Source organism: Geotrypetes seraphini, chromosome 19, assembly GCF_902459505.1.
Source record: "Geotrypetes seraphini chromosome 19, aGeoSer1.1, whole genome shotgun sequence".
Taxonomy (NCBI): Eukaryota; Metazoa; Chordata; class Amphibia; order Gymnophiona; family Dermophiidae; genus Geotrypetes; species Geotrypetes seraphini.
In genome coordinates, this window is record NC_047102.1 from 1,041,808 (window position 1) to 1,113,896 (window position 72,089).

At 41.9% G+C, this 72,089-nt stretch overlaps 1 protein-coding gene across 1 annotated transcript; it reads right to left on the reverse strand.

The window, feature by feature from the left end:
* Positions 1 to 4,241: 4,241 nt before the first annotated feature.
* Positions 4,242 to 22,132, reverse strand: RCN1 (reticulocalbin 1). The gene is made up of 6 exons (XM_033928643.1): positions 21,747 to 22,132; positions 20,489 to 20,682; positions 18,670 to 18,848; positions 16,821 to 16,881; positions 6,005 to 6,204; positions 4,242 to 5,367 (listed from the first exon to the last, which is right to left on the reverse strand). The coding sequence occupies exons 1-6, from the start codon at positions 22,106 to 22,108 to the stop codon at positions 5,260 to 5,262; spliced, it is 1,104 nt and encodes a 367-aa protein (XP_033784534.1). The 5' UTR covers positions 22,109 to 22,132; the 3' UTR covers positions 4,242 to 5,259.
* Positions 22,133 to 72,089: the final 49,957 nt, after the last annotated feature.

Consider the following 72,089-nt stretch of genomic DNA (forward strand, 5'->3'; position numbering starts at 1 on the left):
GCAACAGCTCTACCACTAGGCCACTCCTTACAATGGCCTTGTGCTCTCATACTGCAGAACAGAAAAGGTTCCATTTTCTGAACTTGAGGCTTTGGGTACCTTTTAACGGAGTAATTTATTCTGATATGAAATGATAGAGCTCTATAAAATACTGACTGGAGTGGACCTGGGTAGATGTGAATTGCTTGTTTACTCTTTCCAAAAATACTAGGACTAGGGAGCAATGTGTAATTAAACTCTAGAATTCATTGTCAGAGAATGTGGTGAAAGCAGTTAGCTTAGCAGGGTTTAAAAAAAGGTTTGGATAATTTCCTAGAAGTCTAAAAGCCATTATTAAGATGAACTTGGGAAAATCCACCATTTATTCCTAGCATTTAGGCGCCATCAACTCATGTTTGAGTCCTAGCGACTTGATGAATATCATCAAGTTTTCCTGGCAGAATACAGAAGTAGATTGCCAGGCCTTTCTTCTACATAGTTTAAATTCGATGTTGTCGCCATTGTCACATCAAACACAATCCTCTGCCTCCAACACTGCCCATCTGCTGCTGCCCAGACGGGTGGTATATCATTTGTCTGACATATCCGCTGAAACCTGTCCACTTTGGGAGGCCCTACTGCATAAGCAGCATAAAAATCTGTTTTACTCTTTGGCATCTTGCCAGGTACTTGTGTCCTGGGTTGGCTGCTGTTGGAAACAGGATACTGGGCTTGATGGTTCTTTGCTCTGTCCCAGTATGGCAACTGATTTAAGCAGGCAGAGTAACTGCATATATGAGACCATGGAAAAGTCAGTCCTATCTTTGGGATCCTTTGACAAAGCCAGTGCAGGGATTCCCCTGTGGGAAATGCACCAAAGCCCTTTCAATTCCTGTGGGCTTGGGAGAATCGTTACCATGACTTTAAGTATTAAGCCATGTCCATTTAAGTGTTGAATACTGTTACCGGCTCCACAAAATCTCCAGTTTTGAATATCTAGGAATACACGGCCGGTAGTCAGTCAAACACTCAGTGCCATTGACTGAACAGTAGAAATAACAAAACATTCTTCCTTTTAGGATCATGATTTTGCAATTTATTTGCTATGATTTTCTGGTTTATTTTAAAGACACTCTGCCATTTTAGTGTTATGGGTGCAGTTTGGGTATTTTAAATTTGCTTGATTTTTGACATCCTGTTTTTAAAATAAAAATTCCGACTAAATCTAGGGACCCTTTACTGTGGTCATCGTGTGCAAAGAGACTGCCGCTGAAATGCATGAAAATGATTTGCAGTATTTCCCTGTCGATGTCCACTAAGCCCGGCATTACTGAATTTTGGGGGAGGGGGAGCTTCATGGGTGGAGAGTGGGTGTTCTTGTGCTGTCCAGGCTTGCGCTTTATGATTAGCGCACCCTGATTGGATAATACGGTCACAGGCTTAAGTCAACGTGGACTCCAGCGTTTCAATGACTCCATATGAATGCAGTTGTCCAATATACAGATAAGGGCAGGAACTCTCTGTTGAATAAACTAAATGTGTAATTATGGGTCAATATTCACAGCGATTAAACCAGTCACGAGAGGCTTCTGGCTAGTTAAATCTGCTGGCATTCAGAGCCCTTAGCCAAGGTAGTGTTTCTGTCAGCTCTGACCGCTAGAGCCGTAGCTGGCTATTCTGTGGGACGGGTACACATATCCATTTAAGTACAATTTGCAGCACTTTACCGCCTAGACCAGTGGTTCTTAAATCTGTCCTGGGAGACCCCCCAGCCGTTGGGTTTTCAAGATATTCCTAATGAATATGCATGAGAGAAATTTGCATGCCTTCTACCTACTATATAGGCAAATCTGACTCATGCATATTCATTAGGGATATCTTGAAAACCCAACTGGCTGGAGATCCCCCAGGAGAGGTTTAAGAACCACTGGTCTAGAGCAGGGGTAGACAATTCCGGTCCTCAAGAGCACAGGCAAGTCAGGTTTTCAGGATAGCCACAATGAATATGTATGAGATGGATTTGCATGCACTACCTTCCTTGAGATGCAAATCTATTGTGGATATGCTGAAAACCTGACCTACCTGCGACTCTTGAGGACTGGAATTGCCTACCCCTGGCCTAGCTTAACCAGCCAAACTGGACCTCATAAAACTCAGTCTATCTTTGTCTGGTTTACTTAAGCGGCTGAATGCCAAGTATTGGACGTGGCCTGGCTTTGATATTGAGGCTTCGCGCCGGCAATGGCCAAAATACACAGACTATTGCCAGCCGAATAAATGGGAAGTTCTCCGACTGGGAGAAAGTGACTAGTGGTGTACCCCAGGGCTCGGTACTTGGGCCGATCCTTTTTAATATTTATATCAATGACCTGGAAAACGGAACATCCAGTGAGATCATCAAGTTTGCAGACGACACAAAACTCTGCCGGGCAATCAGATCGCAGGAGGACAGTGAGGAACTCCAGAGCGATTTGTGTCGGTTAGAAACATGGGCGGAGAAATGGCAGATGAAGTTCAACGTGGAGAAATGCAAGGTAATGCATTTAGGCAGTAAAAATAAGGAATACGAGTACAGAATGTCAGGTGCAACTCTGGGAAAAAGTGAACAGGAAAGGGATCTGGGTGTACTGATAGATAGGACCCTGAAGCTGTCGGCACAATGCGCGGCAGCGGCAAATAAGGCAAATAGAATGTTGGGCATGATAAAGAAAGGAATCTCGAGTAGATCGGAGAAAGTTATAATGCCGCTTTATAGGGCAATGGTCAGACCACACTTGGAATACTGCGTCCAACATTGGTCTCCCTACCTAAAGAAGGATATAAAACTGCTGGAGAGGGTGCAGAGACGAGCAACCAAACTAGTGAAGGGTATGGAGAAACTGGTATATGAGGATCGACTTAAAACACTGGGATTGTTCTCCCTTGAGAAAAGGAGACTGCGTGGGGATATGATCGAAACCTTCAAAATACTGAAAGGAATCGACAAAATAGAGCAGAAAAAACTATTTACATTGTCCAATTTGACACGGACAAGAGGACATGAAATGAAGCTAAGGGGGGGCAAGTTCAGGACTAATATCAGGAAGTTCTGCTTCACACAGAGAGTGGTTGACATCTGGAATACTCTCCCAGGGGAGATTATTGCGGAATCGACAGTCCTAGGCTTCAAAAGCAAACTAGATGCATATCTCCTTGAGAGAGGCATATAAAGATATGGTTGGCTATAAAATAAGCCAGGTGTATACCTGGCAGGGCCTCCGCATGTGCGGATCGCCGGACTTGATGGACCGAAGGTCTGATCCGGAGATGGCGCTTCTTATGTTCTTATGTACTCTCCCCTTTAGCAACTTAATTTCACCACGTTTAGGCCAGATCTGCAACGGGAGCCCACATTTAAGTGTGAATGTCCAGAGCGTCCGTACTTCTGCAGGGAAGTGGCAGAAGAGTGACTAAGCGCTATTCCGTGAAGGGTGAATGGTTAGGGGCAGCCACTTTAAGTTACACAAACTCTTGTTACATTCAGGTGTCTACTGTTATGTCAGATCTATGGCTGGTGTAATTTTAGGCAGCCCCATATTTGTTTGGGGTCCAGATGCCCATCTCTGTGCTGCATCAATGGCCCCCAGTTATAGAATTATCCCCTGACTTCATTCCTCCCCTAACCCAGCCCACAAACACATGGGCAATATCAAGAATAATAATGTAAGACATTTGCCCATTTAGGAGGGTCATATAATAAGAATTCCCAATATTTCTAAACAATAAAAGTTGAATATAATGAAAGCCACACATTGCATACAGACAGTTTTCGAGTGCCGCTCAATGACTTTCCCAGGCCTGGGCCGTCTGTCATCCCGATTAAAATGGAAGGCTCACTTCTATCACTAACACTTACCTTATCTGGCTCTTCAGATGGAAATTCACATTTTATGTTTGCAATTACATATGACTTACTAGAATGTTCAATCTATGGTCTGTCCACAGTCATTAAATTCGTCTGGGTTGAATAAACCGATATCGATCTGGAATTAACCAAATCAACTGATTTATTGGGGGTCTGTTTAGCTTCTCTTTTCTCTGAACAGAGAACTGTAGAAACGTATTCATTCAGTGACAGGATCCATGTGTAAAAGATTGTCCTAGTTTGAGCCTTTGTGGCTAAAGGTGGATTTCCGTTCTGTGTCCATGGGGAAAAAAGCAGGTCAACATGTCAATAACACGTGCATGCCATGATTCTAAACATGTGTTATAGGCCATATTAGCACCTTTGTTACAGAATTTATCCCTTTTATTTTTATACTTCTTCATATTACATAGAAACATAGTTATCAATTTGGGCTATTATAAGGATGTTATTTTAGCACAGATCCAGTTTTATGCAATGAGATCAGTTCGATAACTTCCCCCTTAGTTCAAGAAAAGTCTCTAGAAATTGACATCATTCCTATAGATAATCAAAGTGAGCCAAGTCAGATGATGTTGGCTCTTATTGGTGGAATGAGGCATTATGACATCATAGTATCAGTTCTGGTTACCAGAGACGGAATCTTTTCACATTAAGGGGGGAAGTTATCACAGGTCCTATTTTATACAAGACCTAGTTACTACTAGGGGAATCTCTTTATTCTCATTCCAAGTTTCGTTATAATTTGGTATACTGACCATCACAAGTATCTGCCAGGTTTACAATACTAAAATTTATAAAACAAAAAAAAATTAAATCAAATAAGTCAACATTAAAAGGATGCATTTCAAAAAGATTTCTGGGCAGAACTTTATCTTATCAGGCTGGTTTATTTCTGAATTCAATCTCCTATCAAATGTTTAGAAGATCTGTGAAGACTTATTTATATGATAAATTTGTTTAACAAACTCTAGTTATTTGATGGATATATTTCTGTCTGGCAGATCTTCTTGATGTATAGCGGGTTATAAATAAAATGTTATTATTATTGCTAACTGGGATCAGGAGTAAAAAACTATGCCTTAATGGTACCCACGAATATAAACTGTGTGAAATCCTTTTAGAAATGTAATATAACAGGTGAAATCCAACCTGCATTCTTTCATAACAATGTCAGTAAGAGACAGCGTCCTCTCCTTTTGTTAACTTACACTGCTGGCAGTGCCCTGCAATAAAAAAGGTGACAGGTCTTAGGATTTGACAGAGCTAAACACATCCAATGTGCATCCTTAATAAGAGGTATTTGGAGGCAGCACAGTGTCTATGTATCGATATGGCGTGGCTTTGCTCACAGTTTCTGGGGCCCTGCGCTACTGTCACAGTTCAGTATGCTTTCTTGTCAGATCTTCTCCATAATTGGTGGCCTGACTCCCAACAAACATCCTCCAGTTCTCCAGAATCTCAGCTTTAGTTAATATTTCATCCTGCAAAAGAAGAGACCTTTTAAAATTCTGGCCCACTGTGAAAAGTGAAGGTGACCTGGAAAAGGAATGTTACTTCCACTGATTCCACAGGGGCTCCTGTGGTATGGATTATTTCTCTGACCCCACTCAGTGCCCTTAAACACAGTCTTGGGTTGAACAATCAATGCTAGAGTGAGGGTAGGGACAAGACTCTCCAACCAAGTCTCTCGGACTGGCTCATTTTAGATAAAATCAGAAGCCAGTTGGGTTACTAGAAATCAGAATTTTCCATTTTTAGACCTTGCATTTTGATACTCATGTCTCTGCTAAAGCCTCTAGTCTATCTTGTGATTTGGTTATTTCTTTCATACTTCATCTCTCTTCTCTCAGAAAAAAAGTCTTTCTTTTTTTTTTTTACTGAGAAAAATGTGTTCCCTTCACTCACCACTTCATTTGAAACCATTGGTTCATACTCTGATCATTAACAGAATAGATTACAGTAATTCTTTTATTAGCTGAACATTCATTTGAAACAGACATCTGCAACTGCAAAGCAGAGTTCTAAAATTATTGTAGAAGTCAAAGCACTGGCTACCCATCTCGAGCAGGATCAAATGAAAGATATTCATTTTGGCCCAGTACTGAAAGTGGTAGGTACCTTATTTATGTCGGACTCAAATATGAGATGCTTGGCTTCAGTTTGTGCATGATCATAGCCCTGCGGGAGAATCCAGTGTTGGATTTCATCTTTATCCATTTTTCCATCCTTGTTTAGATCCCGGAAATCTGAAAACTGCTCCCGTTCATTTGAGACCCACTCGGGTTCTGGTCCCCCATCTTCATGTGCAAACATATCCGCTGCAGAAGTAAAAGGGTTGTCAGTCATGGATCCTTATTTAGCCAACGTCTATTGCAGTGGGCTTGTAATTGCCTCAAGGTAAGCTTCTTTCAGGTACAGGTGGGATTTTCCTGTCTCCAGAAGGCTTACGATTTTCATTTGTACCTGAGCAAATGGAGGGTTAAGTGACCTGTCCAAGGTCATAAGGGTTAAAAAAACCCTAGTTCCCAACCAACTAGGATAAACCTGCTGTCGGAAAACATGCTTTACTAATACTGTTAATCATTTCTGGAATGCTACTAGACTTGTGCAGTGCTGTACACATGATATGCGGGTACTTTCTCTGTCCCTAATGGACTCACAATCTGGGGCGATGGTGGTGGGAATTGAACCTACTTCCCCAGGATCATAATCTGCTGTACTAACTCTTCCACTCCTCCATCCCTCAGTTTGGCTAAAGTTACATCAGGGATTCCATAACATGGGTATTTTTAGCCAGATTTGGGGAAGGCAGTCCAGGGGTCATGTTTTAGGTGGGCTCCTAAAATAACCAACATTGAGTGAACCTTCAAATCTATGCGCATGAATTTCCAGCAGATTTTAATTCACACAAAGCAGGTACAAAAGGCCAGTGACATTAACACTAATGCAATCAGTATGAACACATAAAACCTATTCTCCGTGCAGCCTCTGAACTGTAGGACGCTCAGGTGTCAGACAAACAACAAGGCACCATTCTGCTGAGTGAATTTTAGTTAGCAAGCACCAGAAGTAGTGCACTAGGGTTCAGCCATGTTTTCTTTTTAGGAAGAAAGAAGCAGAGATATCGAGGATGACTTTCAAAATGCATGCTTCAACAAATGATGACAGAACCCATGAGGGAAGAAGCAATGCTGGATCTGGTACTCAAAAATGGGGAACGTGTCTCTAGCATCCGAGTTGGTGCCCACTTGGGCAGTAGTGATCATCAAACGATTTGGTTTTAAATAAAAGCGAAAGTGGAGGGTAACCACACAAAACTCAAAGTCCTGGATTTTAAAGGTTCGGAATTGAGTAAAATGAGGGAGTACCTGAAGAAAGAGCTGATAGGATGGGAGGGAAAGGGAGTACACTCAAAGCGGTTTAAATAAAGGGTACTTCAATCATTAGGATGGGAGGATGTAAGAGAAGTGGAAAAATAGTGGTACAAGCTGAAAGGATATTGAGGGAGCTCAGAGAGGTTCTGGCGGGTCTTCTTAAAGATTTGTTCAATAGCTCCTTAGAGGCGGGAGAGGTTCCGCAGGATTGGAAAAGAATGGATGAGGTCCCACTTCACAAAAGTGGATGCAAAGATGAAGCGGGAAACTTCCACCAGTAAAGACAGAGTATGATGGCAGAAGAGGGCCGGCGGCCCAACAAGTCTGCCCACTTCGGTTGTTGGAAAAATAATGGAAGTGTTGCTGAAAGAAAGGATAGTGAATTTCCTATAATCCAGTGGGTTACAAAATCCGAGGCAACATGGCTTTACTAAAGGGAAATCGTTCCAAATGAATCTGACTGAATTCTTTGACTGGGCGACCAAAGAATTGGATCGAAGTTGTGCGCTAGATGTAATTTACTTAGATTTCAGCAAAGCTTTTGACACGGTTCCGCATAGGAGGCCCTTGAATAAACTCGATGGGCAGAATTTAGGGCCCAAAGTGGTGAAATGGAATAATCACTGGTTGATATACAGATATTTGCTCAGAAGGGAAGGTGAGTAGTGGACAGTGTTGGGGCCAATATATTTGTGAGCAACATTGCTGAAGGATTTGTCTTTTTGCAGATGATACCAAGATTTGTAACAGAGTGAACACCCTGGAGGGAGTGGAAAACACGAAAAAGAATCTGAAAAAGTTAGAAGAATGGTCTAATGTTTGGCAACTAAAACTCAATGCAGAGGGATGCATCTGGGGAGTAGAAATCCGAGGGAGATGTATGTACTGGGAGGTGAGAAGCTGATATGCACGAGTGAGGAGAGAGACCTTGGGGTGATAGTGTCTGAGGATTTGAAGGTGACGAAACAGTGTGACAAGGTGGTGGATGTAGCCAGAAGGATGGCATAACCAGCAGAAGGAAGGGGGTGTTGATGTTCCTGTACAGGTCATTGGTGAGGCCTCACCTGGAGTACTGTGTTCAATTTTGGAGGCCGTTTCTGGCTAAGGATGTAAAGGGACTTGAAAAAGTCCAGAGAAAAGTGATTAGAATGATATGGGGCTTGCGCCCAAATACATACAAGAAGTGATTGGAAGTCCTGAATATGTGTACTCTTGAGAAAAGAAGGATCAAGGCAAAATATGATACAAATGTTTAAATACTTGAAAAGTATTAATATAAAACAAATCTTCTCCAGAGAAAGGAAAATGGGAAAAGTAGAGGGCATGAACTGAGGTTGCGGGGTGGCAATCTTAGGAGTAATGTTAGCAAATTCTTTTCATTGAGAGGGTGGTGGATGCCTGGAATGCCTTCCCGAGGGAGGTGGTGGAGATGAAAACATTGGCGGAATTCAAAAAAGCGTGGGATGAACACAGAGGATCTCTAAGTAGAAAACAAACCAAGGCCAGTACTGAGCAATCTTCCACGGTCTGTGGTTTGTTTTAGGATAGGCTGGAGTGGGCTTCATTGGCAACTCCAGCAGTGGGAACCGAAAGACTTCTATGGTCCATTGCCCAGAAATATTAAAGAAAAGACAATTTAATCAAGCATGACTATTGGGCAGACTGGATGAACCGTTCAGGTCTTTATCTGCCGTCATTTACTAAGTTACTATGCAATCTGCCCTACAACATTAAGAGCAGGATTCTCAGAAAATTTTGCCGAACGTTAGGCACCCAAATTGCGCCTATTAGCACCTAACTTAAGTGTTCTAATTGGTTTTAAGTGGCATAATAATTGGTTGTGCCGTTAAAAACTCATTTTCAAAGAATTAGGTGCAGCTAGGCAGCCTCCAGGACCAGTGCCTGGGAGCCTAGTGAAAATGAAGAGCAGAAGTGGGCATGTTTAGAGGGTGGCACCGCTGGCCACGATTGGTGCTGGAAATGTAGGCTGTAAAACCCTGGTCTATATTTCTGGAAGCAGTGCCTGTCCGTGATTGACACGCGGCACGTTCTGCTTTCAGAATCAGCCCCTAAATGTACATTGCTCTGTAAATTGCGCAAAACAACTATATATTCTAATTGAAGTACTTTTACCACCTGTTAGGGCAAAAGCTCAGTAAGCAAATCCATTTTTCAAGCATGAATTTAATTTAATCCAAACCATTGCATTGTTTATTTTAATAAGATGGCATGTTCTGTCAATTTGATTTTATCATACTTGTCAATGTAATGTATTCAACAGTTCAACCCTCTATTCTGCTCTGGATAGAAGAAGCAGAAGCGCCCGTCCCACAGTAACAAATGCTGACAACCACCTTGTAATTATACGTCTCGATTATTTTAGTCATACATTGAAAGCATTCAGCTCCTGAGACTAATGACCAGAAAAGCTCTGTCAATGCACTGGTATTGCTCCTAGCTGTGATCTAAAGGCAGCCGAAGGATTCGCGTGAATCTGCTATCTGGGCTCCTTTTCGACTCCCCCCCCCCTAAAAAAAACAACTCAAGCACTACATATCTTCCAAAGCCGCAATATCTTTTTTTTTTTCTTACTGCTGTGCAAAGAACATTCAAGATCAACCCCTAAATCAAATTACTTTTCATCTCAACGTTACTAAAGCCACAAGAACCTGTCATTATAAGGGAAATACAGCGTGGGTAGCATGCCGTCTGCAGCAGAGCATTTCTCACATACACGCGCACACACTTCCACTTCACCTCTGTGGCGCTGACAGCAGGAACACTGATAAACACCTCCTGTGACACAAGTTGGACCAAAGACACATATTGTGTTTGCCAAAAGGCGATTAAAGATCCTGCATCGCTTATAAAACCATTTCTTAATGCTTCACGTCATCACATACAATAGAACTCAATTATGAATCTATTCTAGGTATGCTCGTATGCTTTCAAATGAGCCGATATGAAGTACAGGGAGCAGCAGTTCTGGCACAGATGTAGATATGATATTTACGCAGCGGTACACAGCACAACACAGCGAGCTGAGGTGGGAAGTACGAGGCCAAAGGTGTAATGACCACAATCAGAAAACAGACCATTATTCTTTCTGTGCAATTTTAATAGCAACTGGTAATATAAATTTCAAGTAAATATATGTGTCCTAGAAAAATGCTTTGGGGTTTTTTTTGGCCAGGTACTAGTGACCTGGATTGGCCACTGTGAGAACGGGCTACTGGGCTGGATGGACCATTGGTCTGACCCAGTAGGGCTATTCTTAGGTTCTTATGAGACTGCCATGAAGCAGTAAAACTTGCGCATTTAGGGCCCCTTTTATAAAGTCACAGTAGCGATGTTGGCGCAGTAAATGCACCGAAGCCCACTCAATTCCTATGGGCCCCTTAGTGAGAAATTGGGTATTGGGTCCAGGCTTGAACATGAGCTATCCAAAATGTTATTATATTCACAGAAAGGCTGAGCTGTAGAACATTGCTAGGGAAATGGTTCTCCAGCCGCTGGTCACGATTCAGAGCTAAAACCGCAACATAAAGAAATTTTTTTTGTAGAAAACAGATGATTATAAGTGCACAGCAAACACCACTGTAATATTGGGTCAAATATGACTAACAATTCACACATCACATCAACAATGAAAAATACCCCATTGAAAACAAAGGAAAAAAGGAGAAGAGTGTCCCATGTGAAAAAGTGCTGATTCACGAGCACAAGCACCAAACGTAGCTCCAGACTAAGTGAATGCATCCGACGAGGGCTTCTTCAGGGATCTGTCGTGACAATCGAGTCCACTGAGACTCATATTTGTCTCAATATTAATGCCTGCTGGCACTTAACAATCACCGACATCTCCACTTCTACCCAAAACATTTTTTTATTTAAATTGTAGTTTGAGCTCTGAATCATGAATTGTGGTTGGAGAATTGTCCCCTACATCTAGGGGAGCTATTGTTTTTGTGATTATCAAGTTTCAAGTTTAATTAAAATTTGATAAAAACACTTATAAGAAATTTCTAAGTGATTTGCAATGTAAAAATAGGCATCTTGAAACATATAAACGCCAGAAAGGATAAAAGGGAGGATAAAAGGAAGAACTACAATTTTCTTAGAAAAGCACATAAATGGGGAAGAGCATTAGGGAAGGGATTAAGAGCAGTCTTAAATGTGACAAAGATTGTGGGGAAGTGGACCGATCAATCAAATTATTCTTGTTATTTTTCAAAAGCGTCTATATAGAGAAAGCTTTTGAGGGAGCCTTTAAATCTCTCCAGTATGGTTTCTTCTCTAAGGTAAAGTGGCAAATAATTCCATGTTTGGGGAGTGGTAATCAAATAATTTCAACATGCCTTGTATTTACAATTTTCAATGAAGGAATAGATAGAAGGTGCTGGTTTGTGGATCTGAGTCTCCTCGGAATCGCATGAGGTATTAGAAGCTTATCCAAAAATGCTGGAGGACTATTTTTATAAGTGATTCTGTTCAAAATTGGTAACCAGTGAGCTTTTTTGAGGAGTGGAGTGACATGGAGTTTGCAATTATTTTTATTGAGGTGTTTTGGATTATTTGTAAGAGCCTCATTTCTTTCTGTGATATGCCTTGGTAAAGAGAGTTACAGTAATCTAGTTTCAAGATAAGGGAGTGAAGAGGACATTTCGAGCCAATGGTTTTAAGACCTATGAAAATGACCCAGTCATCCGTAGCTTAAAGAAACTATTTCTAACAACTAAACTAATTTGATCATGATAACAGAGTTATCTTAGATTCTTCCCTATTTCTGTTTCTTTTGTGTCTGGACTTGGTTGCATATCTGGTAGACCTGACGCTTGTCTGCATGGATGATAGCCTTGTTTGGCAAATCTGGTTTTCAAGAACCACAAGTAGTTCAAGTTTTCCGGATATGCACAATGAACAGATATAGTCATGTGAAAAAATTAGGATACCCCATGAACTATTCAGTTCTTTCTTAAGAAATGTTCAAATCTTTTTTTTTTTTTTTTTTTATATCTAGAAAAGAAAGAGATGTAATTGCAGGTAAACAACAATAATTTTCCTCGATTTACTCATGAAACAAAAGACTAGATCTGCATAAAATGGACATAGTGTAGGCAGATTTCTCTCATGCAAACTCATTTGTACATCCTGAAAACTGACCTGCCTGTGGCACTCGAGGACCGGAGTTGCTGCTCCCTGCCGTCTGCTGCTTTTGCTACCATTCCTTCAGTTCTCGTTACAAAATTGTTTCAAAGTGTGAAAGATTCTGCTTCAGATAACGATAAAAGATATGACCTATCTATAGTTTAAAACCTTCCAAGCCTTCACTAGAGCATCTTGAATGTGCTGCATTCTCTGTCCTGAAAGTGGAATAATGCAGCTCTTAAAAGTGAAAAGAACACTTCAGAGTAATTCAACTGAAGTGTTTGTCAAGACTTGAGCACAATAAAACCTGGTCCTCTGAAGTTTAAGAAAGGAAAACACATTACAGTGAGAGAAAGCCTAGTTTTGATGCTTACTGATTAGGATTTGCAGGTAGTTAGGACAAATTCATGGAGGGTCATTTTCGATAGAACAACTAAGTCTAATTTGGACATTTTGAGGAAAAAACATCCAGAAATCTAATAGAGAAAATGTCCATTTTTAAAACAAAAGATGTATAACCCTGCAGACTCAGCAGTTGCCAATAAGTCCAATATATAAAAAATGATCTATAATTAGATCATTTATAAAACAGCCAGAGGTCTATCTTTTATTTTTGAAAATGACCTATGAAGATGTTTTGATCCTTAGTACATCTATCTTTTATGCCCATTTTCAAAAATAAAAATGTCCACATGAAAACCTCACAAAAGCAAGTTTTGCAGACATACCCAAATACCTTGTCTGATCGTGGCAGGGGAATCCCCATCAGCTGAGCTAGTTTTGGGGATTCCCCCTGCCAGGATCAGCTGAACTGGCAAAGAGATTCCTCTCTCCCTCCCTCACAGGCACCGATCCCCAAATAAAATAGGAGCCGCTAAGCCCTACACATTTTCCCCTGACATCCCTGGACCCCCCTCCCCTTCGCGATTTTGAGCCAATCAGGGCCTTAGGCCCCTCCCACTGCAAAGCGATTTTCATGTGAAACTGCCAAGTCTACCGAGGGAGGTGGGAGTCTAGTTTCTGCTTAGTGGAGCAGATTCAGGAAAACACCTCTTTCTGAAGAATGTATCCCTGTCTCAAGAAACATAGGGGGCTCAAGTCAGAAATTCCAAATCTCAGGGAAATCCAGAAGACCTGAAAACTTCACAGTAGTGTTTCTTCCATTATGAAATGTTTCCATAAAGATGTTCATGAATAAGAAATTACGAGAGCTGAATTTTATATGGATTTGCTTCCATGGCTTGTAAATTATCTAATTCTATACCAGGATATATTTAGGGCTTCTGACTTCAGGTATAACCAGGGGAAAAAACATCATGGAACGCTGGCAATGGCCTCGAAGAACTGAGCAGGGCTTCAGGGCATCTCTTCCCTTCTCCACCAGCTGCTGAGCTCAGAGCCTGGGGTTGCTTCCTCTAGCCCACAGGTGTCGAAGTCGGTCCTCGAGGGCCGCAATCCAGTCGGGTTTTCAGAATTTCCCCAATGAATATGCATTGAAAGCAGTGCATGCACATAGATCTCATGCATATTCCCAGTGCGGAATCCACCGTTCTAGGATTTACGAGAGGCAGAGGGATATGGGTAACTAAAATTATGCCAGATGTACACCTGGCTGGGCCTCTGCATGTGCGGATCGCCGGACTTGATGGAATGAAGGTCTGATTCGGAGATGGCAGTTCTTATGTTCTATATATCAACAAATTTAGAGATCACTCCAAAGGATTTAGTGACCTATTTTCGGGATAAGATTTCTAGAATTATAAGTGATTTAGAGAATGAAAGACATCGATTCGTCAACACTTCTACTACAGCATCAATGGAGACTGTAATTGTTGCCTCTAATGGGATTTCAGTAGACTGGGTTTAGTCTTCTTTTTCTCCAGTAGATGCAGAGCTAGTGGAAGATTACTAAAGAAGTTTGCAAAAGGTTCCTCTCAACTGGATCCATGTCCTGACAAATTATTGGGTTTTGGCCAGGTACTAGTCACCTGAATGGGCTACTGAGCTTGATGGACCATTGGTCTGACCCAGTAAGGCTATTCTTACAATGCCTTCATAATTTCTGCTTTTTTTTTACAAATTTGATTAATAATTACTACTGGAAGCGAATATGCCCAAGTAATTAGGGCATATCATATTATACCTTCATTAAAAATGATAAAATATTTGACAGTTTAAATATTTCCCAATTCTTAGAGTTATCTAAAGACTATATAGCCAAAAGGACAACATTGTTGGTTAAGTTTAGTACTGAAATAGAAAAACAAGCTATTCTTAAACTATATTTTGCTAATAAAAATGCACTGTTTTGTGGGCAACAGCTACATATATTTCCAGATGTCTCTAAACAGACACAGTACACAACTTAAGATTCGTGTCTTGGCTGTGGGAGCTTTATTTTTTCTGAAGTTTCCATGTAAATGTTTGGTGATTTATCAGAATAACAAGTATGTTTTTGTTGATCCAGCTCAATTAGAAATATTTCTTCAAGATAAACCTAAACTAGATATGTGACCTGTAACTAATGCAGAGGTTGAGAATGAGTGAGTCATTTAAAATATATTTTTGCCTGACATGAGAAGTTTATGATATTTTCTTTTTAATTGTGGGACTCCTTCAGGAGATAATCAGCCCTAATAATGTGGACTTGATATATACTTTTAAGGTTATTTTTATTTTGTACCTTTTTTTGTAATTACCTGAAGTTGTTATTTGTTGTAATAACTGAATAAATTGATTTTTATTTATTTATTTATTTTTTTTTAAAGATAAAATATTTTGACACTCACCAGACAGGGCTCAAGAAAAATCCTGGTTTCCTATCGCACTACAAACCATGAAATTTTACTGCTTTGCCACCTTCTTATCACCTATCCATATCTCTCTGTCTCTCACCTACCCAGCCCTCTTTATCTTTCACTTTGCCCATCCCTCCCTCCTGTTCTGAGACTATCATTGGAATTTTTTCTATTTCACTTATACTGAATATACTGGTATTTGTCAACATTTGCTTATTTCTGATTGAAGAAAAATGGTTGCTTTCAAAAGCTAATCAGACAATGCACTAAGTTAGTCCAATTATCTTTTCTTCCTTTTGTTTTATTTCTATATATTTATTACCTTTATTGAAGGGTTCCAATTTGGGCCCTAGCCTATGCTCTAATAGTCCATGTCTTGCCAAGATGGTAAAGACTGTGGTAGGGTTACAATTACAAGGGTTATTTAGATCAGAGTCGGATATTAGATGGCAGCCAATAAGGATTTCATATGGAAACAAGTTTTGTTGACTTCATTCAGGATGAATCTGGACAGGGGTATTCCAGCTACGGTTAGGTAAATAAACCCGGCGGCAACATTTGACCTAGATGAGAGAGTGGTGCTAAACGGAATTTGATCGAAGGAAAGAAAAGTGAGAGTGGCATGTCCTGGAACCCGTCCTGTTCAATATATTTATGAGCAATATTTCTGAAGGATTAGAAGGAAAAATGTGTCATGGGAGTAAAAATCCAAATGAGCTGTATACACTAGGTGGTGAGAAGCTGATATGCCCAGACTAGGAGAGGGATCTTGGTGTGAGAGTGTCAGAGGATCTCAAGGCTGTGACGTGTGACAAAGTGGTGGCCATTGCCAGAAGGATGCTGGGCTGCATAGAGAGAAACGTTGCCAGCCAAAAAGGTGAGGTATTAATGCCCCTGTACAAGTGGTCGGTGGAGTCCCACTTGGAATACTGTGTTCAGTTCTGGACTAAAGGATGTAAGACAAAGACAAAGAGAATGATATCGGGATACCTGAATATGTTTACCCTAGAAGAAAGAAGGGATAGAGGAGATTTGACATTTAAATATTTGAATGGTATTCATCTACAAACAAATCTTTTCCAGAGACGTAGAAGCAGTAAAACTAGAGGACATAATATGAGGTGGTAGATTTAGGAGTAATGTCAGGAAATACTTTTTCACATAGACAAACAGTGACAGAGTTAAAAAATGTTTCAGGTAGATACAAAGGATCCTTAAATGGAAAGAGACGGTATTTGCACAAAACTCAACAGGGTTTTGGGTTGAATTTCAATTTTCACTTAATGTAGTTTTGATACGAGCTTTTCACTTTTCCTTTCAAATGGTTTTTCTGAGTTCTTGGTATTATACTATGACAAGCAGTATAGCAAATTCTCCCAATAGACAAACTAAGGATACCAAAAACCTCAGATAGATTTCATTAACTGATGTTTGTTGCATTAGTTCATATGTATTTTATATTTATTATTCAGCATTTTACTGTATTCCTCCTTGTATGCCTTTGGTAGAATCATATATAAAAAATATTGAGTATGGAAATGTTTGTAATCCACTGTCTGGCCTTACAATAAACCTCCCACTGACTTTTTAAAGATGAAATAAATTACCACTGACCAATATATTCATCTTGATCCACAAACCCATCTCCATTCTTATCAACATCCTCCAAGGTTTCCTAGAAAATAAATGATTTGCAGTATTTCACTTCATTGATATGAACATGGCCAAACAGAACCCCCAAATCCGAAAAATGGCCCGTGTTCAGTCTATGCCACATTTGTTATACATTTTTTGCTACTGTAAATTTTAGTTTGTATACCTCTACACCATTTATGAATAAATTATATTACAAGATCATCAGTTCCACTTTTTTTGCCTTTTGACCAGAATTGCACACAATATTCAAGGCACGGTCTCACCATAGAGCGATACAAAGGCATTAAGATATTCCCCCTTCTATTCCTTACATTCTGGGTTTTTCTTAGCCAACGCTGCACACCCAAATCCTTTCCTGAGTGATGAGACATAGAATTTCTATGAGCCTCAGAACTACAAACACTAGTGTGGCTTTGTGAAGGAGGGGGATAATGTGGAACCCAGCATCATGTAGCTATAATTTAGGTCATTCCTGTCTATCTGCTTTACTTTGCACTTGTCCATATCAAATTTAATTTGCCATTTGGAAATGGATATGGAGGTCTGTATCAGCACCAAGGGCTCCTTTTACGAAGGTGCGCTAGTGTTTTAAGCTGCTCAAGAGGAGGCGGTAGTGGCTAGCGCACGCTATTCCACGTGTTAAGGCCTAACGCGCCTTCGTAAAAGGAGCCCCAAATGTGGAAGACTTCAAGCACATGTGACATCTAATTCAAAGAACTTCAAACACTATGATGACTCGTATTTGATTATTATGAAATGCTTGTGAACAGTTTTGGAGGTTCTTAAAAGCTTCCATCATAAAGTGTATGTTCCAGGTGAACATGCACTGTTATTGAGAAAGACATGGGGGAAGCCACTGCTTGCCCTGGATCGGTAGCATGGAATGTTGCTACTCTTTGGGGTTCCGGAATCTTGCTCTTCTTTGAGATTCTGCATGGAATCTTGATACTCTTTGGGGTTCTAGAACCTTTGGTTACTCTTTGGGATTCTGCAATGTTGCTACCCTTTGGGGTTCCAGAATCTTGCTCTTCTTTGAGATTCTGCATGGAACCTTGATACTCTTTGGGGTTCCGGAATGTTGCTACTCTTTGGGGTTCCGTAATCTTTCTCTTCTTTTGAGATTCTGCCTGGAATGTTGATACTCTTTGGGGTTCCGGAATCTTGCTCTTCTTTGAGATTCTGCATGGAATGTTGCTACTCTTTGAGGTTCTAGAATCTTTGGTTACTCTTTGGGATTCTGGAATGTTGCTACTCTTTGGGGTTCTGGAATCTTGCTCTTCTTTGAGATTCTGCATGGAATGTTGTTACTCTTTGGGGTTCCGGAATCTTGCTCTTCTTTGAGATTCTGCATGGAATGTTGCTACTCTTTGGGGTTCCAGAATCTTGCTCTTCTTTTGAGATTCTGCCTGCAATGTTGCTACTCTTTGGGGTTCTGGAATCTTGCTCTTCTTTGAGATTCTGCCTGGAATGTTGCTACTTTTTGGGGTTCCGGAATCTTGCTCTTCTTTGAGATTCTGCATGGAACCTTGATACTCTTTGGGGTTCCGGAATCTCGCTACTCTTTGGGTTTTGGCCACCGTGAGAATGGGCTACTGGGCTTGATGGACATTTGGTGTGACCCGGTAAGGCTAATCCTTTCGTCACCTGTAAAGACTAATACAGGCAGCAACAAGAAGTAGCATCTGGTATGTCCTGCAAAAGATATCCATGAAAACCTTCAGTATTGTTCATCCTACAATTAAACAACGACATGACACGTCTTTAGAGATCAGGAGGTTGAACAAAAAGGAAGCTTATGATGTCATACCAATACAACGATCTCCTTCATGTGTTCAAATTCCTCTGGGTGAAGGAAAGATGTGAACTCGTCTCTGTTTGCAGCATGGTCCCCATCCAGGTCAGCTTTTTTAAATCTTCTTTCATCACGGGGCAGCATTTTCTTAAGACTGAACTGATCAGTGGCATCTTGGAATTCTGTCGGGTTAGCTGGAAAGAGAGGACAAAGCTGGGGGAGGATCTGAAATCGAAACCTTGCAGGTGACACATGACATTAAGGAAAAGAAAACCTGCTCCTTCTTCACAAAACAGAATTTTTAGAAACAAATGATTCTTATCTTTAAGGATTTTTGGTCTCTCTGCTGCATCTAATTAATTGTCCTCAGTGCAGCATGAAAATTAATACAACCATGAGAGCTACTTATGGCACCACTAAATGCACAGCCTGGTATCTAATACTCGGTGACAGACAATTCTGAAACAGTTCTGCAAGCGGCAAATTACCCTCTAGGAGGAGATTTTAAAATTTTACTTAAAACATTCTTATTTAAGGATGCATTTAATTGTCAAGAATGTGTGGGAGGGGCACGTGGGATCTCTTAGGGAGAGGAGGAGGAGGTAATGGATACTGCGAATGGGCCATTTGGCTTCCATCTGCCATCATGTTTCTATAAACTTGTACAATTACAGGTAGTTCACTTTAGAAATAAATCTCTGCGTTTTATAACACTCCTTATATTACACAGGATATCTTCCTTAATTGTTATATTAATCAGCCCCTATAAACATAATAGAATATTTCAAGTGAATTGCTCAGAGCACCACCTTCGTGCTCAATTAAAAGGGACCATCAAAGCACCTCACCATTCCATCAAGAGAGTTCTACATAGCTAAAATTTTAAGCATTACTCAACTACTTTTAATTACTTATCAGCATCAGTTTCTTGTTGGTGTACTGCTCTCAATGACGGCGTGCCTCTGCTTATAAAACTGGGATTGTTAAATCCCCAGCACCAGATATCGAGCTGACCCCTCGACTCGAGTTTCGCTAACATCAAGCTTCCTCAGGAGGGAACGCTGTATCTCCAACATATAAATGCTCACCGGGAGTAAGGCCAGATGCCAGCATTCCTCCTCCCAAAGGTCACCCAGATCCCAAAGGACAATGTTTCTATAATCCTAAAGCTCTATGACCTCACAATGCAGGTGTAAAGAGCCTTAGCCTATAGGAAGAGGAGATGCAAATGTTAAGAGCCTTAGCCAATAGGGAGAGGAGATAGTGGATGCTGCGGATGGGCAGACTGGATGGGCCATTTGGCCTTTATCTGCCGTTATGTTTCTATAACCATAAAGTTCTATGACCTTACAATACAAGGGTTAAGAGCCTTAGCCTATAGGGAGAGGCAGAAATAGTGGATGGTAAGATTGGAAAGACTGGATGGGCCATTTGACCTTTATCTGCCGTCATGTTTCTGTATGGGACATGAACAAGATGGAAGCGTTTATAAATGCCAGCATCATGTAGATGGGTGAAGATGTTATTTTAATTTTATGATGCAAATGAGAATGTACAGTATTGTCTTTTGATGTGTACATTAAGTTTGTAATCTGCCTAGAAACAAATTGATAGAACCAAAACCAAATGTGATAAATAAATAAGACTTCTGGAGCAGCAAAAGGATAACAGGAATGGCTCTACTATTTTTTGGGGGGTGGGGGGAGAACAGCTGTCTGCACCTCCCCTCCTCTGAAAACATTTTTGGGATGCTGCTGGCTGGTTCTGTGCAAAGATCAGTTGCCACCATCAGTCCTTGATTCTAACACTGCCAAGGTGCAAAATGTCAACTCACCCAAATAATGCCCATATGTGGATTCCTTGTATTCTGTCCAGGAAATTTGATCATCTTCATTTAGGTCATAGTCTTTCCAGACTTTAGCCACATTTTCATAGATGTATCGTGTCTGAACTCGTTTGACCCAGGTTTTTAATTCTTCCATGGTGACAACTCCATCTTTGTCCTCATCTATTCTGTCCACAATTTTCCTGCAACACCGAAGACATGGATTATAATCTAAATACACATAAGAGATTCTGTTATCGAGCAGAAATGAACTGTCTTCTCATCTGCCAGGATGAGGAAGGAGCAAGAACTGATGCACCCCTGAAGCCAAGCCAACAATTGATGCCATTTTCTGTTCTATTCCCAGGGTTTTTGTTAGCAATTTGGAGGTCAGGAAAAAGCATTGCATAGAGGAAAAGAGAATGAATAACAGAACTTCAGAGGAGGAAAGTACAGAATCATTGCATATAGGTGCTGCCTGATGACTGTCATAGTGCAATTTAAACAGCTTTCTGGCAGCCTAAACTCAATGTATAACTTATCGATAGCGATACACTTGCGTTTCTGATTTAGGTTTGATATTCCTGGCAGATCCTTGCGGTTTTTCTCTCCTTGGTGGCAAGATGCATTTTCAGCCTGATACTATAGGGTAATTCTATAATGGCTTCAGGGCTAGCCTACGCCATTATAGATTATTCGTGTTTGTGCACCAAAATATATGCAAAGCCAATATCTGGCATGTGGCAGTGATGCAAGGAACTGGCAGGATTCTGTGAGCTGCTGTGTCCACTCGCAGGCCGGGCAGGATTAACCAATAGGCCAAGTAGGCATGTGCCTAGGGCCCGATGAAGGAGGGCATCAATATTATTTTTTCTAAACAGCGATGGGCCCCCCCCCCTCATCGACGGAAAGTAGGACAAGCAAGCAACGTGGGTAATTGTGCAAGCGGTGCTCGGGCGCATGGTGGGGCAGGGGGCCCAGTGTACTTGTGTGCCTAGGGGCCCTCGACGAATTAATCCTGCCCTGCTTGCAGGGCACCCTCTCAGTTACATGTTAAGCAACTCTGGTGCAGACATTAGGGAAACAGCATTTCCTGGGGTCACCAGCAGCCAGCTGGCATCTCCACCTTCCACAATGGACTCCAGGCTCATTCCTGGATTCCGGACAAACCTGCAGGAATGATTTCAGAGGGTAGAATCTGGCACCTTAAAAGCAAAGTCTGCCAAGCGTCAGCTCTCGGGGCCAGGGACAGAACCCCCGCTCTTACCCCAGCCTGTCTCGACTCTCCTCGGGCGTCAGCTGATCGAAGCTCTTGGCCTCTTCCTGTCCCAGAAAGGCTTCGTGGTCGTACTGGAAGCTGCCCTGGTCGTCGTGAAGTTTGGGCTCGGCTCGGACTCGCTCTTTGCGGCCAGTGGGTTTGGCCAAGGCGGTTCCGGCCCCGAGCAGCAGCGAACACAGCACGACCCGCAAGAGCATTCTCCTCTGCAGGACTCGGTGGTCCAGATCGAGGGGTCGGGGGTGGCTGCTTCCCCTATTGGTCGCAAAGAGGGCGGGGCTCCGCGGCCACGTTGCAGTGATCTGGCTCTGGGACCACCCCCTCCCTTCCCAAATCCACTCATTCCCCTCCATCTGTCCTGCTCCCAATGCCTCGGGCCATGCTAACCTATCCATCCAGTAACTAGTATCCGCCCCCTAACCATCCCTCCCTCCCTCCCTCCCTTTCATTCCTTTTACATCCACCTTCTCTCTCTCTCTCTCTCCTTTCCTCTCTAGCCAATCATTTCCCATTCATTCGATTCCTGTCTCCTCCTCCCTCAGCCCTTCCTAAATTCCCACCCCTCTGTGACAATGCCTTCCATCTCACCCTCCACCCCTCCTATCTATCCTCAGCCCATTCCTCCTTCCATTCTGCAGCCCTCCTTCCTCATTCCATTCTCTTCCCTCCTCCAACCCCCTTTCATCCCTGTTGTCTCCCAAGCTCGTCCCCTCTCCCTGTCTCATAGCCAGTCCCTCCATCTTTTCCATCCTAAATGTGCTCCTGCACTCTGTTCTTGAGTGACAAAGTGTGCAAAGCAGCTTTCTGCATTTTGCCTGGCATGTTAGTAGCAGAGTATCAAAATAAACACCTGTGATATGCCCCAAGGAGCTGTTTGTTTAAATAAAGCACAGGGAGCAGATGATTAGACTTCTGTTTCTTTGCATAAGTATCTGCTTCAAAGGAATAATATTTATTTCATTTTATTTAGTTGATCAAACTTACTCTTTCATCAGTAGCTCAAGGTGAGTTACATTGAGATACAAGAGGTATTTTGTTATTAGGGACTTAGCTCAGGGTGAGTTAATGACTTCTATAGTGCTACCAGACGCTCGTAGCGCTGTACAGAGTCCCTGCTCCAAAGAGCTTATACTCTAAACACATAAGACAGACATGGATAAGGGGAATGGTTAATTTGCTGGCTGGGTTGGAGGGCAGAACAGAGTACAGGACAATCAGGCCATCAGCAACACAGCAGAGGAACACCCGGGCGTGAGAAAGCAGTGATGTGGTTTAAAGGTATTGTATTTCAGTCTCGCAGTCCGGGTTCAGATGGGTCGCGAGGGGAGCGCTGCTGCCACCAGCGACTAGGGCTTATTTTCGGGGAATTATTTCTATAGCGCTACCAGTTGCACACAGCACTATACAGAGTCACAAAGAAGACAGTCCCTGCTCGATAGAGCTTACAATCTAAACAGACAAACAGGATGTCAATGTATTCACTAGGGTTGGGTACCCTAATGTTTTCAGGTTTCTTTGGTATTTTGGGTGGAAGCAAATGTAGAGTGGGCGCACTTTTCTTAAGAAGACTTTCTATTTGCATATAGGCACACTTTTGCCCAATGATCCACACGTTTGAGAACCGGTATGCGTATATGTACCATCAGGAAGAATTGCATAGCACATGTAAATATGCCCCTTAACATCAAACGACAGTCATTTGAAATGGTTCCACACCCCTACTATTTATTTGTTTTATTAATTTAAAATTTTTATACTGCACCTTCACAGTTTTCTAGGCAGGTTGATTAATTAACATTTTTTAATGTATTTATTTACAATATTTATATTCCAGATTATCAAAAGTCTAAGCAGGATACAAAACAGCATATACAATAAAAGAAGAAAGTTCAAGAGCCTCACAATACTTCTTAAGCATATTTAGTAGATCTGTTGCCAAACTGGATTCACAAAATGTTTCTTTAAACAAATATGCTTAATTCTTGAGGAAGAGAATTCCAGAATGTGCCAAAAAAGGGCAGCTTCCTTTGACGTAAGACTCCCCAAAAGCCTGAAAGTCAGCCTATTTCTTCCGGGTTTTAGCCTGTGTTCCCAAAGGAGCTCAGAGCATTTTCCCTATCTGTCCCGGTGGACTTACAACCTAACTAATGTACCTGGGGCAGTGGAGGATTCCGATCTTTGTGACTGAGTCTTGGCGGGCAACTGATTAACCACACCATCCTCATGCAAATGAAGTGATCAGACGCACGTCCCCTTACCGACTTCATGGATCGCTGCAGAGCGCTTCAGACGCATGCCTCCAGCCCATCCTCTTTGCCTGGAGATGTGATCCGCACATGCGCCTGCTCTCCACACAAGCTTGAGGTCAAAATGAAAGGGGGAGAGGTGGCTGCACTCGCTGGCCGCACGAGAATCATTGGAACACAACATGCCATAATAGTGCAGCCCCACTTTAACCCCGCGGGTTAAAACCACGGGCTCGCAGAGAGGCAGGGCGCTTTTTGCATAAGGGAGAAGTTTTATTTTGTTGTTTTTACTTTTTGATACTGGGATTTCAGGGCGGCAAAGAGCCAGACAGTCAGCAAGGACATGAACAACTGGTCCTCAGCAGTCACTAAAATTTGGATCGGCAAGCCCAATTGGTGTTGCATCTTCTGTTTTAGTGAATCGCTGCCTTCCTACTTATGCATGCCGTTTCCCCTCATTTGCATGTGCGGATGGGATCAAGCAGAAGGTTAGTGAATTGGGTCGGGGTCGGAAAAGGCTCGTAAACTGGTTGGGACACGATTGGTGAGCTTAGTGAATCTAGCCCTAAGTGACTTGCTCAGGATCACAGGGAGCAGTAGTTCAGACTTTAAGAGTACCTTTGGATGTGACTTTCTAAACATTTTTAGGGTCCATGGGAACTCGATTTGTCCTTTGCCATGAATTATAGGCTGAGAGAGGCCTGCTCACATGAACTTTGGAGATGGATGACTGGAATGTGAAATATCTAACAACAAGGGTCAAGATAAGGAAATTGGGTCATTAGGGCATAGACAGGGGGTGGGTAAGCAGAGTGGGCAGACTTGATGGGCTGTAGCCCTTTTCTGCCGTCATCTTCTATGTTTCTATGTTTCTAATATTAATTTAATCTAAATCTTAGACTTGTATACCAATCATTCCTGAAAAACAGAGCTCGACTCAGTTGAGAAAAGTTATACATTGACATCATTAAAACATCTGCAAAGAATCGTTGAAACAAAACAGTTTTCAGAATTTTTTGAAGTGATAAGCAGGATCTTATTTGAGTAGGTTGGTCATTCCAAATTGCAATTAATAGGTAAAGGAAGGAATGAGCAACTTTACTGATAGGAAAAGAGAGTTTAAATATATGAATAGTTCTACAACTTGAAGATCATGAGGAATTTTTTATGAAAGACTCCAAGAGATAGATTCGGTGAATGACTCCCAAATGTAGATAGGCTTCAAGTTGTGCAGTATTTATAAAACAGCGTTCAGAGCCGATTTCTGCAGCAAACTTTGGGCAAGAGGATTCACACCAAGTGAAACCTCAGATTTAATAATCCACATGAGGAACCCCCTTTGGAATATCTAGGGACAGATCTTTTCTCCACGTCTTCAATTGTCTAGGAAATAGATTTCATATGTATGAGTTGGTGCCATCCATTGTGGTTAAGAGTAGAGAAACATTTTGTCCCCAGACTCTCCTCCCAAGAGTTGGCTTTTGCAAAGGTGCGCTGCCAAGCAATGCACAGTAAATGCTGAATCGCCCGTGGGAATAGAATGGGTGTCTCAGCATTTACCGCGTGCTGCTTGGCAGCACACCTTTGTAATAGGATCTGAAGATTTCTTCATCACAGTGTAACACCGTTGCCCCCTACCAGCTGAACTGAGAAAATGTCTTTTATCAGTCCCTTTGTAACAGAAATACAATGTTTATACCCACATTCCTCCTAAGCAGTATAAATAAACATTAACAATAGAAAATGTATCAGTACTGATGAAACAATGCCCACTAAAGCAGTGACCACAGATCCAAGGTCATAAGCAAGCTATGTGCAGGCAGTGTGGCCACACGGGGGCGCAAGGGAGGCAGGGGCTCCAAAATTGTGCCATAGTGATTGCCTTCCTTTCTTTGCTGTGATGCAGTGAGCGGGTGTTTTGCACAGGGTATGTTTCCAGCTCAAGAAGTACCAAATTCCTATATCCACATTAAAAATAATGGAAGAAATGTCTTAATCTTTCTTCTCTGTATGTTAACTATACATTAAATCCAGTCACTTGTACTTAACTAGTCCGAGCTGTGTTTGATTCTGAATTAATTGTTTATTAAATGCTGTGGAAAGTCCCAGGTTGTGATTACTGCTACACCGAGTTTTATTTAAAGAGGCCAATATTTATAATGCGGTTCCACAGTTACAGGCTGAGCGTACATAGGTGTGATCATTCACAAAAGAAAATAAAAATAGCAAAGACTGAAGTTAAAAGCTGAATAATATAACATTTATAAAATAAATCAATAAGATACAATTTTATGTCAAATAAATATAAATAACAATGATAAAGATTGCAATAAATATCTCATATTCTTATCAAACTAAAATTATTCAAAGTACTGGCAAACTTTACATTACATTAGGGATTTCTATTCTGCCATTACCTTGCGGTTCAAGGTGGATTACAAATGGATTGTCAAAACATTAGAAGTAGTTTGTACATTTCTTTGAGTTGCTAAGGATTACTTTTGAATTGTCATGGTATTAGAAGTACATATGGAGTAGTTGTAGGTGATGCTTGGGACATTTCTGATTGAGTTAGTTTGGCTTTATGTGTTTTTTGAATAGAAGGGTTTTTAATTCTTTTTTGAAGGTTTTGTAGTTTGTGGTTGAGGTCAATAGGTTGTAGAGTTGAGGGTCGACTTTGTATCTACTTCTGCAGGACTTCAGTACAGTTAAGTGAACATGTCTGAGAGAATAAAATACTTAATTCTTTTCAGTCTTGCTCTGCCATTTTCAGCTCATTGGACTCTATACGGGGACAGAATTTGTGCCTATCCCCATCCCCACAGTTAACTGTGGGAAACCTTCCTCATGTCATTCTTTAAGGAGAGAGGAAAGAATCAGAGTATGAATGGGCACAACCACTGAAGCCTTGCATTGAAGAACGCTGGTGTACAAGGATTGAGGTTGAGATAGACGCTAAAGAATGACACGGGATGATTTCCTTCGGTTATCCGCAGGGACAAATTCTGTCCCCGTGTCATTCTCTCCACCCCTTCTACTAAAGAATGATGCCTGGATCTCCCCAAAATTCTCTACGGATAAGATTTTCTGTGAAATTTAATGAATTTACTTTTTAAATGTATAACTTACCCTTCTTTATTGCACTAGCAGATAAGCAGATCCTAAAACCAATCTAGTATTGATTATAAGTAACTGCATTCTGGAGGAAAAGTCCATACTCTGCTGTTGAGACAGAAATGAGAGAAGCCCTGGATCAGTGGCATGGAATTCTGCTACGATTTGGGTTTTTGTCAGGTACTTGTGAGCTGGATTGGCCACCACGAAGACAGGATACTGAGCTGGATGGACCATAAGGCCATCCTTATGTTCTTCAGTCTTCTACTGTATTCCCATTTGTGTTTTTCTCTTCACCAATAAATCTGAGGAAACCGTCCCCCACCACTGGAAAATGAGTAGGTAATTTATTCAAATAAGGTTCTGTAGTTCTCTTAAATTAACCCATCGCAAAATCCACTAATACCATTTTTAAATAAACTTGAAGCCAGTTTATATTATAAAGAGCCTTTCATATTTGTAAAAGTAAATATCCCTTAATTTTCAGCAATTTAAGTGTTTGCCACAGCTTTAGCTCACTCACAGAGGCTGTCAAATAGTCAAGTGATAGCAGGTAAAATAAAGCAGTCCTTTGGACTGGAGACAGTACTTCAGAGGTAGGGAAGGGGTTGTGCCAGCGCTAATGAGATTTTCCTATCAGAACATATAATTAGGATTGTGACAAGAGACAATTGCAGCACTGACATGCTCTTCCAATGTAAAGCTTGCAAAGTTTCTTGCCAGTAACTCTTACATAGAGCTGAAGTGGAACTGGAAAGAACAAACCACTGACACTAGAGAATGTCCCCATCCATGCAGGAACTCAATTTCCACATCCCCTCCCCGTGAGTTTTGTCACTGTCCCTCTCTGCCCCATTCCTGTAAGCTCTGCCTTAACTGCAAAAGCCTCGAATACTTATGATATTAAAGTGTTTGAGGCTAGTGCATTTGAAGATGAAGCTTGCAGGAATGAGGCAGGGACAGGAAAATGAGTCCCCATGGGGATGGAAAAAATTTGTCCTCGTGTCAATCTCTATACACAGCTATCCATTTCAAAGAGCCAACTTTGCTGTGCATTGAATTTGCAGAACTATTAAGCACACAGAAGAACACCTAATTATGCTGCAAAACAAATCTCAGGTTTTGGCCCATATTATATTGTCTGGAAAACTTCTGTTATTCCAAAATTTGTTGGCTTTATATGTTCTCTGTCTGAAAAAAAAATGCCATAATCTATTGGCATTCACCCTCTTCCTCACTGAAGCAGGACAATGACAGCAAGAAGCCATATTTCAGTGGCAAAACATTGGCTGCAGTTTCATTTAAGAAGTTACTGACATAAATGTGGATCAAAGTAAACTAAAGCTAACAAATCAGAACATCATCCCAGGACCCATATTGGCCGTCCCATTCCATCAAACACATTTTTTGAAACTCCAATCACTAGCCCTCCCCCTAGTGACGGTCTAGCTGAATTTCATCTGGATGGAGATCCTGTATCTAAACTTGTCCTCCCCCAAGGCCTGAATTGTTGCTGTTCCCCCCTCCCCTGACTGCTCTCATGGAGGTCGCACCCATGAGATTTCAGACCCTAATTTTCATTCTTCATCCACAAATCCTTTTTCATTATGTCTCATTTAGAAATCAAGTGGATGACTAACATGCCCTCCTCCCTAAGCTGCAACTTTCCCACACAATCCCCCATCCCCATTACTTCCACTAGTACTAGTCATGGTTTCTATAGTGTTACTAGATGTATATAAACACATAAGAGACAGTCCCTGCTCAACAGTTGGATGAGGAGTACATTCTGGCCTTTGTCCATGTAACTCCAGCAGTCATCAATTAAATCAAGGAGCACTGTGTTGTTGCTGTGGTAGCTCCTGAATCCAGATTGGTGGGTGGAGAGGGCATTCTGATTCTTGATGAATGTAGTTATTTGGTGCAGAACCGTTTTTTTCTAGGAGCTTTGATGCGAAGGGAGATTGGAGACTGGCCTATAGTTGCTTAGTGAGTCTGGATCCAGAGAGGGCTTCTTCAGCAGTGGTTTGATCACTGAAGCTATGGGCTTTCTTCACATTAGCAACTATCCCTGAGATCAGTATGTAAAGATGGTGAGAGCTCTGATGGCTGTGTAAGAAAATCAGTTGAGATACTCAAGAGACCGATTCCTCCCGTGTCCTTTCCTTACTGTCTCTGGAACTTGAGGATTCTTGATTTAGATAGTGGCAACACTTTAATATCATTTAAAGATGATTTTTACCTTTTGCAATTGCCAAAAGTGAAAATGTTCATTTTGTACAGGTAATTACCTCACACTTTCTTTACTTTCAATTAACATTTTCCCTATAAATAAACACCAAATTTGTAGAATTCATACATGAGTGAGCCCACTGCTGTGTACTGGTGTGGGATAAATGATTAATTATTAGTCTATCCCACTCCTAATAGAGTTGAAAATGCAACCATAACATTTCAGTAGGGAAAAAAAACTGCTTTGAAATTGTCATAACCCTATACACTCCACCTTTAATAAAGCATCTTGGTTTTTAATTACTCCCGTAAAGTGAGAGCAATCAGGGTACCCTCCTGTGACATTTTCAACTTTTCTGTCTGCTCCACTTACAAGAAACAAATGGGTTTGCTGGGCTTCATCTAGATTGAGTTTCTGGTGAAGTCATTACTTCTGTCACAGGAACTATTTTCAAATTGAAAAATCTGAAACAATAAATGATAGCAGAGCACTTAATAACTGTTAAGAAATCACATTTGGAAAATTGCATTTAAGCAATAACCTTTCTCCCTGTAATTAAATGACAGAAAGGTCCTGGTTTTAATTAAGTCAGCAATTTATAGTTATGAAGCCACACTTCACTATGCAGATTAGGCGCTGATAGGTCACAGAGCAGCCTCACTGCATTTCTACTGGAGCTGATCTGGTAATTACTACGCTCTCCATTGGTGACCAGATTGAACCGTATCTCGAGATTAAACCATTTTCTTTTCCCTGCTCCATGATGTATAACTAGGATGAGTAAATGTACCTCGAGGTCTGCAGTGAGCATCTTTAAATTAAAATGGATTTTAAATGAGGAAGAAATGTTGGAAACCCAGCCGCAGAAATGAACGGACCACTAAGCAAGGCTTGGGAGGAGAGAATTGATTGCTCTTGAATGAGCTTGTCTGTCTTGTATTTCCATATTTTTTGTGAAGATTTAGGAGGAGGGAATGTGCTATTGTTAGTGTATTTATAAAGATATGATGGAGGTCTCATCTCTGACTTATGGCCGGGCCCTGCAGTGAACCAAAGGCGAAGCGCTCATTTGTAGAAGTCTGACATTCCCCCAGCCACAATTACCAGCCCGCTGTTCCTCTGACACTTGCTTTCCAATGACCGTTATTGTATTCCATTCCTGGGGCCTTTTTCTAGATACTACAGTAAATTTTGAACAGTGTGAAAATGTCCTGCTTGTAATAGCAAACTTTGCCCAAAGGCGTATGAATGGGATTTTCTTGTAAGTTCAAATTCAAGTGTCAAGTTTATTAAATTTGATATAGTGCCTATTACAAAAGGCTACCTGAAACAGAAAGTAAAATACAGGATGCTACAATTATAGTTTGCTCGCTAAAACTTGCCTTAGAAAATGTGTTTTTGTAGTTGTTTGCGATCTAAAGAACTTGTGCAACCCCAGGGGACTCAGAGGGGTTTGAAGAGAGCATTCCCAGCATAGGCCTAAACTCATCCTGTTTCACTCCATTCCAGAAATGGATTTGTAAAGCAACAGGTCAAAAAATTCAAAAGTACTTATGAGGTTGGCAGCAGATATCGACTGTGTCATAGCTGTCAAACACTTAACCTATGGCCTCTTAAGTCACACTAAAAGAAAATTCTATAATTGAGTACTAATAATTGCACACAGAGGGCCAGATTCTGTAGAGTGTGAACCAAGTTGCTGGTGCAAATCGGTACCACTTTGCATGCAGAAGCCAATCAGCTCTGATAAGTAGCAATTAACAAGTAATAATTGGCACTCATGAGAAGTTACACGCCCAAATTTCTAAGCAAATTCTATAAAGTGGTGAGTTCTAGTGCATGAATATTAAAAAAGGGTTGTGGACAGGGGAGGGCATGGGTGAGTCATGGGCAGGTATTTAGGCTGCTTTTCACTGGCCTAAATGGGGGGACATGACATGTTAGTCAGGTGCCTTTTACGGAATTGCATTAAGAACATAAGAATTGTCGCTGCTGGATCAGACTAGTGGTCCATCGTGCCCAGCAGTCCACTAACGCGGCGGCCCTTAGGTCATAGACCAGTGCCCTATTTGAGTCTAGCCTTACCTGCGTACGTTCTAGTTCAACAGGAACTTGTCCAACCTTGTCTTGAAACCCTGGAGAGTGTTTTCCCCTATAACAGACTCCGTAAGAGCATTCCAGATTTCTACCACTCTCTGAGTGAAGAAGAACTTCTTTACGTTCGTACGGAATCTATCCCCTTTTAACTTTAGTGAGTGCCCTCTCGTTTTCTCCACCTCAGAGAGGATGAACAATCTCTCTTTCTCTACTAGGTCTATTCCCTTCATTATCCTGAATGTTTTGATCATGTTTCGATCATGTCCCCTCTCAGTTTCCTCTTTTCAAGGGAGAAGAGGCCCAGTTTCTCTAGCTTCTTGCTGTACAGCAATTCCTCCAGCCCCTTAACCATTTTAGTCGCTCTTCTCTGGACCCTTTCGAGTAGTACTATGTCCTTTTTCATGTACGGCGAACAGTGTTGGACGAAGTATTCCAGGTGGGGGCGCACCATGGCCTGGTACAGCGGCATGATAATCTTCTCCGATCTGTTTGTGATCCCCTTTTTAATCATTCCTAGCATTCTGTTCGCCCTTTTCGCCACCACCGCACATTGTGCAGACAGCTTCATTGACTTGTCTACAAGTACTCCCAAGTCTCTTTCCTGGGGGGTCTCTCCGAGTACCGCACTGGACATCCTGTATTCGTATATAAGATTTTTGTTACCGACATGCATCACCTTGCACTTATCCACATTGAACCTCATTTGCCATGTCGTGGCCCATTCCTCAAGCGTGTTTATGGCTCATCGTACCAATTTCCAGGTCATTTATAAATATGTTGAAGAGCATGGGCCCGAGAACCGAACCCTGCGGCACTCCACTCGTGACACTTTCCCAGTCCGAGTATTGTTCATTTACCCCCACTCTCTGTTTCCTATCCGCCAACCAGTTTTTAATCCACATGAGTATATCACCCTCGATTCCATGGCTCGCAATTTTTTGAAGTAGTCGTTCATGCAGGACCTTGTCAAACGCCTTCTGAAAATCCAGATATACAATGTCGACCGGGTCACCCTTGTCTATTTGCCTGTTTACTCCCTCGAAGAAGTACAGTAAGTTTGTCAGGCAAGATCCAAGATGGCGACTGAAGCGGAGGTGTAATGCTGAGCTCTCTGTTAGCGTTTTGTTCGGACTCCCTCTTTCTGGACTATTACTTTTGGCGTCGGCTTGGTAAGCTCTCTTGCCGACTCTTAGTTGCATTTTTTTCCTCTAGTCCTCTGCATTTGCTGAATGGGAAAGAGGAAGGGAGCTCAGCGGCCAGGATCTTCGGCGGCTGCGAGCTCCAAACAGATGATTCAAACAACGCTGCACCTCAAAACGACGCGCCAGCCAGAGAGAGTTCCCCAGACTTCGGGAGGAATGCCGAGTCAATTGGCAGACCTTAGTGATGATCGAGCTTCTTTGAGTCCAATCCAAAGGCCGACTCCTCTTCAGCCTGGATATCCGCCTCGGAGGAGGTGAAGCAGCCTACCAGTGGAGGGACAGTGCAGCGGAGCCCCGGAGGAGTGATGGAGGTTGGAGGGAAGCAGAGTTCAACCTTCATTGAAGCCGGACCAGCAGTGCCCGAGGTGAATAAGGGTGAGTCCTTTTCTGCTCCATGTGAACAGTTTGGAGAGATAAAAAAGCCTGCGAATGTCAGTATGAATGATCTATGGAAGGCTATTTCCACTATGGACTCCAACCTTAGGAAAGCCTTTTCTATGGTTCGTTCAGACTTTGCCCATATTAGCTCCCAGGTGAAAGTTCATGGAGAAACTATTAAAGAACAAATCTTTGGAGTCAGAAAAGATTAAAGAAAGATCTTTAATTCAAAAGAAATTGGAATTTTTGGAGAATAAACAAAGAAGAAATAATTTGAGGTTATTAAATTTTCCAAAATCTCCATTAATATCTCCTTTGGAAATGGTGCGGAAATACTTAAGAGATGTTGTTAATACCGGTAGATAATTTACCACCTATAACTAGAGTTCAAAGCATTTCCAGGGGCTTGAAGAAATCATCTGCCTCTACACCAAAAGGAGAAAGGGAAGAAGGGAATAAATTAGATCTGACCAATTTATTGGAGAGTTCTTTAGAAGTAATCACTAAAAGATAATAATAATAATAATAATAACAGCTTATATACCGCAATACCGTGAAGTTCTATGCGGTTTACAAAGATTAAGCAAAGGTACAAATTGATTGACTTAAGAGGGGAGGAAGAAAGAGGGTTAATAGGACAGGAAATCCATTTTTGAGGAGAGAGTGATCAATAGAAAGATCTACTCTAATTGTATCATTTGCCTTGGAGTTTGATAGAGATTTAATCCTCCGTACTTATTTTCGACACATGAACAAATCTTTTCTGGGTTCAATAGTGAGAATCTTTCCAGATCTTTCTAAAGAGACACAAAAAAAGAGAAAGGACTTTTTGGGTTATAGATCAATGACATTAGTTCTTGGTGCATCTTTTTTGTTGAAATTTCCTGCTAAATGTTATGTTTCTATTGATGGGAAGAGTTTTCTCTTTTTTGAACCAAAGCAATTATCTGAATTTATAATGGCTAGAGAAGGGGGAGGGGTAGTTATAGCTATGACATCTCCTTCCGTAGTTTAACTAACCAGCCATCTGGGTGGTAGATCTGAGTTCTCTATTCCGCAGACATCTTTTTCATGGCTGTCATTTTTCTATCTCATCTTGATTACTGTAACACTATCTACCTCGGCATTACAAAAATTTGTCTTCATAGATTACAATTAATTTTTTTAAGGAGTTCCAGTTCATTTCAATTTTTCCGTAAATCTTAAAAAATTACTCTATTTGCCAAACATTTTGAAAATTAATTCTTTTGAAATTTTGCTATTATCTTCTATTCATCATTTGTAAATCATTCCCAGTTTATTTAATTGCTGTAAACCGAGTCGAGCCTTCTCAGAATGATGACTAGGTATACAAAGTTAAGCTTTAGTTTAGTTTTTTTATTTATGTATTTTATCTTAAGTTTTTCATTTTCCTTGTTCTTGGATCAAAATTGTGGACTAAATAATATTGTTGATTTTTCCTTCTTTCTTTTTACTGTAATTAATCATGGTGATTAAGATGTTAATTTCTAATCTTTTTGTAATTTGATACTTGTTTATTATATAAAAAATTGAATAAAGGAGAAAAAAAAAAGTTTGTCAGGCAAGATCTTCCTTTGTTGAAGCCGTGCTGGCTGGTCCTCATCAGATTGTGTCCATCAAGGTGATCAATGATGCAGTCCTTTATCAGCGACTCTACCATCTTTCCAGGTACTGAGGTCAGACACACCGGTCTGCAGTTTCCCGGATCTCCCCTCGAACCTTTCTTGAAGATCAGCGTAACATTCGACACCTTCCAGTCTTCCCAAATCTTTCCCAATTTGATCGACAGATTGGCTATTAGTTGAAGCAGTTCAGCTATGGTCCCTTTCAGTTCCTTGATGACCCTCGGATGGATGCCATCCAGTCCCGGGGATTTATCGCTCTTATGCCTATCAATCTGCCTACACACCTCCTCTAGACTGACCGTCAATCCTATCAGCTTTCCGTCTTCATTTCCAGCATATAGCCTGATGGGTTCCGGTATGCTGTGTACATCTTCTTCAGTAAAAACAGACGCAAAAAATGTGTTCAGTTTGTCAGAGATTGCTTTGTCCTCCTTTAGCGCTCCCTTTATTCCATGGTCATCCAACAGTCCCACCGCTTCCTTCGCGGGTTGTTTCCCCTTAATATATCAAAAGAACGGCTTGAAGTTCTTTGCCTTCTTGGCTATTTTTTCCTCGTAGCCCCTTTTACCGCCTTATGGCATCTGCGTTGATGTTGTTTGTGCTTGTTCCAGTTCTCGTCCATTTTTGACCTTTTCCATTCCTTAAATGAAGTTTTCTTGTCTCTGATCACTTCCTTCACCTCTACAGTGAGCCACGCCGGTTCTTTGTTCTTTTTCCTCTTTGATCCCTTATTGATACGCGGTATATATAGATTTTGCACCTTGGTGACTGTGTCCTTAAAAAGGGACCAAGCTTGCTCTAGTGTTTTTACAGTGCTTATCCTCTTCTTAATCTTCTTCCCTACCATGAGTCTCATCCCTTCATAATTCCCTTTTCAGAAGTTCAGTGCCGTGGCTGTCGTTTTGGACTGATGTTTCTCCTCTGCGATATTCTCCCCTGCGTATTTACTACACAGAGCAGACACTTACCGCGTGGTAATTACCTGACGACAGTGTTGGTGAGGAGCTAGTTAAATTTAAGGACAAAGCGACAGGTCTAGATAGTGTACATCTGAGGATACTGAAGGAGCTTAGGGCTCTACTAGCTGACCTTTTCAATGCTTCTCTAGAATGTTTTTGTTCTATTTCTACATATTACCTCTCTCATAAAGAAAAAGCAGAGTTAAGTTAAAGGTGCACTAACTGCTCAACCTCATGGAGGGAAACATAAACACCTGTTTCAATCATATCTAGGCTACGAAAGGTGCTGTGAATGAGCAGTTGTCCATCGGATGGCACCTTCTTCATCCCCAGGTTGTTGCTGTCCCTTTCCCTTTCCCCTGAAAGTGAAATCGGAAGGAGATACCAGGATCTTAACTGTATCCATGACATCCTACTTGTCTGTTTAAATTGTAAGCTCTTTGGAGCAGGGACTGTCTTCTTTGTGACTCTGTACAGTGCTGTGTGTATCTGGTAGCGTTATAGAAATAGTTCATAGTAGTAGTGTGAAGAGTTTCTGTGTTTGGGAAGCAGAGCTGAGACTTTGATGTCATAATGCCTCATTCCACCAATAAGAGCCAACCTCATCAGTGATGTCACAATGGCTTGATTGTCCATAGTCTGTTCTTCAGAAAGACATGGGGGAAGCCACTGCTTGCCCTGTATCGGTAGCATGGAATATTGCTACTCCTTGGGTTTTGGCCAGGTACTAGGGACCTGGATTGGCCACCATGAGAATGGGCTACTGGGCTTGTTGGACCATTGGTCTGACCCAATAAGGCTATTCTTATCTTCTTATGTTTCTATGTCCTGTACTCCCCTCTGCCCTCCAACCCAGCCAGCAGATTAACTGTTTCCCTTAAATAGATCCATGACATCCTGTTTATCTGTCTTGGCTATTTAGATTGTAAACTCTTTGGAGCAGGTACTTCGTGACTCTGTACAGTGCTGCATGTTTCTGGTAGCACTATAGAAATAATTCACAGTAGTAGTAGTAGTAGGATCTATGACAGCTTCAGGTATTTTAGACATTCTTAGCCAAGCAGGAAGCAAATCTGAGAAGTAGCCTAGTAGCCACTAGGCTACTTCTCACACCTGCTTCCTGCTTGCAGAGGACTGTAATCCAAGGGATGCAGGTTCAAATCTCACTTTAATCCTCTCCAGAAATAGAAAAATACCTCCTGTACCCAAATATAAAAGGCGCCTGAAGGTTGTTGAAATGGCAATCATTCGGACCCAGGAGGTATTTTTCTGTTCTTGGAGGTCTCACAATTATCAAAACAAAGAGCTGGAATTTGAACTGGGGTTCCTGGGTTTACAGTCAGACCCTCTGACTTTCATGGATGCACCTGTAGCCATTTTCTAAGAATGCTACCACACAGGGATCTATAATCCCTTGCTTTTCCTGTTCTAAATTTGGATGTTTCAGTTTATGCTGGACGTTTCCAGCACATGGATGTCCATCTCACATATTTCCAAACAAGTTATATCCTGTTAAAAAATACTCGTGAGATGGACGTCCATTTGGTATGTTCTGACTTGGGTATTCCTTTGAAAATTCCTCTCCACATGTTATTATAAAATACTCGTAGCCTGCAAAACTCCAGAAATTCTTTCTGAAATGCAGCCATATATCTATAAGGATGAAAGAGACATGTGACTGCACATCTTAGAATTCACATATGATTTATGACTGCAGTCGAAGTACACCCAGGTCAAGTGCACCTTTGTGTCTTTCCGAATATTTTTAAACATAGGCAGTTCACATGCGGACACACAAAACATCCTTTATTAAGATTACCCACCAAATCTTTTAGCTGTGGCTGGACTTTCTCTCTTACATAGCCTGCTTATAAAGGTTAGGACTTGTGATTCTATTCCATTTCAATAAATTCTGTTCATTTTTACCATTGAGAATGTATCAACTGGGGCTTGTCGCAGGCATGGTTTGCTGCAGTTGCACAGGGATTGCATAAAAAGCGCTGATTTCAAGGGCAGTGCGGAGAGTTCAGCATGGCTTGGGCACATCTGGCTTTCGATTGTTGCTCTGAAATACGCACAGTCCAATCTGGTGAAAACAGATGTTGGATTGACAGTCAGACGGGATGTGAGTGATCACATAAGAAAGTCCCAGATGCAGCCTCACAAAACTCACCAGAAGGGCTTCAGTTATGCATTTATGACTGTTTATTCACCAAACATGATTGACTGGCTCTTCCTTATCGAAATATAAAAATGTTAATTAGTCAAAGTCTGGATGGTTTTCCTTTAAAGGTAAAAGGTTGGGTTATTGGCTAAAGTCTGGTGCTGTCTCAGGCCTTCCCTGGCGTATCCTGTTTCCCCCCACTCACTTTTCAGGCTTTTCCGGTGCTGGCACAAACAGATATATATATTTAATTCATTCAGAAAATGTACCGAGCAACAGTTCCTGTGATGATAAACATTGATAAACATACACAACAAGTGTGCACAGGGATGGGAACAGCCAGTGGCTTAGCGAGGGTATGTGGTGCCCCCCCCGCTCCTTTCAGACCCTCCTGCCAAGCATGCACCCCCTACCCTTACCCCGTACCTTTTTAATTTTCCAGGCGAGAGCACCAGAGTGAACTTGCTGCCTGCGTCATGTCAGCTATCCCTCTGACATAGGATAACCCGCCCCGTCCCTGCCCCATCATGTCTCGGTTCTGCCCCCAAGCTCACCCCAAGCCCCATCTCCAATACCGCCCCCCCATTGCTTTCTCTTGTTGGGCAGGACATTCACGCATGCGTGGATGCCCTCTTACACGAAGGAAAGCTTTTCAAAACTGGACAAAGTGCAGGGTTTTGAAAAGCCTCCGGACCCCCAGACATGTCCTTAAAAGGAGGACATATCCAGGAAATTCGGACATCTGGTACCCTACTCTGACGTCACTTCACTGGGTGCGGGGCCCAGAAGTGACATCAGAGAGAGGTGACACTGATGCAGGCAGCAAGTTCACAATGCTACTCGCTCAGGAAAAATGAAAGAGGTACGAGGGAAGGGGCATGAACACACGGCGGGGTGGGAAGGAGGGTGGATGTCTATGCCGTTTATTATTAACTAGCTGATGCCCCGGCGTTGCACGGGTATTTAATTATAGCAATAACACTGTAAATGGATTCAAATAAAGATACTTTATAGTGGTGAATGAAATTATTTTTTAACAGCTTTATAAAAAGTACAATATTCAAATTATAATGTGAAATATTTGACAAAATGAATACAATACAACTAACGCAAAACGTGATTATAAACAACATTTTTAGTTTCACCTCCTGGAGCAAGAATATATAAATTCTTGGGTGAACCCACCTTTGAGCAAGCAACATAGAGTTGTGGGCCGCGAGACCCCCAGAACATATCACCCCAGGTAGTGAGGGATCAGCATACCAAGTTTCGTTCAAATCGGTCAAGCCATTTTTTAATTACTGTGAGAATGGCAGCTTTTTACATTTTTTCTATTGACATGAATGGGTGAAATCTGATTTTATGTTAGTAGCTCCGCCCACGTGTGCAGGTGGGCCGCGAGACCCCCAGAACATATCACCCCAGGTAGTGAGGGATCAGCATACCAAGTTTCATTCTAATCGGTCAAGCCGTTTTTGAATTGCTGTGAGAATGGCAGCTTTTTACATTTTTTCCATTGACATGAATGGGTGAAATCTGATGTTCTGTTTGTAGCTCCGCCCACGTGTGCAGGTGGGCCGCGAGACCCCCAGAACATATCACCCCAGGTAGTTGGAATTACTGTGAGAATGGCAGCTTTTTACATTTTTTCCATTGACATGAATGGGTGAAATCTGATTTTATGTTAGTAGCTCCGCCCACGTGTGCAGGTGGGCCGCGAGACCCCCAGAACATATCACCCCAGGTAGTGAGGGATCAGCATACCAAGTTTCGTTCTAATCGGTCAAGCCGTTTTTGAATTACTGTGAGAATGGCAGCTTTTTACATTTTTTCCATTGACATGAATGGGTGAAATCTGATTTTATGTTAGTAGCTCCGCCCACGTGTGCAGGTGGGCCGCGAGACCCCCAGAACATATCACCCCAGGTAGTGAGGGTTCTGCATACCAAGTTTCGTTCTAATCGGTCAAGCCGTTTTTGAATTACTGTGAGAATGGCAGCTTTTTACATTTTTTCCATTGACATGAATGGGTGAAATCTGATGTTCTGTTTGTAGCTCCGCCCACGTGTGCAGGTGGGCCGCGAGACCCCCAGAACATATCACCCCAGGTAGTGAGGGATCTGCATACCAAGTTTCGTTCAAATTGGTCAAGCCGTTTTTGCGTGATCGCAGCACATACATACATACACACCTCCGATTTTATATATATTGATTTATATTATATTATTTATATACCACTCATAGTTTAAGTGGTTTACATTCAGGTACTCAAGCATTTTTCTCTATCTGTCCTGGTGGGCTCACACTCTATCTAATGTACCTGGGGCAATGGGAGATTAAGTGACTTGCCCAGAGCCACAAGGAGCAGAGTGGGATTTGAACCCACAACTTCAGGGTGCTGAGGTTGTAGCTCTAACCACTGTACCACAAACTCCCGTGCCAGGGGCGGATCTTCCCCCTCCCCCCCACTACCCCCTTCCTACGCCAGTGAGGGGGTAGTAGCAATATGATGGGGATGGGGTGGAGAAGGAAGGCCCCATTGTGTCTTCATGCACACCTCTAACATACACCCTCAAAAATCCCTAATTAACTGAAAAAAAACCACTTGCATTTACAGTTTAAAAACACTGAAACATAGAAGCCCAGTTCATTTTGTGTGAACTAAATGATTTAAGACACTCTAAGGAACTGAATAACGCTGCAAAATGAAATCTACTCAAATGAATATAGAAGACGATTCTGAAACTTGGGGATTTTTAAAATCAGTTTTGCATCTTCAAAACAAAGGCTATTTTTCTATGCAGAAGGAATTTGCTGTTTCTCCCCTAGATGGCATAGGATCTTCTTGAGTCACTGAAAGTTTGCAAATGTTTCTTGGTAAGGAAAGGCCGCACAGCTTCTGTGCCTGATCAGCTGCTTATTTGTCTCTCTATAGGACACTCAAATCATGTTAGTGTCAGAAAGCCACCTGTATGCTTGCAGACCAGTGTCACCATGCTGCATTGTGTGAAAACTCACCAGGGAGAAGAAAAAACACAGACCATATTTCTCCGGTGTCTGATTCTGTTGTAAGCCTATAAAGTGAAGGGCAACTCTGTAACACTGCACCTATATGAGGGCATTGTAAAGGAAAGTAGCTGCCTACTTCTTTTATAGAATGCTAGTGTAACAGATGAAATATGTGTCCATAATTCAGGTGTAAGTACTACCTCTGGCCACAGACCTGGTGGAAGTGCTCCCACCAAAAGCTGGTGATATGTGTGAAACTTACAGAAAATCACGCTGACCAGGACAGGGGGGGGACTGTTCAGTGTCTGCTCTGACCACCCCCAAAGTAAGCCAAAGTGGTCCCGGATTTAGGCAGCTACAGATACAGTAGGACACTCCTTTTGCGGTTTAATTAACTAGTTAAATATTGGTTGTCCCCAGGATCTACCCAAGCACCACCTTCAGACCACTCCAGCACTAACCAGACAGTGCAAGGACAGTTGGTGGTGATATTCAGAGGGTATGTTGTACAATGTTATGTGACTAGTCAGTCAGGCAAGCCAGCTCAACTTGAAGATGGCTGCTAAGCTTACAATTTGCACCAAAGAGGAACAACAATCTTTGTGTGGGCAAAAGGTGTATAGGGAGCAGAAATTCATCTCCACATGCATGCTCAATATGGGGACAAAGTTCTCTATGAGTAGATAGAAATATTTGAAAATGGCCATACAGATGTTACTGATGCAGAGTGTTCTAGATGTTCAATGGCAGCCAATAGCACACTGAATGATAAAAGAGCTCTGGAACTGATTTGCGAAAACAGAAGAATTATGGCTGATCAGATGGCAGAAAGCTGGTTCTGCATATTCCCTGATTCATGATAGCCTTTACTTCCATAAAGTGTGTGCCAGGTGGGTGCCTAAGGAACTGCCCGAGGAGCATATGTAAGAGTAAGTGCTTAGACATTTATTCGTGACACTTGGCCTGTTATCATGAAGAAGATAAAATGTTTTTCATCTGCCACTTAGATGCCCAGTCTTCCAATTTCCTATGGTCTGCCTGCAATTTTTCACAATCTGCAAACTGAATCACCTCACTCGTCGTTCCAATTTCCAGATCACTTATAAATAAGTTCCCAGTACAGATCACCGTTTCCTCTCCTCCATTGAGAAAAATGACCATTTAACCCTACCCTCTGTTTTCTACCTGATAACCAATTCCTAATCCCGTGACTCATGAGGAACTTTATCAAAATATTTCTGAAAACCTAGAGGTCTCCTAGGAGAGCATCACCCTGGTGAAGTAGAAAATAATCCTCTAGCCAGGGATGTGCTATAAAACGTTATAATAAAAATAAACAATGATTTCTTCAATTTGCTTAGGATGTCTGAGGTGCAGCATAAGGAAGAGGGATTCCTTGAATTCACCCGATAGTTTGGAACCTATTCCTAAGTTTTCAACACAAGAAGCCTATTTTAAGGCTTATTTCCCTTTTCCTGAAGTTCTGCTAACCCTTGGGAACAAGTTCTTGTTAAGAGAACGGGGCTTCTCGAAATGTTGTTTCTCGCCACCGCCTCAATTTGGCGTTTGGGGTGGGATGTTTAGCGCAGGACGTGCGATTTCGGGGAGGGGGGAGAAGCATGTGGAGCCGTCCGCCTGCCCCGGAACTCTTCGCGCAGCAGCGGCTTCCTGTTTCCGCCTAGGCGGGCGGATGTTGCAGGAAGAGTTCCGGGGCACCCACAGGGTTGCTATGCAACGCGGACACGGAAACGCAGCCTGCGGCCTCCCAATGACGCCACTTCCGTTTTCAGCACCAGGAAGGCGGGAAGGGAGGCCGCGTGCTGCGTTGCACACGGGAAGTAGAGGAGTTGGCGGGAAAGGCAGAGATGGTGCATGGCAAGTGAGGGAAGAGAGCAAGAAAACTGTGGCGCATGGAGTGGGAGGGAAAGAAGGAAAGAACTGAGACTAGCTCTAGGTGATGGGGAAAGGAAGAAGAGGGAGAATTGTTAGACATGATAGTGGTGGAGAGGAGGGAAAGAAAAGTGTTGTACTGGGAGGAATGACTCAGGGTGATGGAAGCAGAGAGAGAGAGAGAGGGACAAGATGGGGTGTAGCAGAGAAGAGAGATGGGATAAAGGGGAGAAGAAAGAGAGAAAATGGGACACATGGATAGATGGGAAAGAAAGTAGATTTTGAGAAGAAAGCAGGAACATGGAAGAAAGTTGAATGTTAAAAGTTAACGTCAACGATGAATGTAGGGCAGAAAGTGAAGAAGGAGAGAAAAACAGCAAATGGATAAGAAGGCCATGGAAACACAAGAACACGTGCAACCAGAGATTGGGAAAAGAAGATTAGATCACCAGACAACAAAGGTAGGAAATATGATTTTATTTTTCAATTTACTGATTGAAATGGGTCATTTTTAGAATTTATATCTGCTGTCTAAATTTTGCACTGTTCAGGAAGAAATTAATTTCTTTCTATTTTTCATGGAGTCTGGCATCTTAGGGTTTCGTTTGTCTATATTAGTACTTTTAGTTTGTGGCCCTGTTTGCTTAGGGGTTATCTGTGTTCTGCATGTGTGACCGAGGCCAGGTGTTCTGGTAGGAATGAATGTTGAGAAGCAAACAACACTGGTTGCCGTACATGAAGAAGGACACAGTACTACTCGAAAGGGTCCAGAGAAGAGCAACTAAGACGGTTAAGGGGCTGGAGAAGTTGTCGTACAGTGAAAGATTAGAGAAGCTGGGCCTTTTCTCCCTCGAACAGAGGAGATTGAGAGAGGACATGATCGAAAAATTCAAAGTACTGAAGGAAATAGACTTAGTAGATAAAGACAGGTTGTTCACCCTCTCCAAGGTAGGAAGAACGAGAGGGCACCCTCTAAAATTGAAAGGGGATAGATTCCGTACGAACATAAGGAAATTCTTCTTCACCCAGAGAGTGGTAGAAAACCGGAACACTCATCCGGAGTCTGTCGTAGGGGAAAACACCCTCTAGGGATTCAAGACAAAGTTAGACAAGTTCCTGCTGAACCAGAACGTACGAAGGTAGGGCTAGTCTCAGGGCGCTGGTCTTTGACCAAGGGCCGCCGCGTGAGTGGACTCTGGGCACGATGGACCACTGGTCTGACCCAACAGTGGCAATTCTTATGTTCTTATACTTTGTGTAGTTTAATTTTGTGTTTAACCATTATGTGTTGTTAATAAGATTATATTGTGTATATATATGAAAAATGAAAGGAAAATGGTATTACAATTAATACTATCATCTGGGCGGAGATTTTGGGTCCCCCCCCCCCAAACTAAAAAGCATTCCACTGCTTATGTTAGCACATGTTTAGCACTGGGGCCTTTACCACCTACAATAGGAGGTGGTAGGGGCTCATGTGACAACTTTTTAAATGACTGTGTGCTAATGGCGAAATTAGCATGTGTCCATTAATTTGGAAAATGGAAAAATCTGCCATTTCCTGGCCACAGAAAAGACCTCCATAAGGGACATGCTACGGCCACTTTTTTGCCACACTATACAGTACTCCCCCGATATTCGTGGGGGTTCTGTTCCAGCTTCCAGAAGTGTCGCCATTGGGGGCATCCCCCAACCAGTGGCAGCCCTGCTTTTATGGTCTGCAATAGATGACTTTATGGATGGGCAGAAGCTTCAGCTACTGAGGTCCAAGACAACAGCTGAGCAGGTAAGGTAAGCACTCAGGAATATCTCCAGTACTTGGGGGAGCCAGATGGAAAAAAAAGTGACCATCTGCTGCCCCTTCTTTTGCAGTTCTATCAAGTGATTTAATTCAAAGAAGAAACAGTACCAAATACAAGAAGGAAGTGGCATAAATAGAAGTACGGCACATTTTTCAGAGTTTTCTAGTGTAGTTTAGAAGTTAAAGCAAGGGTTAGCTACATCTGGGGCAGACAGCGTGCCAGACTTTAAGAATAAATGGGATACCCATGTGGGATCCCTACGAGGATCAAGATAAGAAAATTGAGTCATTAAGGCATAGACAGGGGGTGGGTAAGCAGAGTGGGCAGACTTGATGGGCTGTAGCCCTTTTCTGCCGTCATCTTCTATGTTTCTATGTTTCATTTCAGAAATAAATTAAGACAGCACTGTTCGATAGATACCATTTTAAAACTATTAACACCATGCTGATAACTTTGAGAAGTATGTGTATTTTTACTAATTGTATTCTGTAATTTGTTGACTGTCCAGCTTTCTTCAGTCGTAAGATTGTGGCAGTATAGAAAAAATAAAGTTATTATTATTATTAAAGAAGATCAGGGGTTATTCTGTGCACTTGCTTTGTATTTGGGATTGTTTGAGTTGATCCAAGAGTGTCGTTGTGTTTGTGAGGGGGCTTGCTGGGGGAGGAGGCTATTTTATCTTCTGAGGATAGATATTGTTTATGAAAATAATCAAAATAGTGTGTTATACCATGGTGGGGTTGTGTTGATTGTGTGTATTTATTAAATGATTGAAAAAGCAAAAGGAAGAAATCAGACTCTTCTTATGATTACTTTTTGCTGGCAGGACATCAGTATAATAAGCATCTCTAAACTTCTGAACACCTAGGATCTCTCTTTCTGATATTTTTTCTTTCAGGGGACCAGCTGCAGACATCACATGCTCAAGGTTTCCCTTGGAAGAGGCTGATCTCATGCTTATAAGTGCAGGAAGTCAACCTTAGGCTTCCACATATGGCCTAATCTTCCAGGGAGGCAATGCTTTCTTCCTTGGTTTTGACTGGATTATTTGGAAAATTGTATATTTTGATTTTTTCTTGATGATTTGAACTGAGAAATACATTTAACATTAACAATTTGATATTCTGGCAATTTCCAACATCTTATCTTTTCAAATAAAATGTGAAGCATGCTTTTTTAATGATGTCTGAAATACTATTTCACTATTACAGATCACAATATTAAATGCCCCAAAATGTTGGTAAACGTGTTTTTTTAAATGTTTCCAAAAGATTAGATCATTAGTGAGAAAATAATGATTAACCTTTTAAATCAGACTGGCATTTCTTTTTTCTCCAAATGTGGAATTAATACACATCTTTTAATCATTAGTGTAATTTTCAGGATGATACTTTTCTTCTTTTGGCTGTTGAACTGTTTCGGCTGCTAGGAACCCTTCAAATTGTTTGCTTCATTCAACCATTCTTTTTTGAATAATTCATTAGGCATTATTATCCAAGCGTAGAACACCTCATTTAGCACTGGTGATCTTTTTCTTACGTCTGGCTGACAGGCAATCAAAGTTTTTATCAGTGCAGAAAATTTGCAATTCAGAAATGTAGTTGGAGCAATTAGTAGCTATCAGGTAGCATAGGAAGGACAGCTCAATAAAAAGAGAGACTTGAATGAGCTCAACTGATGTTAGCACAAAAGTAATAGATAAAACTAACCAGCTGTTTCTAAATTTACCAAATGGAACATTCCTGTCCTCGGAGCAGAACCTGTAATTAACTCCCTGTTATGTGTGGCTTCACAAAGGGAGATGTGACTAGATGAGACCAGTATTCCCTGTTTTGGTACCCTTCACCTCATTTTGTACATGAGTTAATTCTCATCAATATATAAATATTGTTTGTTGTAAGCTACAGGGTCTTCCCAGCATTGTAGTGCAAATCTCAGTACACTATATACACAGAACAGAGACCCTGAGGAGTGTTGTAGGGTCTCTAATGGGTGATATGTTTGTGATACTCAATAGTTGTAAGAGGTTGACTATGTGGTTAGAAGAGCAATGGCCTTTCTCAAGATGGAGATTTGAGAATGGCAATGAATGAGAACCTGCAGTTAGACTCAGTCCAAAAATATCTACATGCCTTCCTATCTTTCACTTAAAAACATTCAGTTAAACCAACAATGATACAATTAAAAAAAAAAAAAGATTGGGTTATTTCTGTGATCCATCAAACACCGTGGTATTTTCAACAAGTCATTTTGAACTATAAACCAGGCAGATCTTTACGATCTGAAAATAAAAATCTATTAACCTCAAGAAAGCAAGGCTTATGCAGACACCAGAACAATGACATTCTGCATCGCTGGTGTTAAGATGTGGAATGCTTTGGTAGGTCAGTTGCGAAAATGTATCGATCGGTTTCAATTCAAGAAACAGCTAAAAACCCAATTGTTTGTCACCGCATTGTTATGACTTAACAGTTCTTTGGAAATGAAAAGATAGTTCTCCCCTGTTGAGTTTAATATTTTAGTTTGTCATAATTATTATGTTTGTTTTAACTCATGTCAACCATTTAGGGCTCCTTTTACTAAGGAGCGCTAGCGTTTTTAGCGTGAGCTAACCACGCGCTAACCGAAAAATACTAATGCAAGCTCTTTGGATGCGTTAGCATTTAGCGCATGTGGTATTGTAGTGCGCGCTAAGAGCATGCTAAAACCGCTAGCGCACCTTAGTAAAAGGAGCCCTTAGTTCTTAAGCGGTATAGAACATTTTAAAATAAATAAATAATAAATTTTCAACACCACAAACATCATCAGTACACTTGGACCGCTCCAAATAGTATGTATCAAAATCAAATTGACTACATCTGCATAGGACAGTTTTGACTGCAAAGACTAAACTAGGAGCTGATTGTGGAAGCAACCATGAGCTTTTGACATGCAAGATCAAAGTAAAGCCTCACAAGAAGATCATTAGGGACCTTTCAAAATATGACATTGAAAATATGCCATCAGACTATTGGATAAATATATAGATTTGCCTTTCTTGATATAGGAGACAGAGAACCCGAAGAGTTATGAAATGACATCAACTAGTGATGAAGCTATAAAAACACTACAGAAGAGAAAGAAAGCCAAGAAATCGCCTTGGATCTCAGAAGAAACCAGAAAAGTAGCTGAACAAAGACAAACAAAACTTTCTGAGTGTTTCAACATCAAGTTTAGCAAGACCAAGAATGATATCTAAAGGATATTAGTCAGAAAATTGGATCGGAACATGTAAATGGAAAAACCAGAATAGTGTATCAGGGGTTAAGAGATTGCGGCAGAAATTCCAGCCTCGATTGGGGATGCTTAAAGACGCTAATGGAATATTGATTGATCCAGAAAGCATTAAAATTGGGTGGAAAGAATATATGAAAAAATCTATACAAAAAAGGCAATGAGGATAACATTGGGTAACTTGAACAGGAAACTGATGCCGAAGAAGAACCAGATATTTTAAAAGAAGTCATAGCTGTAATTAAAGCTTTATCGAAAAATAAATCACCTGGTATCGATGGTATTCCAATTGAATTAAAGGCTCAGAAGGTGCTATCATGGCCTTCACTTGACTATGTCAACAGATTTGGAAGGAGAAAACATGGCAAACCGATTGGAGAAGCTCACTGTTCATACCTCTACTGAAGAAAAGTGACGCTAAAGACTATACCAACTACAGAACGATTGCAATAATTCCACACATCAGCAAAATATTGCTGAAAATAATACAACTAAGGCTACAGTCATACGTTGAGGAAGAACTACTCGAAGTTCAGGCTGGTTTCAGAAAAGGTCGAGGAACAAGAGACATTATTGCCAATGATAGTTAGATATTGGAAAAGAGCAAACAATAACAATAACCCCTATACTTTTGCTTCATTGACTACTGCAAAGCTTTTGACTGTGTGGATCACAATAAACTATGGAGAACTCCAGCACAAATGGGAAAACCCAAACACATAACTCAGCTGATTAAGAGCCTCTATGAAAATCAAGAAGCTGCAGTGAGAATAGAATATGGCAACACTGATTGATTTCCAAAACCTTACCTGTTCATTCTTTACAATGAAGCCATCTTCTGACAAGCAAATTTGGAAGAAGAGAGTGTTGGTTTCAAAGTTGGTGGCCCAAATATAAACACCCTGCGCTATGCAGATGATACAGCGCTCATCACCAGCAGCAAAGAAGACATGCTGTATCTACTGAGAAAAGTCAAAGCTGAAAGTCGTAACATTGGATTATAAACATAAACAAGACAAAGATCATAAACATGGGAAATGATGAAGATTTTGAGCTTGAAGGTGATAGAATAGAAGTTGTAAAGGATTTCAATCTCCTGGGCTCTTTCATAAACAAAGAAGCAACTAGCAGGAAACAAATACTCTGCAGAATAGCACTAGGTCATTCTTCAGTGAAGGCTCTTGACAAAGTATTCAAAGGCAAGGAAATAACACTCCAAACGAAGATCAGACTTGTCGACACATTCATTTTCTCTGTGGTCAATTATGGATGCGAAAGCTGGACATTATGGAAACAAGACAGAAAGAAATTTGATTCATTTGAGATTTGGTGCTGGAGAAGGACCAGAAGAACTAACAAATCGATTCTGGAGGAGATCAAACCGGCTATGTCACTCAACACCCAAATGATGAAGTTACAGCTGTCTTATTTTGGTTACACTGTCAGAAGAGAAAGATCATTGGAGAAGGACATCATGTTTGGGAAGATCACAGGAACCTGGCGAACAGGGCGACCTGCAATCATATGGCTGGACATATTGAAAACAACCATGGGGATGACGCTGGAGGACCTTACTGGACTAGCACATAACTTTTTAGATCTGTAATTCATCAGGTCACTATGACTTGAGCAGTACTCATACTTTCTCCAAAAAGTTGGGGAAAAGTTGGAAAATTATTCCAGCAGAGTAACTGGCTGCTCCAGCCTCCTTCAGGTTCCAAAGTGCTCCAGAGGGCATACCACTTTGATCACACCCCTGTGGCTGTGCATCACAGATGCCATGGTATTTTAAAGGTCTTCCTATGGAGATCTTCCCTAGACATGCAGCTTTCCACCTGGTATAGTCATAGCATAAGTGGGTGCACTTAGATATTGGATGACTTGTGCTAGGATTTTGTAATGGAATCAGGACACCCACCTACTGTGATGGAATTACGTCCAGCATTTTGGAGCCTAAATTTTGCCAGACTTTATGGAATTGCTCCTTAAATATAAAATAAGAATTCAGCATGAGCAAGTAGAGCAGAGAATGAGCTCAGTTTGCTTGTTAGGACACTTCCCCCCCTAAAATAAATAAAAAGATGTTCCACTGCCCCAACATTAGTTTTTTTTTTTCTCTCACTCTCTTATGGCCTATTCCCCGGTCTTTTTGAACTCTAGCTATTCCAACTGTTTTCCTGTATGCTCTCTCTCCTCCTGTGTAATTAAACTCTGGAATTCTTTGCGGGAAAATATGGTGAAAAATCAGTTAGCTTAGCAGAGTTTGAAAAAGGTTTGGATAAATTCCCAAAAGAGAAGTCCATAGACCATTGTTGAGATGGCTTGGGGAAATCCACTGCTTATTACTTGCTTATCCACTGTTTTATTACTTGGAATCTAGCTAGGTACTTGGGACCTGGGTTGGCAACTGTTGGACACAGGATGCTGGGCTTGATGGACCTTCAGTCTGTTCCAGTATGGCAATTCTTATGTTCTTAATTATGTCTCTCTATTAAACAGCTCTTCATTCAAGGTAGGATGTATTCCTAGTCACATCATACAGTCCTTCTCCCTGTCCTACCTCCCTACCCACTCCTGTATAGAAAATACATTTCTCAAAACATAGAGGGCATTACATACATTTCTCAAAACATAGAGAAACATATAAACATGATGGCAGATAAAGGCCAAATGGCCCATCTAGTCTGCCCATCCATAGCAACTATTATCTCTTTCTCTCTCTGAGATATCCCATGTGCCTATCCCATGATGGCAGATAAAGGCCAAATGGCCCATCTAGCCATCTAGAATAGTGTTCTTCAACTGTCAGTCCATGGAAATTTTCTGCCGGTCCATTGGGCCCAAGACAGTGTTCTTCAGCTGCCGGTCCATGGTGCGATCAATGCGGTGTCTTTGGGCCGGCTCCCTGAGTGCTGCAGTGCACAAAGCTGTGGGAAAAGGCTCCTACATACGTCGTGCGCCTGAACCGGAAGCCTTCTCTCTGACGTCACAGTGTCTGAGGGAAGGCTTCCAGATGAGGTGCGGGATGCTGCCCACAGCTTTGTGCACTGCAGCACTCAGGGAGCCGGCCTGAAGACGCAGCGTTGATCGAATCGTGGACCGGCTCATAGATAGCACCGGGGGATAGGCCAGAAGGCAAGGCACAGCATGGAGGGAGAGAGACAACAACAGTAGGGGGGAATGCTTTTATTTATTTATTGATGTACATCTGCTGTCTGTTCAGGAATAAATGCATTTGTTTCTTTTCCTCTGGGGTTGTACTGCTTGCAGAGTCTTGCATCTTAGGGTTTGTTTGTAAATATTAGTACTTTTAGTTTTTGCTCCTGCATTTGCATGGGGTTATCTGTTTTCTGGTAGAAATGAATGTTAAAAAGCATACAGTGTGCTTTGTGTATTTTAATTTTGTGGTTAACCATTATGTGTTGTTAATACAATTATATTGTGTGTATATATGAAAAATGAATGGAAAAAATGGTGTTACAATTAGTACTATTATGGGGGTGGGGTCTGGGGTGGAGATTAAGTGGAGATGAGCATGACTTAGCCCAATGTTCTTCAACTGCCGGTCAGCGGACTAGTGCCAGTCCACAAAATAATTATTTTATTTCCGCCGGTCCATAGGTGTCAAAAGGTTGAAGAACACTGATCTAGAGGACATAATCAAAACATACGTCTAAGTCCAATTTGGGCATATGGCACTAGATGCCCAAAGTTGGCATTGGGAAAATGCCCATTTTTGAAAAATACGTCGAATATTAAAAAAAAAAAAATCGTCTGTCTGAACGTCCAGGCTATTGTTCATTCAGACTGCCAGGATGTCTATCTTTATACCACATTCTTGTCCAAATATTTGTCCAAGTCCCAAACGCCCAGAACAAGACCATTTGTACATGGGAGGGGCCAATTTTGTAATGGACTGGCCACCCAGACATGGCAACAGAACAGTGGGACACCTTAAAGGGAGGGCACTGCTGTGAACTTCACAAAAAGAGTATCAAACATTTCATTACAACTTCCTTATAGGTTATGGTGAGCCCCCAAAACCAACTATACCCACCTGTCTACAATCCCAATAGCCCTTATTGGCTGCATGTGACACCTATATGGCACTAGAGTAGGGTTTGGGGGTTTTTTGGTGGCTGCACATGTTCCATCATAAATGTAGTGGTTAGCATGGCTTATGGGCTTGGGTCCTCTTCTCTATGGTTTACTAGCCCACCTCCCAGACTGTTCAAGACACTTGTGTGCAGCTCTACTGGGCTTTCTTATATCAGGTGCTGATGTCCTGGACATGTTTTTATTCCGATCTTTGTGGGTCAGTGAACACTGAGGTCTTTACGTTGACTCTGCAGTAGTTATCTGGTCACTTTGGATACCTTTTTGGCACTTATACCTGTTTTTACATCATCTAACTCACAACGTATAAGTTTCGTCCAGGATGTCTAGTAAAACATTCGATTACGTATCCCTGCAGGACGATTAACTAAACTAAACTAAACCTTAAGTATATATACCGCATCCTCTCCATAATTATAGAGCTTGGCACGGTTTACAAGAGCTTAATGTAGGAAGGAACAGCATAATGGGGTTGGAGAAAGAGTATAGGGGGGAAGAGAGCATTACATTTTTGTGAATAGCCTAGTTTTCAAGTCTAGATTGGCCCACATCCTACCCTAATCAATCCTCCAGATACTTCCCTTTTAGCTCTGGGCACACAGCAGCATTCAGAGGCACAAAAAGCCCCACAACATGTCCAGAAAGTCAGTTTGATTATTGGCACTTGGACAACCTGTCTTTTAGGTCATCCAAGTGCCTACTTGGGCGAGTTTTTAGAGGTGTTTAAGAACATAAGAATTGCTGCTGCTGGGTCAGACCAGTGGTCCATCATGCCCAGCAGTCCGCTCACACGGCAGCCCTCTGGTCTAAGACCAGCGCCATAGCCGAGACTAGCCCTATCAGCATGTGTCCTTGTTCAGCAGGAACTTGTCTAACTTTGTCTTGAATCCCTGGAGGATGTTTTCCCCTATGACAGACTCCAGAAGATTGTTCCAGTTCTCTACCACTCTCTGGGTGAAGAAGAACTTCCTTACGTTCGTACGGAATCTATCCCCTTTCAACTTTAGAGAGTGTCCTCTCATTCTCCCTACCTTGGAGAGGGTGAACAACCTGTCCTTATCTACCAAGTCTATTCCCTTCAGTACCTTGAATGTTTCGATCATATCCCCTCTCAATCTCCTCTGTTCGAGGGAGAAGAGGCCCACTTCTCTAATCTTTCGCTGTATGGCAGTTCCTCCAACCCTTTAACCATCTTAGTCGCTCTTCTCTGGACCCTTTCGAGTAGTACCGTGTCCTTTTTCATGTAGGGCGACCAGTGCTGGACACAATACTCCAGGGCGCACCATGGCCCAGTACAGCGGTATGATAACCTTCTCCAATTTGTTTGTGATTCCCTACTTTATCATTCCTAGCATTCTGTTTGCCCTTTTTGCCGCTGCCGCACATTGCGTGGACGGCTTCATCGACTTGTCGATCAGAACTCCCAAGTCTCTTTCCTGGGAGGTCTCTCCAAATACCACCCCGGACATCCTGTATTCGTACATGAGATTTTTGTTACCGACATGCATCACCTTACACTTGTCCACGTTAAACCTCATTTGCCATGTCGATGCCCATTTCTCGAGCCTGATTATGTCATGTTGGAGATCTTGGCAATCCCCTGTGTCTTCACTACTCTGAATAACTTCGTATCATCCGCAAATTTAATCACCTCGCTTGCTGTTCCTATGTCCAGATCGTTTATAAAGATGTTGAAGAGCACGGGTCCAAGCACCGAGCCCTGCGGCACTCCACTCGTGACACTCTTCCAGCCTGAGTTTTGATTATGAGCCCCATAGTGGATAGTAGATACCATTATGCACTGCTAACATTAAATGGCATTTTTGGAGATTAATAGATACTATTTTAATGCTACAGAATATCTAATTGCATTGCACAAGTAGCAGGGAGGTCCCTGATGCAGATCCCTTTCATCTCCAGCACATGAATATGTGTGTGAGCAAGGTAATATCTACAGTACACCTTCGTGTGCCCATGTCCATTGCCTTCTAGACTCTAACCTCTCCTCCTCCTCCCTCAATCTCGGGGCGTGGGCTCAATTTTCTGTACTGTAGAATTGGGTGTTGCTTTATGCTGAATATTTATTATTGCCTTGCCTTCATTTCTCCCTGATATAACCACAATTATATCATTCATTGCAAGGACGGGGTAGAACTATTAGGATGACAATAATACTTTGTAAACAGGGTGAAGATACTTCTTTAATTACACATAACAGCAATTTGAAGGCGGCAGAGGTTATAGGCCCCTGTAAATGTTAAACTATGTAAAATATACATAGTCATTTTTTATTGATTTTGACAGTAATCAGAGGAAAGCACTTAAGCTAAGTGGCTCTTAAGCCAGCTGTAATTAGTTGAGTGATAGATGGATAGGAGAAGGCTCCCCGGATGACAATGGATGTATTCAATCTATTGGAGTTTGCAAATAGCCCTTTGATTTCATTATTCCTGCTTCATTTCTGAGGAAACTTCGCTCTGAATGAGAGGAGCTGTCATTTCTTGCCTTCAAATCAAGATAAACACAGCAGGCTAATATCAAGATAATGAAACCAATCTCCCAAATAGAGAATGTAGCCAAAGTACTTAACAGAACTCTTAAATATGCCCAGGCTTCCTTGAATTAAGAGATGCTTTCAGTGGATGCAGCGCAGAAGCAGTATCCCCCTTCCTCAGCGTCTAGATATAAATCGGAAATGCTTGGCTTGAAACTGGATTCGTAAACTAAATGTCTTCAAGCTTTTTGCCACCTTAGTTCACCTCTCTGCAATGCCCAAACACAGGAGCAGCCTCCCCCACCTTTCTAGGTTATATTTGTATTTCTCCCAGCCCATCCCCTCTGGAAGCATACATTCCCTAGTCACAGGAAGACTCTTGTGACTCCACAAGCAGCGTCTTGTAAGCAGATGCAAGAACAGGGACAGGAAGGCAGCCAGGTCCTACTAATGGAACATCCACTGCAACCTGCAATAAAATACCATGCTAACCACGTTCACTGGCATTCCTTTTCAACATAGACTGTGCACATTTAATTATACATAGAAGGAGATGAGTTATGCTCCTTGGCCCCAGGTGCATTTAGTTGTAACATATGCAAGATGCTAATTTATTTATTTCATTTTTAAAGTGCTGGATTTTTTTATTTGTGTATTTTGCAATTGTGATGGCCAGCCAATTCTTAGCAATATTTCCGACATCTGAGCCAGTGTGTTTCATTTTTACCTCAGCCCCACCATCAGCTCTGCTACTGCTTCTGACCCAAAAGTCCATCCAGGGATAATGCAAGCCCATTCAAAGACCCTCCAGCACTTGGCAGCCTTCAACGGGGGCAGAAAGACATCCTTCATTGAGAGAAAACATACTGCCCTCTGGTGGCCAAAAAGGAAGAAGTCTCCATACTGTAATACAGTGCCTGGCTGTTATCACCTGAGGCCGACAATATTCCCTTTACATACCATCAGCCCGAGAAACAACAGACCCAATGTTCAACTGTATTCATCAAACAGATTTCTTGCAGAAAAATACTGTCCTAGTCAGTATGAAATACTGTGGCCCAGATTTTGTAAATGCCACCTAAATTTGGGAACCAAAAAAGATGGTGCTCTGATGGACCATTGGTCTGACCCAGTAAGGCTGTTCTTATAGAAGAGCGTGCACTGCCGAAACCTCAGATCCCTGAAATCTATAATAGTGCGTGCATCCTCAGTGAACACACCAGACCCCGCCCATGCTCCTGCTATGGCCCTGCCCACTTTTCAGATTTATGCGTGCACCATTATAGAATAGTGCATATTAAGATGCTCATGTATTACCCAATTTTCAGTGCCATATACGGACGCTGGGGGGTGTACATGAAACTTATTCTTACCACAGTAATTTCTTTTTCTTTGCGTATTTATGAGTAAGGTAGAATTTCTCTCAAAATGGCACCTTCCTGCAACTATATTTGAACCTGGGGAGGAAGAAGGGACTTGATGATTCTGCCTAGAGAATGACACGGGGACACAATTTTCCCATCCCGCCCCCACAAGTTTTGTCGCTTTCTCTATTCCCATCCCATTCCTGTAAGCTCTGCCTTAACCACACAAGCCTCAAACACTTAGGATTTTAAAGTGTTTGAGGTTTGTCCAGATGAGGACGGAGCTTGCAGGAATGGAGCAGGAACAGGAAAAGAACTTGCTGGGATGGAGGAAAAAATGGTCCCCATGTCATTCTCTAATTCTTATCAAAGCGATTCACTTCCCTCTTAACTCATTGCAGTCTATGATATAAAAGGAGAAATCATCTCAAAAGGAGTTGCAGACCCTTTCAGTTGGTTTATTCCCTCAATGCCTAGGGAAAAAACATGTGTCTTCTTTCATGTAAGCAGACATCTCCTCGAAATCTGCTCATGACAGTAACCAGATGAGTCTTCCAGGAGTCACAGCTGAATAATGCTGGACAGTGGGGATCTGATTTAGGGCAGGGTCTCCGCTACATTCTGCCATTGTAACTGAAATAGAAAAGCTAAATAATCCCCCTTCTCTGTCTATTGCTCCAGGACACTAGGACATGCTAATCATGCTGAGAACAAAACATGTTCAAAATGTGTTTTGAAAGACATGTTTTAACTAGGGCTCCCCTTTCCATTATGTCTGTGAGGAGGTTTCAGAAACCTCCCCAAAACGTTTTCCTTTCATTAATATTCAGTTTAGAAATACTGAATACCCTGTGTAAGGTGGAAAAACTCCAGGAACCTCATTTTGGATATTCTTTAATTTAGGCAACATTCTGAATGTCAGTGATTTGTATAACTTGTCAGCCTTTCAATAACTCAGAAGAGAAAAAATCCCCAAAGGTGAAACTTCACTGGATGTTACTTTAATTTGGTTTTCATTTCAACTACAGGTATCTTTTCATTTTATTCTCGCTGAACAGGAAAATTGGCAATAGAAAAAAAATGGTAAGACAGATTTGAAATTATTTAGAAAGTGGCCAGAATTTAAGTAAAACAGTTTGCAAAAGTTCTGAAATTTGGATGCAAGTAGAAACGAGATCAGAGAAACAATTTAAAAGGCAAAAGATTGTTGTTATTTTGATTTGGCAAGGGATAGTTCCTTGAAATTGTTTTAATTAGAACTGTATGATTCTAAGGTCTGGCAGATGTGCTCATTTTTTACACAAAATAATGAACTAAATAGATTGCACAAAACTGACATTTATAAAACCGTGGCACTTGTTTTGGCTCTGTGCATAGTACATGGGTCAAGAGTCCAAAAAGAGCTCTACAGGTCAAAGACAACAGATCAGGCTAATTAAAAGATGGATGCGGAAGTCTATACAGTAACAATATAAGATCATGTTGCCTTTAGAAATACAGTAAAACTTGGTTTGTGAGCGTAATTTTTTCCAGAAGCATGCTCGTAATCCAAAGCACTTGTATATCAAAGCAAATTTCCCCATAGGAAATAATGGAAACTCAGATGATTCATACCACAACCTAAAAACATTAATACAAAATACTGTATGCTGTGAGAGCTTGAGCTATGGGTAAATTGGGCGTGATGCTTCTATTACCTTTAGCCATGCTTGGCGTAAGAAGCGCGTATGTCGTGCGTGTGTGAACTGTGGGTAAATTGTGCGGTAACACTTTTATTACGTTCAGCTGCGCTCAGCCCCTCGTATGTGATAAAAGTGAGTTAAGTATAGGGCAATCAAGCCATTGTGACATCACTGATGAGGTTGGCCCTTATTGGTGGAATAAGGCACTATGACATCACAATCTCAGCTTTGGAATGTTGCTATGAAAAGTTCTCAGCCCAGCCCAAAAGTGAATGACGTGGATATTCTTAGTATTAGCATTATATACTTCTTATAGCCTGTGGTTTTCCCCATCTGTCCTAGTGGGCTCATACTCTCTGAAACAATGTCAAAACATAGAATTTCATTTCTGTAAACCGCCACTTAACAAAATAAGAAAACTCTCTTTTCAGCTACAGTGGCAAAATGACACTCAGAGTTTAGGAAGTTGGTTGGTTGGGCTGAGAACTTTTCAGCACCCTCTCGTATATCTATCTCATTTCCTGCAAATATTGCCCATAGAACATTTTTGCTTTTAGGCGACAGCGTATGGAAGTGCTCATGAGTGCTTATCTGGACTCTGAGACGTCCCAGAACAGTTAACAAGAGAAGTTCAGCTGATGTCACTGCATTAATAAACTGTACCAGAATTTAAGGTAACGATGAAGAGCTGATTATCTATTTAAAAACCCTTTCTCCCTACCCCTCACCTAGTCACCCCATTGCAAGCTTTTCTGTTAAAGATTGTTTATAGGAAGTAATTCCATAAGGCGGATGCTACTACTACTGCTATCCATTTGGTCGTGTCCGACCCTCGGATACTCTGTAGCCCAGTCCTTGCCATGCTTCCCTGTTTTCCATGGCTTCTTTCCATTGCTTGATGTTAATTCCCGTGTCATTCTTGATGGTATCCAGGCAAACAGGCCTTTGGTCTCCCCTGCTTCCTTTTACCACTGACCAGTCTGAGTACCACCACCTTTTCTAGTGAATTCGCCCTCATCACATGTCCATAAGTCCATTTCTGTCTGGTAATCTTGCCTTCCAGGGACAACTCTGGGTATATATGATCAAGAAGAAACCAAAAGAAACTCTGTGGAATGACGACGTTCCTAAATGGACTTTATTTGAAAATGTCAAAGTTCCAAAGGTACACTAATATCATCCATATAAAAGCCTTAAAGGACCTAGTCCGCTAGAGATGCAGGACCCAACATGGTCCACGTTTCAACAAAAATTCTTCTTCAGGGGTCCCTGGGAGTACTATAATGATGAATACGTGGGAAAGCTAATATGTGGTGATCTGGAAGTGAGACACTGCTTGCATTATGTGGATGATATTAGTGTAAGAACATAAGAAGTTGCCTCCACTGGGTCAGACCAGAGGTCCATCGTGCCCAGCGGTCCGCTCCCGCGGCGGCCCATCAAGTCCACGACCTGTGAAGTGGTTTCTGACTATTTCTGTAACCTACCTCCACTTCTATCTGTACCCCTCAATCCCCTTTTCTTTCAGGAACCTATCTAGACCCTCCTTGAACCCCTGTAGCGTGCTCTGGCCTATCACAGCCTCCGGGAGCGCGTTCCATGTGTCCACTACCCTCTGAGTGAAAAAGAACTTCCTAGCATTTGTTCTAAACCTGTCCTTTTTCAATTTCTCTGAGTGCCCCCTTGTACTTGTGGCTCCCCACAGCCTGAAGAATCTGTCCCTGTCCACCTTCTCTATGCCCTTCATGATTTTGAAGGTTTCTATCATGTCTCCTCTAAGTCTCCATTTTTCCAGGGAGAATAGCCCCAGCATTTCCAATCTGTCAGTGTATGAGAAGTTTTCCATACCCTTTATCAGTTTTGTCGCTCTTTTCTGGACTCCCTCAAGTACCGCCATGTCCTTTTTGAGGTACAGCGACCAGTACTGGACACAGTACTCCAGATGTGGGCGCACCATTGCCCGATACAGCGACAAAATGACTTCCTTCGTCCTGGTCGTGATACCCAACATTCTATTTGCTTTCCTTGAGGCTGTCGCACACTGTGCTGAGGCTTTCAGTGTTGTGTCCACCATCACCCCCAGGTCTCTTTCAAGGTTGCTCACCCCCAGCAATGAACCCCCATCGGGTTCTTTTTCCCTACATGCATGACTTTGTACCTTTGGAACTTTGACATTTTCAAATAAAGTCCATTTAGGAACATCATCATTCCACAGAGTTTCTTCTGGATTTTCTTCTCTGTGGAGATTTTGGGGTCATTTTTTTGGTTTTTATATATGATGAAGAACATCTTTGTTGGTGATCCTAGCTGTCCAGGGCATTCGTTGAGTGTCCATGTCTCACCGTCATATGCCGTGATTGGGAACACAATGGCAGTGATTAGTCTTTGATGGTGATTGAGACGTCCTTGCACTTCCATATTTGGTCCATGCTCACCTTGGCTGCACGCCCCATTGCAAATCGATGCTTGATCTCTGCTTTTGAACCGTCACGGAAAACGAAGCTGCCAACCACTTCTATTTCTATGCAGAAATGGCAGTAGTCTGTCTGAGTGCTAGTCCATGAAATGGCACCTAAATATGATAACACATATTTTGACAGTGGACAAACACATGGCTGCAGAGTGCAATGATAGAATCTTATCATTTTTGAGCATTCTTTAGCAACCTATGGCTGGTGCAAGTGGTCACATGAAATATACACAGGTACTTTACTCACTACGCTCATATTCTCTAAAGGGAAGCAGCTCTTTACAGGCTGCAACTGTGCATTTCGAATGCCTAAAATATATTCAGACCCCACATGTATCATATGTGAACTTTAAACATATTTTTAACATGAGCTTTCATAAATTCATGCACCAGGAATATTGAGGTTAAGTGCATGAATTTCCCTAGCACTAAGAAGCAGTTAATATAAGAATAGCCTTACTGGGTCAGACCAAATGTCCATCAAGCCCAGTAGCCCATTCTCACGGTGGCCAATCCAGGTCCCTAGTACTTGGCCAAAACCCAAAGAGTAGCAACATTCCATGCAAGCAGTGGCTTCCCCCATGTCTTTCTCAATAACAGACTATGGTCTTTTCTTCCAGGAAACTGTCCAAACCCTTCCTAAAACCAAAATAAGGGCTGCAGGTACATTTCCGCAGTGAGCAGCCTCTGTAATTGTTACTTGAAGTGTGCAACCTATCGAGGGGCTGCTTTCCTGATGTGAAATATGAATCCTAAGGCAGTTGGTTGTTTAGCCTTTGAGTTCCAGCACCTTCTGGAACTCAAAGTTCATAACAGATCTCTGAATGGGGGTTAAGAACATAAGAATTGCCATCTCCAGATCAGACCATCGGTCCATCAAGTCCGGCGATCCGCACACGCGGAGGCCCAGCCAGGTGTACATCTGGCGTAATTCTAGTCACCCATATCCCTCTATGCCTCTCGTAAGGAGATGTGCATCTAGTTTGCTTTTAAATCCTAGAACGGTGGATTCCGCAATAACATCCTCTGGGAGAGCATTCCAGGTGTCCACCACTCGTTGTGTGAAGCAGAACTTCCTGATATTTGTCCTGGACTTGTCCCCCCTTAGCTTCAGTCCATGTCCTCTTGTCCGTGTCACATTGGTCATTGTAAATAATATAAGAACATAAGAATATAATATAAGACCATAAATCATGTGTGACATCATCAAAGTTTGTCTTTGGCCAATCTCCACCATAAGATCTGGATTCCAATCTACTAAGGAGTCTAACCAATTGGAGAAATAAATAACAGCACATCATCTTGTACTAAAAAATACCAGATGTAAATAGTTTGTTATATTCTAAGTTTGTAAAAGTGCCTGTGAAGGAGAATAAAGTTTTTGGTTCAAACAACCGGTGTGGTCTGAATCATTAAGAGTGCTTGCTCCGGCCTGCCAGCAGGAGTTCTGGTCCCAGCTCTGGCCCAACCTATAAAAGTGTCGTGGCAAACCCTAACCCAACAGCCGGGTCTGTTAGAAGTACATATGCCCCTTACCTGATTTCAGATTCTGAATTACCATTTCTTCTCCTCTTCCTTTTAAATTCATCCTTGTTCCAGCCTTTTCCTGGTGGTTGAATGCTAGAACTATTAATATCCAAAATTTCCAGCTCCTAAACTGCCTAACATTTGTTTAGATTTCACGAATAAAAATATAGGCCCCCCTTTATCAAGCCACGCTAGGGTTTTGTATCACTGGCCACTGCGGTAAAAGCTCTGACGCTCATAGCATTCTGGCTGGCAATATAAAACCTTAACCCGGCTTGATAAAAAGGGGACCATAGATAAGTAGATCCAGATGTTTAGAAGCAGAACATTGTTTTTTTCAGAGTAACATAAAACATTACATAAAAATCCATTTCTATACCGCAATACTGTTAAGAACCATTGTACAATTAGATGAAATACATTAATTACCCCAAAATCTAGCAAACAAATAAGTGAAATTGTTTCCTAAAATGTTGATAAGAACTGAAGTTTAGATTTAAGATTTAGATTTAGATTTAAGATCCTTTTCCCATCGTGAAGATGCTGATCATATTTCTTATTTTGGCAACCTTTGATTGATGGAAAAACAAATAGAGCATGAATTATATAAACCAGTTTCCATACTCAGAATGTACAGTTAAAAATAAAAAAAATCTACTGAAACAAACCCAGGAATATTCTCCAGTCACATCTTGATATAATGTCTCAGAATATATAACAATAGAAATCTCTTTTACTGCCTCCATTAAATGCATTGGCAGCCCTATTAAAATACAAGTCTGACTTGTGTTTAATGAGCTTAAAGCATTATCATTGGAAGGAAGTTCCTGAAATCAGACGATGATATTTACACTCGGTGCCCTGTGGAAATCTTCCAGCATTTTGAGTTTAGAGAATCTGCACACATCACGGAAAGGCAGATTTCCGGCTTCTCTCTTTTAAGGAGTGATTTATTCATTACTAACCTTCTTTGCCTGGCATTTTTCTACTTTGCAGCAAAGTTGACTGGGTACACAGTAACAAACTGAACGTGAATAACCAGGAAAAAAAATACCCAAAACAAGAAAACTCATTTTATTTGCTCTCTTTTGCAGAGAATTGTTGATAGAACGACTGTTAATTCTCATTTTCAAGGTCATGAAAACTGTGAGTAATCATCAAATCAAGTTATCATTTTTCTATCCTAGTAAATTTTAAATTACTACATTTAAGGGCTCTTTTAGTACAGTTTTTTTTGTCTGGGGCTTAGCAGGCTATAAAGCAGGATTTTAACACCCAGCCAACCCAAAACCAATGCAGCAGAGAGAAGGAGCATTCCCAGCATATCCATGCTTCAAACTGGCTGGTAATCAGGGCTGACTCAGGTGAGGCTGTGGACCAGGGTGCCAGTGATAGAGTGTCAAAATCTCAGTCCGGTCTACTTTCAAACTGCTAGAAGGATAGGAGTCAGACTGGGTTTTGGCAGCCATTATCATCAGTGCCTCATCTGGTCCAGCAGGAGGGGGAGAGAAAAATTCCAGAATGAAGGGGGGCGGGGAACACCAATGCAAAGTTGGCTCAGGATGCCACCATCCCTTGAGTACACGGGACCAGTGCACTGTTACCACAGAGACGCTCGGAGTTGGGCACTGTTTATACAATACCATTTGGTGTGGGGCTCTGCCCAGTTGTGGGCCGAGGATTTCCACTAAGTAAAACCTGGTGCAGTTTCTCATGCCTAAATTATGTGCGGATCTCCCTCATTCTGTACAAGTGCACTCCTGATGCGCCCAGGCTGCTCCCAAGACCAGATCAAAACAAGGAAAGAAACTACAGATACGATGGAGAAAATGTAGCATTCCAAAGAAAAGGTTTTCTAGCATGAGAACACAGGACCCTCTTTTCAGATCTACACATGAAATTTATGCATCCAGCACCTAAAGACGTGCAAACAAATTTCAATTCAGGCCAATTAGCGCCAATAATTATTAGCACCTATTGTCTCATTAACCAATTTAATCATGCACGCAAATAGGGTGGACACCCATATTTACATGTACAGTTTTCAGCACCCTATATTTATTTATATTTTTATATACTGCTTAAATCCTAAGCAGGTTTACTTTGAATAGTAATCAGGTACCCTAGGTATTACAGAATTTTAGTGCACATCAAGCACAGGGAGCAGTCCATGTCTGCTCTCCACCCTTGCTCCACCCATAGTGCCTCCTAACCAAAAACTCCATCAACACATAATTTACCACATGCAGATTAATGGAACCCTGTGTTAGCTGTTACAGTGACCTATACCACACATTAAAAGGACCCCTAAAGTAGGAAGCAGTGTTTAAACTTCCTACCTAGGCATAAAGTCCATGGTTACCTTTTACCTTTGGAATTTGCACCAGATTTCTAAAGGGGAATGTCTGTGCAAAACTCCTGAAATTCTACACAGCTCATGGACTTTTGAACCTGATTTTCACAAAATCAAAATTGGGTTTGAAAATAAATTACTTGTGTCATTTCTTAAATTGCTCAAGATAGGCTCCAGGTAATACTTCCCTCAAATCCAGCTACAAGTGTGTTGAAGGAGGGAGAACTTCAGCTAGGAAGTTCCCCAGGTAACTCGCTCGGAAAGTTGAGCTCCATCAGGCAGCAAATGTATTTTTTTGTTACTTTAGAATAAAGTAGTAATGTAGCTGTATTGATAACCTTTTATAAATAGAAAATGGAAATAAGATAATTTTTTTATTGAACTACTATCTTTTTGGAGACCAAAACCCCCTTCCTCAGGTTAGGACAGGCTACCGTAATTAGTCCAATAAAATGGTATTTTCTTATTTTCCATATTTTGTTTTATTTCTTCTACTACTGTTAATTATGTCTGGAGTGCAACCTGACATATGCAGCGCTGTAGAGTCACAAAGGAGGCAGTCCCTGCACAAATGAGTTTACAATCTAAACAATCAAGACAAACAGGTTGTAAAGTAGTGATTGTTATTTGTCAGGTTTTTTTTTCAAATTTACATCTGCCATCTTTATATTTTGCACAGTATTAGGGGACATGGTAGTGTTGCATTGTATGCAGAGTCTGGCTTGTTGGTGGCTCAGTTTAACTTTTGCTACATATTTCTATTTTTAGTTTGTGATTACTTATTCCATACTGGGTGAAGGTGTTTCTGTGTTGTGTGTATGAAAAGGACATGGTTTTCTGTTAGCACTGACTGTGCAGGATCGATCTTTACTAATCTGGACTAATGATGAGCTATAGTGAACTCATATTCTCAATACAACTTGTCAGAGAATTTTACCTCTGATGGTCCATAGAAAATTTCTAGATTGATTTTTTTGGAAATAGCTACTTGATGTAGAAAGTAAAGGACCCCAGGAAAGCAAGGCTTTTATTGTAGCTGGAGAAAACAGATATTCCAGTGCAACTAGAACATTTATTAAATGAATACTGATAACGTGAAAAGGGGGTTTTCACTTTCTGGGACTGGTCATGGTGCTCCAGTACTGTTGGGTCCCTTTCATGGCCTGTTATTCAAACTGTCTCACTAACTGGTGGTGCTAAACGTCCACCACTTGAGAGGTGAGGGTTCAATACTTCCCTCAATCTGTCTACAAGCCCTGGACAAATGAAATGCTGGGTTCATCAGGCAGTGCAACTAAGGGATTCTGTCAGATTTAAAAAAGCACATTTAAGAATACAAGTATCGCAGCCCCTCTCTATACACCGACTGATCACGGTGAGGTACTGGTGGCCGCTGGCATTTGCTATGTTGAATAAATCAGTCCAAACTGGCACTACCTGGCAATTCCAGATGCGGGCTTACATTCAGGTTGTTAGTAACTTTCACCCTCAGAAGAGGGGGTGAAATGTCTCTTGCAATGCGTAGGAGACCCTGCATCTCCCCTTGTCCTCCTTTCTGTGTCAATGACCCCCGGTGCACGGAGGAAGAGCTTGCTTTGTCACTTTTTGCAGAGATGCTCCATTCATGCCTCTGTTTCATATGAATTGCAGGGGAGTCTTCCTGTGCAACCATGTTCACCTTTTGCCCTGGTCTGCTTACAGAAATCAGTTTTCTTTTTTATGCAGCTGGAAGTATACTATTTCCATATTTCAGAGTAAGCGGGCCTCTTCTCACCATTACAGGATAGCTCACTAGAAAGCATCTTAGCTCAACTGTACATAAGAAAGAGCATTGGGGAAGGAATGCCCTCTTTAGCTCTAAACTTCACAATTCATGACACTTTCTTTCCATTCTCTGCCTGTGATAAATCCTAAGCGGGACTGTAAACTGACATTATGTGACACCAGGCATGCACTAATGGCTGGGGGGGGGGGGGGGGGGCTGACTGCACTTTCATAGGCTGAGTCGCTAGCAATGATCATTTTGGTGCATTTTTATAGTCGTCTAGCAACTAGGCATCTCCCTCCCAGTCTTAGCCAAAGGCAGAACTGAAACAGTCTATAGCCAGGAGGGACCAGTGGGAGACACTGCATTAGCCATTCCTATGTCTGCAGTCAAGATGGGAAGACGGCTCCCAGATCTGAACCACAACAGAGGAATTCCTGGTCTGAAAGAAGGCACCTATTTGGCAGTTCACGGCCTATTGTGAGGTCTGCTCATCTCTCAAGAATATAGATGAGTTGAGTGAAATTACCATAGGCAGTGCGGGTCTGGAAGAAAGAGAAGCCTCCCCTCCCCCAGGACTGACACTCCATCAGAGAAGGGCATTCTTCTTTCTTCCTGCAGGCTCACCCTGCCTGCGGATGCCTCCAGTTCTCACTCCTCCTCCTCCATCCAACAATTGGTAATTGCCACAACGAATGCAGAAAATAAGGAAGGAAAATCATGAATGGTGGGTTGCTGTCGTGTCTGAAATGGTTCTGCCATGCGTCTTATTTTTAGAAAAAGTGCCGTGCGCATCTCCTAACCTCAGATCTGACTTCCAGCAAAAGTACCCCCTGTCTCTTAAAGGAACCAAGGAAAGACTTCAGCACAAAAGCAAGGAGCTAGAGTGGGCTGCTAAACTGTCACCTAGTTGGGTGAAATTTTAAATGTCACTTTTGTCAAAAGAGGACCAAAGTAAGCTGTAATCCATTACTGTTTAAGTGTTCTTTCAGCTTTTCCTGTGATAACTTATATGGAAAGGAAACCAAGTCACTGGGATGCACCATGGAGGCAGTGGGCTCAGGCCAGGGGGGAGGGAAGAGAGCTGTCATTGCAGAGTCGGTCCAGAGGACAGTGTCCCCCCCCCCCCCCTCCTTTGCAGCTGCTCGGGACTGCTGCCTGGTGAGGGGAAAAGAAGGCCAAGATCAATGGACTGCTGAAAATTACAAATCCTTTCCCATCTATATTGCCCTTCTAAGACTGAGCAGGGGTTGATATGCATAAAAAGTGCCACACTGAAGCCAGCCGTCTGCTCTTACAGTTTGTGCCCACAGATGAAGTTCTTCCAAAGCTGGGACAGAGTTGCAACCATGAACATACTTAATAAAATGTGCATGTGAACACAGTACACACACGTATGAAGCTGCATCAGAGCAGATGTGCCAGAGCGTTTGTGCATTAGTGGGAATAGTTTAGAGGGATCTAACACATTTCATTGCAGCTAGTTCATCACGAACATTTCAGCAAGGTGATGCCCCCACCCCCAAAATTAGGCCACAGTGAGTAGTGGGGAACCTGGATTCTGGGGTGAGAAGCTACCGCCAGAGCTGCTGCATTGCTTCAGCTGCTCATGCAGTGGTGACTGGCAGGAAGGCAAGGTACCGGGGAGGGGGCTGCGGCTGGGGCGCCTCTTTGGTGGTATCTGGCAGGGAGCCTGGGCAAGAGCTTTCAGGATCACCCCATTCCCTATACCCCTGCATTCCTAGTATCCCTATGTTTAACCCTCTCCTTGGTCTGAAGCATGATTCAGTTCTGCACCTGGCCCTGAAGCAATCCCACTGGAAGGGGATGATTCACGGTGGCCACGCTGAAATAGCTCTGTATGAATTGTCCCATTCCGAGTTTTGAGAGTCTCAGGCAAAAACTGCTTTAGTATTCCACTCTTGGTTTCATTTTGACAGTGTTTTTTAGTCTTTACAAAATAAGACTTTTTATAGGTGGTGTCATGAAATTACCTACCTGCAAAACATTTGCTATGGCCAGCAACCAAGATCATGGTACACTATATATGCAGCTTCACTGGTTGTCTGTGGAGTGGTGTGTCCACTTGAAAATCCTGACATTAACTTTTAGTTGTAACTGATGGAACTCCATCACTTTTCCAGTTGAATTATTCCATACTCATCTACTCTTCAAATAATCACTGGTTGGTATACCAAGTCCATCAACTGCACACTATGGGTTCCTTTTACTAAGCTGTGTTAAAAAATGGTCTTTGCGTGCCCTTACACAGGTCTTTCCCACGTTCTAAAATCATTTGTAGCATAGCCGGAAAATGACCAATCTTCCCTTTTCTGAATTAATGGCCATGCACTACTTTTGCCATTAGCGTGTGGCCACAAAAAACTAATTAGAGCATAAGCCCTTACCATCACCTGTTTGTAGACGGTAAGGGCTTCAGTCATGGTACATGGGCTTGTCGTGCCACTGGGGCTTGCGTGCATCTGAGAAGCTGAAAGCTTTGCTGTCAGTAATTTCACTACCAGCAGGACCTCCCAAGGTGAACAGGTTTCAGTGGAGATGTCAGACTAATGATGTACCACCCATCGGGGCAGCAGCTGATAGGCAGCATTGGAGGCGGAGGATCGCATTTGATGCGACAATGGTGACAACATCGAATATATACTACACAGAAGAAAGGCCCGGCTTTTGGGAACCCCAACTAAAAAGTGTTTCACTGCCTATGAGCTAGGGGATTCAGATGCACTAACTGAACCACTCTGTGAACCAAGACACCCCCCCCCTCAGTGGAAAAGCCCCCACCAAAACCCAAAAGCTCACTCTAGCAATAGCAGAATCATACAGCATGACCTCTTTCTCCTCCACAGGCCTGGCCCAGAAGTCTTCATTCTGTAGTGACTTCCTGTTCCCGCATAGGCGGGACGCTGCAGAATGACGGGTTTCAGAGCAGGATGCTCTCCTGCCCGATGTGATTTTGAGGAAGCTTTTCAAAACCCAGACAAAGTGCTGGGTTTTGAAAAGCCACCCAGATCCCCGAACATGTTCTCGAAGAGGAGCACATGTCCGGGGGAATCCAGACGTCTGTTAACCCTAAGTAGAGTTCATGTAATTTGGGGGTCTAAAGAAAATCAGCTGGAAAAAGGAATGTGAATTTTGGAAGATAGCAGATAGGTTTTTGGTGGGCACTTTGGAGAAAGGCTGGAAAAGAGCTATGAGGTGTACGTGAGAAAATTCCCACCCTCCCATCCCTGGGTGTTGTGTTTATCATTGTGCTTGATATGGAGGATGGGGAAATGGGGCGTTTCTAGGCACGTTTTGTGCCAGAAGGGCTTGGGGCAGAAATGGTGAGGTGATTGCAGCTTGTGGAAATGGGGAGCTTAGAACTAGGATGTGACGGGGGAGAAAGGGGGAAAGCTGAGGAGCAGGGGAGAATGTGCTTCTGAGCATCCCTGTAAGATTGTGGGTCATGTAGATGTCATGTTATTGAGAATGCTGTAAGATTACAAGGGGAGCTGGTTCATCGCTGATTGGGAGGGGAAGGCAATGTGTTTGTTCGGGAAAGTATTCATGGGTTCAGAGATTTGTGTAGTTACTAAAACAGTTTGAAATAATAAAGCTGTGGCCAACGTTTTGCCACTAAGTAAGTACATTCTCTTCTGCTATTTATTATCTACAGTATATGGCAGTTTTGAGAGTCAACGTGGGGGTCAGTGTAAATGCCTCAGAGATTCTTGTTTCTCTTCCCAGTGGCTGCAATGCCGTCAACCCCAGCAGCGTTTGTCAGATCCACTGGTATTACTCTAGGACCAGGGAAAGAAATATTAAGTAAGGCACTGTGCCTGCTACTTTTCAGCCTGAAATTTGGGGGCATGGCTACTATTAAGAAGGGTTAGTTTACCACTAACTTGTGCTATTTTAGCACAGGTTCCGTTTTATGCAATGAAACCAAGTTACTAAGAACTGGAGTTAACAATGGCAAGTTCTTCCCTTAATTAAAAAAATGTCTCTAGAAATTGAAATCCCTGCTATATGTAATAAAAAGTGAGCCGAGTCTAGGACAATGAAGCCATTGATGAGATTGGCTCTTATTGATGGAACGAGGCATTATGACATCACCATATCAGCTCAGACTCTTCACACTAAGGGGGGAAGTTATCAATGTGGGCTACCCAGGGCTCCCCTCTCTGTTTAACATCTACATGGCATCTCTGGGACACATGCTTTCCGATCTAAACTTGAAATCATACATATATGCAGATGATATTACAATTATCATTCCCATAACCTCACTGACACAAGAAACTGATCAACTCACCTCCTCTGTTCTCACTATGGTAGAACAATGGACTACACAGTTCAAACTAAAATTAAACCCAGAAAAAACTAAGCTTTTCCTCGCAAGTCCCAACCATAAACTAACGAATACCTCTCTGAACCTAAACAGGCTAACTTACCCAATCAATTCCACCATTAAAATCCTTGGAGTCATCCTGGACTGATGCCTGATTTTTGAAGACCATACGAACGCTCAGTTAAAAAATGCTTTTGCACCCTCTGGAAACTCTGTACCATCAAACACTACTTCGACTTCCCCTCCTTTCAATTGCTGGCTCAGTCTCTAATCTTGAGCACCTTGGATTACTGCAACATCATATATTTGGGATCCTTCAAGAAAACCATCAAACGTCTGAGAATCATCCAAAATACCGCTGCCGTCTCATTTATGGTCTCAAAAAGTCAAATCATGTAAGCCTGTTCTACAGAAAACTTCACTGGTTGCCAATGGAGGCAAGGGTCATCTTCAAGTTCGCCTGCCTTTGCTTCAAAACCATAACTGGTTCATCCCCAATTTACCTGTCGCATCACTTTATGTTTCCTGGCACCACTCGCACACATAGTGCCTATCTATTTGCCTTCCCCTCCCTCAAGGGCTGTGTATACAAGAGATTCCTTGATAGAACACTTAGAGAAATTGAAAGGGGAGAGGTTTAGATCAAACGCCAGGAAGTTCTTCTTCACACAGAGGGCGGTGGATACATGGAATGCGCTGCCGGAGGATGTAGTAAGCAGGAGCACGCTACATGGCTTCAAAGAATCTTTGGATAGGTACTTGGAGGACAAAGGGATAGATGGGTACAGATAAGAATGGAGGTAGAGGTTAGTTATAAAATTAGTCAGGGACCACTGTTTCAGGCAATAGGCCTGATGGGCCGCCGCGGGTGCGGACCGCTGGGCAAGATGGACCTATGGTCTGCCTCAGCGGAGGCAACTCTTATGTTCTTATGTACCCTCATTTCATGTGTCCCCTCCTACCAATCCTTCAGGAAATCAGTTAAAACCTATCTCTTTGATAAATTTCTCTGACTCCTTCCTACCTTGTCATATCACTGCATTACCTGCTGTATCTCTGACATATTTCCGGTTATATCTAACCTCTTTCGGCTCACTAATGTAATTGAAATTTGTTACTAATGTACTTGACAATATTCTCTATATCATCACTGTATATGCACAGTCTCTTCCTCTGTAAACCGCTCTGACCTGCTTGTGGTATTGCGGTATACAAATTAAAGTTATTATTATTATTATTATTATTACTGTTAAGATGGGTTAACTGAGGCTATTTTAGCACAGATTTCATTTTAAGACCTAGAGAGGCATTTTCAAAAAAACATCCCAGTTGAACGTCCAAAGTTGGAGGTACAAAAATGGTCATTATAGAATGACAAACTGCTGGATGTCTAAATATAATTTTTTTTATTTTTTTTTATCGTCTATTTAGATGTCTTGGCCACCGGGACATCTAATGTTATACCCTATTTTCAATCAGAAAAAAAAATCCATGTTAAAAAGTCCTAATCCTGACCATTGGGACTTGGGTGGGACCAGCATAGTAATGGACTGGTCACATAGACATACTAACTTAGAGGGCAGTGCTGTGAACTTCACATAAAGGGTGCCAGATATATATTTCACCATAACCCCCTTATAATTTAGGGTGAAACACTGAAGATGAGGATATACTGTAGAGTTCTACGAACAACTTCAAAATGAAATAGATTAAATGCCGAAACAAGATCTACTGATCATTATGGGGGATTTCAATCCAAAAGTAGGAAGTACACCTGAGGATGCTGTGGTTGGAAAGCACGGCATAGGAGAAAGAAATAAAGCTGATGATAACTTAAGAACATAAGAATTGCCTTACTGAAGGTCCATCAACCCAGTACAGTTTTGCAAAATGAACCAACCGTCAATCATGAATACACATTTCCAACACCACAAACATCACTAGTGCATCTGGACCTCTCCAAATGGCATGCATCAAAATCGAATTGACTACATCTGCATAGGACAGAGATGGAAATCTGCAGTTTTGACTGCAAGGACAAAACCAGGAGCTGATTGTGGAAACGACCAGCTTTTGACATGCAAGATTAAAGTAAAGCTTCACAAGAAGAAGATCATTAGAGACATCCCAAAATATGACACTGAAAATATTCCATCAGATTATTGGATAAAACTAGACAACAGATTTGCCTGTCTTGTT

What these genes read in the sequence shown, in the direction of transcription:
- RCN1 (XM_033928643.1), bottom strand. Translation starts at nt 22,108, where the DNA reads ATGGAGGGGAATGAGTGGATTTGGGAAGGGAGGGGGTGGTCCCAGAGC. An exon ending in CACATATGGGCATTATTTGG is followed by an intron (nt 18,849 to 20,488) that starts GTGAGTTGACAT and finishes CTCTCTTTCCAG; the next exon opens with CTAACCCGACAGAATTCCAA. An exon ending in GGATCAAGATGAATATATTG is followed by an intron (nt 6,205 to 16,820) that starts GTCAGTGGTAAT and finishes TTACTTCTGCAG; the next exon opens with CGGATATGTTTGCACATGAA.